This window comes from Choloepus didactylus, chromosome 5 (assembly GCF_015220235.1).
Source record: "Choloepus didactylus isolate mChoDid1 chromosome 5, mChoDid1.pri, whole genome shotgun sequence".
NCBI classification, from domain to species: domain Eukaryota; kingdom Metazoa; phylum Chordata; class Mammalia; order Pilosa; family Megalonychidae; genus Choloepus; species Choloepus didactylus.
Genome location: NC_051311.1, coordinates 39472722 through 39543349, shown reverse-complemented (window position 1 = coordinate 39543349; position 70628 = coordinate 39472722). Strand labels below are relative to the sequence as shown.

General features: G+C 43.2%; 3 protein-coding genes, 1 non-coding gene and 1 pseudogene across 13 annotated transcripts in view; all 5 read left to right on the top strand.

The window, feature by feature from the left end:
- The window catches only part of ZNF212 (zinc finger protein 212), a 34270-nt gene extending 11235 nt beyond the window's left edge, over window positions 1-23035 (top strand). For 3 of the 7 annotated variants that reach the window (XM_037837395.1, XM_037837397.1, XM_037837399.1), the window contains exons 2-5: window positions 18684-19100; window positions 19206-19332; window positions 20389-20478; window positions 21171-23035. In XM_037837395.1, the coding sequence (XP_037693323.1) occupies window positions 18684-19100; window positions 19206-19332; window positions 20389-20478; window positions 21171-22033 (1497 nt within the window). In that variant the 3' untranslated portion in view covers window positions 22034-23035. Of the gene's footprint in view, window positions 1-16257; window positions 16290-18683; window positions 19101-19205; window positions 19333-20388; window positions 20479-21170 lie in introns of those variants that run through there. The other 4 variants (XM_037837400.1, XM_037837402.1, XM_037837398.1 and 1 more) reach the window with 4 other exon arrangements.
- Window positions 23036-27903: 4868 nt separating this feature from the next.
- On the top strand, window positions 27904-40434 carry LOC119533939 (protein ZNF783-like). Of its 2 annotated transcripts, XM_037835899.1 has the most exons (7): window positions 27904-28093; window positions 31921-32322; window positions 32411-32537; window positions 32705-32833; window positions 33485-33613; window positions 34750-34860; window positions 37043-40433. In XM_037835899.1, exons 1-7 carry the CDS (start codon window positions 28070-28072, stop codon window positions 37885-37887), a joined length of 1767 nt encoding a protein of 588 aa, XP_037691827.1. In that variant the 5' UTR covers window positions 27904-28069; the 3' UTR covers window positions 37888-40433. The 2 variants fall into 2 exon arrangements, with proteins under 2 accessions (XP_037691827.1, XP_037691828.1); XM_037835900.1 differs by lacking the exon at window positions 34750-34860 and having other exon boundaries at window positions 37043-40434.
- Window positions 40435-40730: 296 nt separating this feature from the next.
- LOC119533938 (zinc finger protein 398-like) lies at window positions 40731-51230 on the top strand. Of its 3 annotated transcripts, XM_037835896.1 has the most exons (6): window positions 40731-40883; window positions 43103-43456; window positions 43980-44106; window positions 45301-45414; window positions 48836-48949; window positions 49820-51230. In XM_037835896.1, exons 1-6 carry the CDS (start codon window positions 40866-40868, stop codon window positions 50968-50970), a joined length of 1878 nt encoding a protein of 625 aa, XP_037691824.1. In that variant the 5' UTR covers window positions 40731-40865; the 3' UTR covers window positions 50971-51230. The 3 variants fall into 3 exon arrangements, with proteins under 3 accessions (XP_037691824.1, XP_037691825.1, XP_037691826.1); XM_037835897.1 differs by lacking the exon at window positions 40731-40883 and having other exon boundaries at window positions 43198-43456; window positions 44020-44106; XM_037835898.1 differs by lacking the exons at window positions 40731-40883; window positions 43980-44106 and having other exon boundaries at window positions 43198-43456.
- Window positions 51231-59788: 8558 nt separating this feature from the next.
- Window positions 59789-59860, top strand: TRNAC-GCA. Its single transcript has one exon. It is a non-coding gene; the product is annotated as a tRNA-Cys (tRNA).
- Window positions 59861-69157: 9297 nt separating this feature from the next.
- On the top strand, window positions 69158-70126 carry LOC119535071 (annotated as a pseudogene).
- The last annotated feature ends 502 nt before the right edge of the window (window positions 70127-70628 follow it).

Sequence of the window (70628 nt, the reverse complement as noted above, 5' to 3'; positions counted from 1 at the left end):
AATTTTTCAACATTTTCATTACCACACACACAAAAATAATAAGAATAAAAATTAAAGTGAAAAAGAACAATTGAAGTAAAAAAGAACACTGGGTGCTCCTTTTTTTTTTTTTGCCCCCATTTTTCTACTCATCCATCCATACACTAGGCAAAGGGGAGTGTGGTCCATGTGGCTTTCCCAATCACATTGTCACCACTCATAAGCTACATTTTTATACAGTCGTCTTCAAGATTCAGGGGTTCTGGGTTGTAGTTTGATAGTTTCATGTATTTACTGCTCGCTATTCCAATTCATTAGAATCTAAAAAGGGTCGTCTATATTGTGCGTAAGAGTGCCCACCAGAGTGACCTCTTGGCTCCTTTTGGAAACTCTCTGCCACTGAAGCTTATTTTGTTTCCTTTCACATCCCCCTTTTGGTCAAGAAGATGTTCTCCATCCCACAATGCCAGGTCTAGATTTCTCCCTGGGAGTCATGTTCCATGTTGTCAGGGAGATTTACTCCCCTGGGTGTCAGATCCCATGTAGGGGGGAGGGCAGTGATTGAGCATGTATTCTTATGTGGTTGAGATCACCAAAATGTGTCGAGCTTTTTCATGTTATTTACCAATTCAGAGTCCCAAAGCCACAAGTATTGGGATAACCGAGAATACATGACACCAACTCAAGCAGGGGGAGAAAATGTATTCCTGCCTTTCTCAGGGGCAAAAATTTCATAGAAGACAAAAATGCAACAGGCCTGTATAGATATTGGCAGAGTTACAAATACTACATTCCCTTAATGCTCAGTTTAAAATGAGACATAAAGCAAGGGTACAGTTAAGTATAACACATCTAAGAGAATTCATTGTCAGATATGTATTGAAATAGCAAGGTATGTTTCCACTGAACTGTTTTAGCAATGTTTTCTTATGGTACAGCCAAGAGATGTGCAGGTACAATGGTTACATCAAAATGGAAATAAGAACACATTTGCATACATCCTTCCCCCTGCACTTTCTTCTGCCCCTCTGCAGCCATCCTTATGATCAAGTTCTGATGCCTAATGCTCAGAGGTGGTTTAACAATTCCATGTCAAAGATGCTTCTTTTCTATTAACAAAAAGATATAAATTCATTAATTCACTAGCTCTACTTTTTAGTCATGCATTGTCATCTAAAGAAATCTAAAAAGCTTAGGTGTTGTGAAATAATCTTATCTGCGATAAACAGGTATTTTACAAAAAAAAAATGCACATAGAACTATGGTTATATTCTAAAACTGTCTTCTAGATAGATACTAGAAAAGAGCCCTTCCCTTTGCCCTTCCTCTTCTTCCTCTTCCACCATTTCAATGACCAAGTACAGAAATACGTCTAGCTCTAAGAGGTGGATTAGCAAAGGTCACTCCCAGAAGACAGTCCTTCCTGTAAACTAACACAAGGACATTTCTATAGGGATTATCTTTCTACCTCTATTTTGAATATACTTTGGACATTAGAATGTGTCATTTAATACACAGCAATAACTAAAATGCCTATACAGAACAATGATCAGACAACCTGCGCTTTAATAACTCACAGGCAAAGAACCCTTCCCTCTGCACTTCCTTCCCTCATCCCCCATCCCCTCAGCATACTGCTCCAAGACATCTAGTTCAACAATGCCATTCCCCATATACAGCCATTCCTCTGTATTAACAGAAAAAATAAAGTGTTATTTTACCCTCTCTACTTTTAACATATGTTGTATACTTCTAAGCATCTGGAAAAAAACTGGATGTTTCAAATAAGGACTTAAATTTTTCCAGGATACACACAGTATCTTTGAATAAACCATATGTATGTAACAAAGTATATAATCTGAAAGTGTCTTCTAAACAGGAGCAGTCTGGCCTAGAACCCTTCCCCTTCTCACCTCTACCAACCCAGTGGTTGCATCTGCAATGCTTAGAGGGTTTTTGTTTTGTTTTGTTTTGTTTTGTTTTTTAACAATTTTGCTTCCACAAGTAAAATTCTGTTGTTTTCAAAACAAAGTCTTCCCTATAAATTTTAACATGAAATGTACAAAATGTATTAGTTTACTAACTCTACTTCTGTCATACACTGGTCTGGAAAGACTAGATGATAAAAAATTAGGACTCGTATGTCCACTATATACACTATATGCACAGTAAAGTAAAACAAAATGCATAGAACATACAGGATGGTGGTTTATCTTGCCCAACTACAGACTTACTGGCATAGAGCCCTTGGCACTTCCTTCTCCCTCCTCCCTGAAACAGCACATACAGAGCGTGTACTGCTCTGAAGGTGGTTTGACCATTCCATTTCCAAAAAATATTTCGTATGAATTTTAACAAAACGATATCTACAAAATGTGTTGTTTTACTGCCTCTACTTTTAACATACTTTGTGCACTTCTAAACATCTAGAAAGACTAGATGATTCAAATAAGGACTTAAATTTGTCCACTATATACACAGTAGTGTTGAATGAACTATACACACATGTAACGATGGTTATATCTGAAAGTGTCTTCTAAATAGAAACATTCTGGTCTAGAGCCCTTCATTTCTCCCAATTCCTTCTCTCTGCCACGAACCCAGTGGATGAGTTACAGGCACATGTGTCACTTAGATGGGGTTTTATAATTTCATTTCCAAAAGTCATTTTCAGAAGACAACCTTTCTAGGAATTTTAACACAAAGCTTACAAAATCTGTTAGTTTACTAATTCTACTTTTGTCATATATTGGCAACCTCTTTAATATCTAGAGACTAGAAATTATAAAATTAGGACTCATTTTTCCAGTATATACACAATATATATAGTTCAGCAAAGTTAAATGAATGCACAATAACATACAGGGCTATGGATGGTCAGAAATTTCCTAGTACACACTAGGAAAACATATTTTTCAGTTTCTTCCCTCCCACCTCCCTCAAACCAATGAACAAGTACAGTGTTCAGAGGTGGTTTGACAATTCCATTCCCAGAGACAATATTTCTCATCAATTTTTAAGAGCTGTTTACAGTGTTATCCTACCACCTCTATTTTTAAACACAGCAAGTACTTCTAAACATTTAGAAAGACTAGCTATTTCAGATAAGAATTTACTTGTTCACTGCATATATAGTGTTGTTAAATAAAACTGTACACAAATAACAATGTTATAATCTGAGGTATCACCTAAACATGACCATCTTGGCCTCCAACCATTCCCTCCTGACTTCCTTTTCTCCACCATCAGTTCAGTAGACAAGTACAGGCAAGTAGAGGTGGTTGAACAAATTCATACCCAAAAGTCTTTTATAAAAGACAAGATTTCCAATAAATTTCAACACAAAATATACAAAACATGCTAATTTAAATAACTCTACTTTGTCATACACTGGCAACCTCTTTAACATCTACAGACTAGATGCTGCAAAATTAGTAGGACTCATTTGTCCATTATATACACTATATATACAGCCAAACAAAATGCATAGAACATACAGGAAAAGTTTTGTCTGAATACACTAACGTATTACCTTTTGCAATTGCTTCCCTCCCACCTCCTACAAACCCCTGAACGAGTATATAGACAGTAGCATGCTGCTGACGGAGATGGTTTAACAATCCCATTTCCAAAAGACACTATTTCCTATGAATTTGAGGAAAACAATATTTATTAAGTAGTATTTTACTACTTCTACTTTTAACATACACCAGACACTTCTAAACGTCTAGACAGACTAGATGTTTCAAATAAGTACTTGGTCCACTATATATACAGAACAGTCTTGAATAAGCTGCACACATATAACAACAGTTAATCAGAAAGTGTCTTCTACATATGAACATTTTGCCCTAGAACCCTTCCCTTTTATCCTTCCTCCACCAACCCTAGGGGCTGTACTGCTCAAAATTTCAAAAGACAATCTTTCTTAGGCATTTTAACACAAAATATGCAAGATATATTAGTTTACTAACTGTTTTTGTCATACACTGGTAACCTCTTACCATCTAGAAGACTAGATGTAAATTAGGTCGTTTGTGTCCATTGTATACACTATATACACAGCAAAGTAAAACAAGTGCACAAACATAGGGACAATGGTTAATCCTGTCTCATTATTAGCTCACTGTCATACAGCCCTTTGCACTTCCTTCTCCCTCCTCCCCCAAACCAGTGCACAAAATGTGGACTACTCAGACGTGGTTTGGCCATTCCAAAAAACCCCATAATATTTCATATGAATTTATTTATTTATTTTAATTCAATTTTATTGATATATTCAAATACCATACTGTCCTCGAAAGTGTACAATCAGTTGTTCATAGTACCATTATATAGTTGTGCACTCATCACCCCAATCTATTTTTTGAACATTTTCTTTGTACCAGAAAAAGTAAAAAAGAAGAATGAAAAATAAAAGTAAAAAAGAACACCCAAATCATCCCCCCTCCCACCCTATTTTTCATTTAGTTTTTTGTCCCCATTTTTCTACTCATCCATTCATACACTGAATAAGGGAAGTGTGATCCACAAGGCTTTCACGATCACACTTTCACCCCTTGTAAGCTACATTGCCATACAGTTGTCTTCAAGAATCAAGGCTACTGGGTCTCAGTTTGATAGTTTCAGGTATTTACTTCTAGCTATTCCAATGTATTAAAACCTAAAAAGAGTTATCTATATAGTGCATAAGAATGCCCACCAGAGTGACCACTCAATTCCGTTTGGATCATATGAATTTTAACAAAAAGAAAATTACAAAATGTGTTCTTCTACTACCTCTACTTTTAACATATGTCAGGTGCTTCAGAACATTTAGAAAGAGGAGATATTTCAAAAAGTACTTAGCATTGTCAATTATATATACAGTAGTGAGGAATAAAATGCACACACAAAACAATGGTTATAATATGAAAATATCTTCTAAAGATGACCAGTCTGGAATAGAACCTTCTTTTCCTCTTCCTAGCCTTCTGCTCAGTGGCCTCTAACCCACAGAACAAGCGTGGATGTGTGTGTCTCCTGGTGTTGCTTCCAGAGGCAGTCTAAATTCCATTTCAAAGACATTTCCGGAAGACGTTTCTAAGATTTTTTTTCCCCTAACAAATGGGCGTTACAAGATTTGATTTTCTAACTCTACGTCAGCACCTTCTTTACATCTAGAAGGCCTAGATGTGGCAAAAGTTTTCTTTTAAAAGGTTGAGGGGAAAGTTGAAAGCAGCTTTTTCATATTATATACACAGGCCTTCTGTAAACAGCCAGTAAATCTTCCCAAAAGGTGGTGGGGACTTATTGGACGAATGCCGCAGGTTAGTCTATTTCTCTCTTCCAATATCAAGCAAGCTCTGGTAGAATAAACGATTAACCTCCCTATAGCCCGCTAACCATTCCACGCATTGTCATCCAGTGCTCTGCTCACCTTCCAGGCCTGTTAAGGCCTTTGTCTGTCATTGTTGGGACAACGTGGCATCTTGTCCGATGAGATGGGGCAGTTACCTCAGGTCCCAGCTCTGCACAGCTCCATGGCCTGAAGAGAGGGTCGAGCTTGAGTCCACATGACCTGCCTTCTGGACCCTAGGGAAACCTGGTGGCTGGTGGAGTCCAGGCTCAGAGAGGCCACCACCACTGCCATCAGGGCTTGGACCAAGATGGTGGCAGTTGCAGTGAGGACTCTGGGTCTGCACAGGGCAGGACCATAGGGTGCCCCTGGGCCCCCAGCTCACCTGCCAGCCAGGGGCCGGAAGAGTCTGAGGGCCTGGAGGGTCCAGAGAGCACAGGCCATGCTCCGCTTCCACCGTGCTCTGCCTTTCACTGCACTCTCTTTCCCTCACTTTTGAAGGAGAGCTTTGCTGGATAAAGAATTTGTGGCAGGCAGTTTTTCTCTTTTAGAATCTTAAATGTGTCATACCACTGCCTTCTCGCTTTTGTAGTGCCCGTTGAGTAGTTATTACTTAGTCTTACATGTTTCCCTTGTATGTGGTGAATTGCTTGTCTGTTGCTGCTTTCAGGACTTTCTCCTTTTCTTCAGCATTTGAGAGTCTGATGAGCGCATGACTTAGAGTGGGTCTATTTGAATTTATTTTATTTGGAGTTCATTGGGATTTTTTTGATTTTCATAGGTATTTTTTTTAAGGGTTGGGAAGTTTTCCCCAACTGTTTCCTCAAATATTCTTTATAAACGTTTATTCTTCTACTTCTCGGACACCAGTGATTTTTAAATTTGTGTGTTTCCTGTTGTCTGTCATTTCCCTGAAATCCATTTCAAAATTTTCACTTGTTTTCACTGTTTATTCTTTTGTGCATTCACATTCTATTGTCTGTCCTGTATTTCACTTATTCTTTCTTCTGCCTCTTCAAATCTGTTGTATGTCTCTAGTATATTTTGAATTTGATCTACAGCATCTTTTATTTCCATAAGATCTGCTATTTTTCTATTTACTCTTCCATGTTCTTCTTTATGCTCTTCTGGAGTTTTCTTGATGTCCTTTACGTCTTTAGCCACCTCATTAAAGTTGTTTTGGAGATTTGTATGTACTTCATTGATTAATTACTTCAAGTTCTGTGTCTCCTCCAGCTTTTTAAATTGGTCATTTGGCTTGTCCATATCTTCTTGGATCTTCGTATGCTTTGTGATTTTCTCTTGACTTTGTGGCATTTTCTTATCTTGATAAGGTTATTTTGAGAAATGCAGGAGTATTTGGACATTTGTGGGAAGTTTTGGCAGAACCACAGCCTAATGGAGTGCACTTTCCCTGTCTCCCAGCAGATGGCAGCTTGAGCCACCTCTTTCCCTCAAGCCCACTTTTCCTCAACTGTGGCTGTACTCTGGGCAGCCAAACAAGGTGAAAATCCAATCAGCACAGCAGTTCTTAGTGTGCACTGTGGATGCCAGCCCTGGGGGTTGGGGATGGAACCTGTGGAGTTCCACAGAGAGTTCCCTTAAGGGTACAGTGGGTGTGGTGATTCCCAGGCCTCTGAGTGGATCACTCAGGCTGTGAGCCTGAGTCTCACCCTTCCCAACCTCCACTTTTTAATTGGACCTCAAGGTCCCTGCCCGCCATGTGCCTTCGAGCCTCTGGGGTGGGGGAGGGGCTCCTGGTGCTTGTGTGTGGCACCCTTGCTTATCCCCCCCCTCACCCATGCACACTGTGGGCTTCTGTGGAGGAGGAGTAAATCACCAAGTTTTCTGTATGTGGTCAACACAGGTCCATTGGTTCCTTCAGGGAGCTCCTGGCTTTGGGGCTGAGAAAGGTTATCTCCCAGTTAATTGCTGAGGTGGGTGTGCAGGAGTGGAGAGCTTCTCCCTCCCCTCCTTGGCTGGCTGGCTCACAGCTGCCATTCCTGGTGGTGGTCCCAGTTGAATGAACACACCACATCCTTTCAGATGTAATTTCTCTGCTCTTTCAACCAAGTCCCCACATGTAGAGGTCCTTCTTTGTCTGCTTATATCCTGGAACTGCTGTCCAGGTTGTTTTCTTCCTTTTCTCTAGTTATTCCATGGGGGAGAAGTTTGCTCTGCTTTTCCTATCCTGCCGTCTTCCCAAAAGTCCTCTCTGTTTTTTATTAGCCATTCTAGTGGGAATGAAATGGTGTCTCATTGTGGTTTTGATTTGCATTTCCCTAATGGCTAGTGATGTTGAGCATCTTTTCATGTGTTTATTGGCCACTCCTCGTATGTCATCTTCGGAGAAATGTCTGTTCAAGTCCATTGACCATTTTTAAATTGGGTTGTTTGTCCTTTTGTTATTGAATTATAGGCATTCTTCATAAATTCTGGATATTAAACCCTTATGAAATATATGGCTTCCAAATGTTTTCTCCTATTCTGTAGGTTTCTTTTCACTTGCTTGATAAAGTCTTTGCTGCACAGAAGTTTTTAATTTTGTTGAAATCAGATTTGTTTTTTTTTCTTTTGTTGCTTGTGCTTTTGGTGTAAACTCTAAGAATATGTTGCCTAACACAAGGGCCTGAACATGTTCCCCTAGAGTTTCTTCTAGGATTTTTTAGTTTTAGTTATTATATTGAGGTCTACAATCTATTTTTAATGCAATTTTATTGAGATATATTCACATACCACACTCCATCCAAATCATGCGATCAGTGGCTCGCAGTATCATCACATAGTTGTACATTCATCTCCACGATTTTAGAACATTTTCTTTACTCCAAAAAAGAAAAAGAAAAAAAGAAAACCCCAAACACCCCATACTCCTTATCCCCCCCCTCTTATTTACCACTTGTATTGGTGTGGTACATTTGTTACTGTTGATGAACGAATATTAAGATATTACTGTTAACTCTGGTCCATACTTTGCAATAGGTACATTTTTTCAAATTACTGCCCTGTTATTAACTACTAATAGTGTCATATTTGTTCTAGTTTGTGAAATAATTGTTTTAATATTTGTACTATTAATCACAGTCATCTTTTGCCTCAAGATTCACTGTATTACACATTCTCTAGTTTTCCTTCTGGTGACATACATGATTCTAAACATCACTGTTTAACCACCTTTACACACAATACAGCACTGTTCATTATATTCACAATAACATGCTACCATCACTTCTATCCATTTCCAAACGTTTAAGTTTAACCCAGTTAAAAAGTTTGCATGTATTAAGCATCTGCTCCCCAGTTGCTTCTTTTGTGTCTGACTTATTCCATGCAACATGATATCCTCAAGGTTCATCCAGTTATCATGTGCTTCAGGACTTCATTCCTTCTTACTGCTGAATGATATTCCATCATATGTATATACCATATTTTGTATATTTATTCATTGGTTGAGGGACACTTGGGTTGTTTCCATCTTTTGGCAATTGTGAATAATGTTGCTATAGACATTGGTGTGCAGGTGTCTGTTTGTGTTCCTGCTTTCAGATCTTCTGGGTATATACTGAGTGGTGGGATTACCCAATTGTAAGGCATCTCTATATTTAGCTTTCTGAAGAACTGCCAAACCATCTTCCACAGTGAATGTACTATTTCACATTTCCACCAGCCATGATTAAGTGTTTTCTGTTTCTCTGCATCCTCTCCAACACTTGTAGTTTCCTCTTTGTTTAATATTGGCCATTCTAGTAGGTGTGAAATGATATTTCATTGTGGTTTTGCTTTGCATTTCCCTGATAGCTAGTGAAGATGAGCATCTTATCATGTGCTTTTAGCCATTTGTATTTCCTTTTTGGAAAAATGTCTGTTCATGTCTTTTGCCCATTTTTAAAAATTGGGTTGTTTGTCTTTTTATTGTTGAGTTGAAGAATTTCTTTATATATTCTGGATATTAAACCTGTATCAAACAATTGGTTTCCAAATATTTCGTCACATTGAGTTGGCTGCCTTCTCATCCTTTTGACAAAGTACTTTGAAGCACAGAAGAATTCAGTTTTGAGGAGGTCCCATTTATTTATTTTTTTCTTTCCTTGCTTGTGTTTTGGGTGTAAGGTTTAAGAAACTACTGCCTATTGTTAGATGTTGAAACTGTTCCCTATTTCTTCTAGGAGTTTTGTGGTACTTTATATTACTTATACTTAGGTCTTTGATACATTTTGCATTACTTTTTTTTTACAAGGTGTGAAATAGGGGTCCACTTTCACTCTTTCATATGTGGATATTCGATTTTCCCAGGTACCTTTGTTGAAAAGACTGTTCTTTCCCCATTGATAGACTTATCACCCTTGTCAAAATTCAGTTGGCCATAGTTGTGAGGGTAATCTTGTAGGAAGTGAGTAAAAACTAAAAGGGGAAAGATTGGAAGACAGAGTACACAACATTTGCTTTTCATGGAAGTTAGAGTTGAACTAGGAAGACAAGACACAAATATTTACAGTATTTATCTGGCCGCTTCAAGCTAAGCTAATCCAGTAAAAAACTTGTCTTTTCCTGAAGATCAAATTAGTACTAAATTGAGATAGGAGGACAAGTTACTAGCTTCCAGAGGTCTTTTTCATGACTAGTTACCTAATTGTCATAAAAAGATATTAAGAAAAAATTTAAAACTCCATCAAAATCCAAAACTTTGCTTTAAATAACTTGTTATGAATCTATTATTATACAACTTACTTAAATTATTCTTGAACATATTTCTCTTCTTAGACATTATCTCTTCAGATGAGGATTCTGTACCTCTCATTTGACAATTTGACAGAATAGGACAACTTAGGTGCCCTGACTAATTATCCTGATGATAATGCTGGAGAAAAATATGTAAAATATTTTGAAATGTACATTATACACAATGTAGTTAGTCCATATTGGTGAGGCATAATGGTATTTGCCTTTATTTCTGGCATACTTCACTCAAATACTGTGTAAAGGATCCATTCAAAGAATATTTGAAGTCCAAAAACTAAGTGAAAGAAAGAACTCTTAAGAAGTAAGCTGAATTTTGAAGCCCACTTTAAGGGCATTTGCTATACATTGAGCTTCAGTGTTTATGGGCTCAAGGGCCCTGGAAAGTAGAATATAAAACTCAGGGGCTAAGATGGAGTGTCCAAGAGGCTCTCTACCCCAAACCCACAAAGCCAAGACCTCAAGGGGCAACATCTGTGTAAGGATGAACTGAAAGTAAACTCTTACTTCTAGGTGATGGCAAAGAAAATTGTGTCAAATCTTGGAACAGGTTGAGAGTTAGGTGCCATTTGAGAATTCATGGTGACCCTTTTGTGGGTTTGTTGCCTGAATTCATATTTCCTGGATGGTTCAAGAAACTGCAAGTAAAGAATTTAATTTAAAGTAGAGCCACCAGCTGTGTAGGAGAAATAAACACATATCTTCTCTGGAAGAATCTATATTTAAACCAGACTTAAGATAATTCTCCTAAATAAAGTTCCAAGAGATAGGAGTTCACAATAAAAAACTACCAAACAAACAAGAAAACATAATGAGGAACAGCCAGTAGAAACAATGGACAATAAAATAAAGTCAATGGAAAGCTTTACTCAGCACATTATATATGCTGAAGAGATAGTCATCTGGTTGGTGGAACTGAAGAAATTATCCAGAATGTAGCGCAGAGTAAAAATAAGAGATGGAAAACATGAGAAGTTAAGAGATACAGAGAATGGAATGAGAATGTCTGACATTCATCTAATTGGAATCACAGAAGGAAAACGCATGCACAGAATCTGCCGTAGTGGTTGTATTTGATGAGGACCTAATGGCTGAGAATATTGTAAGACTTATGCAAAATATCAATACATAGAAGCCCAGTGAATCCCAATCAAAATAAATTTTTAAAAAATCTCCACCTAGTTACACAGTAGTGGAGATACAGAATATAAGGTAGAGAGAATTCTTAAAAGCAGTCAGAGAAAGATTACTTCCAGATAAACTACTATATGACTAAGGGGGATAACTTCTCATGGCAACAATGAAAGCCAGAAGACAGTAGAACAATGCCATTAATGAGCTGAAAATAAACAAATAAAACTGTGACCCCAGAGTTTTATAGTCAGCAAACTTGTCTTTCAAAAGCAAAAGGTAAAATACGGATATTGACAGTTTGCTACCAACATACTCATTAAAACATACTCATTAAGAGATATTCATATATATATATATATATATATCAGGTAAAAGGACAATTATCCCAAGTGGAAAGCCTGAAAATGTAAGAAAGTATGATGAGCCATGAAAACTGGTAAAGTCTAAAAAAATATTGACTGGATAAAACAGTAATAAATTTTTTGTGTGTGGAATTAAAAATTTTACTAAGGCAGAATTAAAATACTTGACAGCATTGATGTAAGAATCAGGATTAAAGGGTTTAAAGTCCATTATGTTTGAGAGAAATGTAAAATTTGGGCTTCGACACATATGGAACCTGTGATTTCTAGGATAATTGCTAAAGACTAGAATTTGGCTGTATGACTTTCAAATTAGAAGAAGTAATAGATTAAGGAAAAAATTATCTGAAAGGAGGTAAGAAAGGAGATGAAAATAAATATGTGATAAATAGCACAAAATAAGGAGGTAAAAAATAAAATAGATCAAGAATTACAATAAACATAAATGGACTAAATGTTCAAGTTAAAAGGCAAAGATTGTAAGGATGGGGGAAAAATCCAGCTTTGTGGTTTATAAAAGACACAGCTAGAAGATAAGGATATATAAAAGGTTGAATATAAAAGGATATGAAAAGATACTAGACAAATGCCAATTAAAAGAAAATTGGCTTAGCTATTTTAATATTCATAGAAGTAGTAATAGAAGGCTACTACTACTTACATAAAGGTAAAAGACTATTATTAACTGTTTGATATAACATTTCTAAACGTGGATGCACCTAATTACATACCTTCAAAATACATAAAGCAAAAATTGACAGAACTGCAAGGAAATATCACCATCATAGTAGAAGATTTCAACACACCCTAACAATTTTGTCAAGCAGACACAACTTAGTAAGCGTAACACACCCAGTAGTACTTTCTGCAATGATGGAGATGTTCTGCTCTGCACTGTTCAGTATGGTAGCCAGTCACATGTGGCTATAGAGCACTTGAAATGTAGCTAGTATGACTGAGGAACTGGATTTTAAATTTTATTTAGTTGTAATTAATTTAAATTTAAACAGCCACATGTGGCTAGTGGCTATTGTATTGGTAGTGCAGATACAGAGGATGTGATTGTTTTTTAAACCCATTTATCATTAATATGTAATATCTATAGAGATTAACCAAAAAAAGGACAAAAAAAGTCTATTAGGAATGAAAGCTTATTCACTGATATGTCTGGTGGTTGATGCCGGCTATAGGCTGGGCTCTTAGCTGGGGCTTTCAAACAGAATACCTCCATGTGCCCTCTTTAGTTGTCCTGGATTCCTCAGGTGATTCCAGCTCCTGCCTATGAGTTGTCCCACCTGATGCTGACTGGAGCAGAAACAAACTGACCCTGCCAGACTCTTCTTTAATTGAGGATTCAATTGTGAGCAAAATAAATGTTATCTTAAGTCTCTACACTTTGGGCTGATTTATAATACAGCAAAAGATGATTGAAACAAGTACTTAGGGAATATGTTAAAATGTTGAAAGATATTAAAAATACCTCAACAATGGAGTGACATATTGTGTGTATGGACTGAAAAACACTCTATCCTAAAGATGTCACTTGTCAGATTTATATATGCATTTGATGCAGTTACAAGCAAAATCTCAAATTATCTTTTTATAAAATTTCTTAAGCTTATAGACTATTCGTGGGCCAAAAATAGCCAAGATACTCCTGTAAAACAAGGAGGCAAGACATGCCTCATAATTATAAACTGTGGTCATTAAGACTGTAATATTGGTAAAGGAATAGAAAGATTGACTCATAAAACAGAATAGAGATTCCAGAAACAGACTAGTATGTATGAAAACTTGATTTATGACAGAGATAAATGATGAATTTTCCAGTAAATAGTATTAGATACTGTCTTACTCTGCCAGGGCTACTGTGAAAAGTACCACACAGTAGGTAGGCTTAAACAACAGGGATTTATTTTCTCATGGTTTTAGAGGCCAGAAGTCCCAAATCAAGGTGTCAGCAAGGCCATGCTTTCTCTCTGAGTCTAGTGTTCTGGTGATGGCTTGCTGTAATCCTTGGCTTTCCTTGACCTGCATCTTTGCCTCTGTCACATGGAGATGTACTTTTTTCTCTTCCTGCAGCTTCCTCTGACTTCTGACTTCTCTGTATAAGGCCTCACATAATGTGAAGTAAGGCCCACCCTGATTCATTTTGGCTACACGTAAATAGGATCTTAGAAGATCTTATTCACAAGTGAGTCCACCCCTTAATTGATAATACATCTTCAGAGGGTCCTGTTTACAAATGGGTTTACCCCTACAGAATGTGGGTTAAGATTAAGGGCATGTCTTTTGTTGGAGTTCATGATTCAGTCTACCACATATATGTTGATTTTCCATATGCAAATCAAACATTGTAATATACACAAATACCAATTCCAGTTAAGGCAAATGCTTAAAAGGTGAAAGGCAAAAATCATAAAGTGTTTAGAAGGTAGTATTGAGAATACAGATTTCTTACACCTGGCATATTCTTTATAGGAAAAGAAATGAAACTCACCTACATTGAGTTAAGAATTTTTTACCAAAAGATGACACAGTAGGTAAAAAAAAAAAAAAAAAAAAAAAACTCACACAGACACACAAAACCACCCTTGAGCCAAACACATATATAGAGAAGATATTTGCAATACATATAACTGTTAAGATTAGCATCCAGAATTGACAAAGAAATCCTATGAGTCACTAAGGAAAAGTCAAATAACTCAAAAGATAAATGAATGAAATATTGAACAGGTAGTTGATCAAGGAGAAATTTGAGTGGACAGTAAACACAAGAAAAGATGCTTATCCCTTTTCAGTAATCAAGGAAAATGCAGATGAACACCACAGTGACATATCATTTCAGATCTACTAGAGGGGCACAATTTTTAGTCTGATAATAACAAGTGTTGGCAGGGTTATTGAATAGTCAGAGTACTTGTGTCCTTATGGGAATGAAATTGGTGCAACCACTTTGGCAAACATTTAGCATTACTACTTAAGTTCAGAATATGCATATACTATATGATCCAACAATTTCCTTCCTAGGAATACACCCTAAGGAAAGTTCTGCTCATGTCTACCAGGATCCATGTCCAGTCTTGTTCAGAGTAGCATGGTGTTTGTAAAGAGAAAACATGTGAAACATCAACAGTGGAGAGGAAAAGTAAATTCTGTATAGTTGTACTGTGAAATAGTATACAACATGAAAATGAAAGGGTTATACCTACGTGCAACAACAGGGTATTTTCAAGAGTTGCAGAAAAATGATTGTATTTTTACAAAGGCCCAAAACATGCAAAACTGAAGAACATATTGTTTTGGAAACATGTTAAAAGCAAGAGGAAAGTCAATGAATAGTGAAAAAAACAAATTTAGGGCAGTAGTTGCCTTGGAGAGAGGAGAGTCACACAAAGGACTTTGAAGATTATATATATTTTTAAAATGAGTGGTGGTAACATGGATATTTTTATCACTACTTTATATATTGTAATGTTGTTGAAGTATTCCTTTTTAAACTATGCAGTATTAAAAAGTCATGGTATCTTGGAGTTGGGAGGGATCTTAAATGTCATTTAGTCCAACTTAAGTGCCATTTTAGAATGTTATTTAGTTTTGTTTCATCCAAGTAGATTGTAGTTTCCTTAATGACAAGGACTGTATCCTGTACTTAGTGGTGACTGAGTTTTCAAATCCTAACTGTAGGCCCCTTGAGTGATAATGATCTGATAATATGATAGAATATTCAAAATCAGGCCTGTCCCAGAAAATCCAGAGGTATGGTCAGCATAAGTATACTTTTTGTATCCCTCAAGGTCTTTTTTTTTTTTAATTTTTGTTTTTATTTCGGTAACACAACATAAAATTTCCCATTGTCATCTCTTTTCAAGTATACAGTTCAGTGGTATTAATTACATTCATGGTGTTGTACTACCATCACCACCATCCTTAACTAAAAATGTTTCATCACTCTAAACAGAAACTCACCATTACCCCATTTTGTACCCCATTCCTCCTCCCTCTGCCCCTGGTAACTTGCAATCTACTTTCTGTCTATGAATTTGCATATTCTAGTTATTTAAATGGATACTGATAAATATTGAATTTAATAAAAAATAAATTATGAAAGAACGCATGTTTATTGAAAAAGTCAAACAAGCAATATTTTATAATGAGATAGTAAAATCTCTTTTTACCCAACACATGTTAATAATTTAGTGTGAATATCTTTCCAAATCTTTCTGTGTGATGAAACAAACATATATACTTATCTTTTCTCTTCTTTAGGAAAATGGGATCTTAATAAATTTCCCTAAAAGTTCGATTTTTAACCTATCACTGTATGATGAACATTCTTCCAAACTATACATATAGACCTAACTCGTTTTTTTCAGTAGTTGCATAATACCACCTTTGGTTTTTTATGTGGTTTAGAGCTGTATACCGCAGAAAAACATGTTCTTAAACTTGATCCATTCCTGTGAGTGTGAACTCTTGTAAATAGGACTTTTTGATGAGGTTCCTTCAGTTAAGGTGTGGCCCAGCTGAATTAGGATGGGTCTTATAGGGAAGGTTACAGAGAGAAGAGAAACAGAATGAAACCTGGAAGGGAAGGGAGAAGCCAGGGAGGGCATTGCCATGTGACAGAAAAGCTGAGCACCACGGATCACCGGCAGCCAGGTGCAGAACACCACAGTCTTCTGAAAGAAAACATAGCCTCGATGACACCTTGATTTTGGACTTTTAGCCTCAAAACCGTGAGCCAATAAATTCCCATTGTTTATGCCGGCCCATTGCATGGTATTTGCTTTAGCAACAAGGAAACTAAAGCAGTTGTACTCTAATTTTTTAAAAAAATCATTCCATCCATTAAGACAGCTATTACTAGGTTTAGCTATTCCAAAGAGTGTTAAAGTTATGTCATTTGTTTTTGTAAGATAGATTCCCGTAAGTGGGATTGCCAGGTGAAAGAGGTTTTAATGACTTTTTTATTATTTTCTTTTTCTGAGATTTCCTTTCCTAAAAATTTGGAGTATTTTTTATTCCTTCCAGGAGTGTTATGAAAGTGCCAGCTTTACCACATCATGGTCCATGGTCAGCTTTGATTGCTATTTTTTATCTCTCTGTTTCATGTTTGTCAATCTGATGGGTGAAAAGTGGTTTCACTTGGTTATATTTGCATTCCTGACAGCCAACGTGGTTGTCTTTTCATTAATTTATTGACCACCTGCAGTTCTACTTTTGGGTTATCTTTTCTTTCCATTTCATATCCTGTTTACCAGTATTCTCTTCCAGTTAGTTTTTAGACTTTGTTTATGGTATCTACTATGATAGCTTTTGAAAATTTAAATTTTTCTCCTACCTTGAGATTAGATGACATTCTAAGTCTGGTTTATTGAGATATAATTTACATCCAGTAAAATTCACTCTTTAGGCATACAGTTTAATGAGCTTTGACAAATGTGTAACCATCACCATTACCAAGATACAGAATATTTCTATCATCCCAGGGAATTCCCTCATGCCTTTTTGTAATTGGTCTTCTCCCCCACTTCCCAGCCCTGGGCAACCACTGATCTGTTTTCTGTCCCTATAGTTTTTCCTTTTCCAGAACGTCATGTAAGTGGTATACAGTATGTAGCCTTCTGTGTCTGACTTCTTTCACTTAGTTGAATGCTTTTGAGATTCATCCATGTTGTTACGTGTATCAGTAGTTTGTTCCTTTTTATTGCTGAGTAGTATTCTGTTTTATGGATAGACCACGATTTGTTTATTGGTTTACCAATTGATGGTCATTTCGATTGTGTCCATCAGAATAGATAATTCAAAATCAAAGAAAAAAAAGAAAGTTGGTTTTCCAGCTTTATCTGGAAAAGGAGGGGTGTTCTAACTCTGCTCAGATCCCAGTCCATCTTCCTGTCTGGAAAAAATGGTAGGAAAACAACAAAATGCTGGGCCACAGAAAGGAAAGAGGAGAATGCAGAAAGCTAGAAATGTGGAGACCTACATTTAAAAGCAGAACAAACATAAGATGAAATATATTTATCTAGTAATCTAATATTTTGTTTTGTTTCACTTGTGTTTCTCGTTTACATTCGACTTTTTAAAAAAAATTTTAGGTGGAATTTAAGCTTTTGACCTAGGTATGTTTGATAATGAACTGAGTTGAGTAACCAGAGTTGATCATGGCTAATCTGATACTGAAAATTATGCATGTGTATTTAAATAACTTTGGAAAATACTGAAAGGTAGAAAGGAAAAAAATCATGTAAAATACCACAATCCAGATATAAGTTGTTAGAATTTTGGTGTATTTCCTATAAGTTTGTGATTTTCCTACTCTCAATGATTATCCTACTGTCAGGGACATAAAAATAAGAATTATAAATAAAATGTCAGTCTGCTTAGTCAAGTCTTTTCAGTAAATGTTTGTTGATAATTTAGCATGTGTTATTTGTTACACTAGCTGCTGTGGTATAAACATGAATGAGTTAGGTCTTGAAGGCCTTGATAAGGATTTTTGCCTTTATTTAGGGAGCCATTGAAAGGTTTAAGCAAGAGGTGACATGATTAATTATGAAATCTGGCTAGACTGTGGAGGCAAGAGTGAATATAAATTACATTGTTTATCATAGCAAAAATTTACAGATAGTCCAGAATATCAAATAGAAAGAAATTGATTTAAAAAAATGAATACTGACATGGTTAAGGGCTCATAGAATAATGCTAAATGTGAAAAGTAGGTAACAAAACATTACAGTATGATTTCAATTTTCTTGAAAATTCAGAGGTAGAAACAAACTTATAGGAAATACACCAAAATTCTAACAACTTATCTCTGGATTGTGGTATTTTTACATAATTTTTTTTCCTTTCTACCTTTCAGTATTTTCCAAAGTTATTTAAACAAACATGTATAATTTTCAGTATCAGAATAAAAAAGGATTAATAGTATATGTGTTATCAAAAAGGACCATATTTTCTGTAAACCTACAACTTCTTGAATTAAAAAAAAAAAAAAAAAAGTACCAAAAACTACAACTAGAAACTAGGTAACTCCAGGCATTTCTGAAACGTGGACATTCTTTTCTTTACTTGATATTTGGAAATTACTTGTCTGATGGACTGTCACTTTGTTTCTCATTCCTCAGCATAAGAGAAAACGACGCTCTACACCTTTAACTTCTTCCACACTTCCTCCACAAGCAACAGAGAAAAGCTCATATTTACAGACTACAGAGATTTCACTGTGGACGGTGGTGGCCGCTATTCAGGCTGTGGAAAAGAAGATGGAATCACACGCTGCCCGGCTACAGAGCCTGGAGGTACGGGCGGGGACAGCCGAAAAGAAGCTGGCTGACTGTGAAAAGATGGCTGTGGAGTTTGGCAACCAGCTGGAGGGCAAATGGGCCGTGCTGGGGACCCTGCTGCAGGAGTACGGGCTGCTGCAGAGGCGGCTGGAGAACATGGAGAACCTGCTGCGAAACAGGAACTTTTGGATCCTGCGGCTGCCCCCGGGCAGCAAGGGAGAAGTTCCCAAGGTAGCACTCTTGAGGATTAAAAGTGAGGCAAGAAGGGGAGCCCGGCCATTTGTTATTTAAGATTCTAAATTGCTGTCTTTTCTTTCATTGCTATGACTAGAGGCACTTATTTTGTGGCATTTGTGATTTCAGGTGTCCAGGTCATTTGAAAATGATGGAGTCTGTTTTTCAGAGCAGGAGTGGGAGAATCTGGAGGACTGGCAGAAGGAGCTTTACAGAAATGTGATGAAGAGCAACTATGAGACTCTCGTCTCTTTGAGTAAGTAGCAGTTTTTTCTTAGAATTCTCTCTCACATGTCCCATAATTCCTGGCCAGTAGCCTGTGACCCAGACAACATGTGTGATTCTGGTTGGCTTTTGGATACTCTATTGGCTTGTGCAAATTGAGAAGTGAGAGTATCCATGTCCTCCCATTTACAAAGACATTTGGAAGGGTCTCCATGTTGTGCCTTTCGAATTTCTTCTTGGTGGTCACATAGGCATTTCTTTATAATGGTAACTGATAGATGCCATAATATGTTGTAGTGTTATAGCTAGGGTTTCTCATGTTGCTTTTTAATATTTAAGACTATTTGACAAGAATTCCTGTGTTTCCTGGGATGAGGCAAGCATCACAGTCTAATCAAAATATTTTTCTTTGCATTTGGCTAAAAGTACAGCCAATTATTGTGGTCTCAATGTTTATTTCATATTGATTACAAGTGCTGCTTAACAGGTATAAATCTTTAGTTATAAAATATTAACTGTTACATAATAAATGCAATTTGTTTGGTAGACAGAATCTTTCAAAACTTAGGTCTGTGGAAGAATAGCAGGAAGGCCAGTGTGACTGCAGCCGAGTGTGTGGGGAAGGTTGTTGAAATGAGGTCCAGGAGGTAAACCGTGTGCCCTCAGCTGGATCCTGTACTCTCTTAGTGCCTAGTTCCTTATCTGTTACAGTGGGGAGATAATAGTGCCTATCTTACTTTGCAGTGCTTTAGTAAGGATGAAATTAGATACCCTGAAAGCAAGCACTGCTAAAATTTAAAAATATGTATACTTGTGATGAAGTGGGCTCTGGAGCCTGACTGCTTGAGGCACAAGTGACTAATGGGAGAAGAAGCAGAGGCAGACATTGCTTGAACAGATAATTAGAACTGGCCATAATTTTCTAATTGTACCAGACTTCTAGGAGAAAGTAATAAGAACAGTAGCCTTTGAATCTTTTGAAATTTTGGTATTGATTCCCTGACATTGGTCACTTTATTCATCAGCAACTGGCTGAGTCAGTGAGTTTTTACTCTTTTGTGGACTCAGACTGTCATTTCTATTCCAGAAGTCCTTGGCCAGTCAGAGGAAGAAACAGAGTTGAGTACAGAGATGCTGGGTGACTTGGAGGAGGAGGGCCCTGGTGGTGGCCACGCAGGTAAGTAGCTCTAGAATATTCCGCTCCTCCCCTACTCTTCCTGCAGCCTGAAGTGAGCTTTCCCACTGTTAGCAAAAACTGCCAAACACTGATTATGGGTAACATCACCTGTCATTTACTTATTCTAGGCTTCTTTATGATTATCATTACTTCACCTACCATGTGTGCCTTAACTCCTTACCACTATATGAGGTCCTTAAGATTAATGGCTATATCATGCTTTTCATGCCCTACAGAATAGAGTATTTGATAGACTTCAGTCAAAACCTGTTGCAGATTGAGAGTAAAGGTGGGTCAGATCTTTAGAAATGAAGCTGACTGGGTGAGAAGCAGGACAGGAATTAGAAGCCAGGTAATTTGGGGAGACTATGCAGGAAGAACAGAGCCAGAAACATTCATATTTATTTTCTCATTTTTCACAGAGATTAAATATGAATTTGTGGACAAGTTTGGAGAACTCTCATTTACAAAATTTAGATTTCCAGCCAATTTGTCTATACATGAATGCAGGTTTAGTTTTCACAGGTGTTAGAACCCAGTTAGCCTCATCTTCCTCCAGATTGTCCTTAGTCACTTATTCCTGGGTGCTTTGATTTGAGTCCTTCTGAAATTCATAGATACTTGTTTAGCTCCCAAGAAAACCAAAGCTGATAGAATTTGATCTTTTTTGTTGGTCTTCTTTCTCTTTGCAGCAGATGGGGTTATGATCAAACAGGAGATACAGTACCAGCCCAAAGGCTCTGAGGATCTTTCTGGAGAATTCTCAAGCATTGCCGAAGAGCAGGCTTTCCTGAGCCCAGAGCAGGCAGAGTTCTGGGATGGTCAGGGCAGTTCTGTCCTCTTGGAGTCAGGTCCTGGGGGTACTAATCTAGAGAAGCCCATTGAGGGAATTAGAGACCCTAGCAGTGGCAGAGCTCTGAGCTGCCACCCAAAGCAGAAATCTAATAGGCAGATACAACTGGGTCAGGAATGTGGGCAGGGCCTGAAGCTGAAAACGGACACTTCCAGCCCCTACAAATGTTCTGAGTGTGAGATTAGCTTCCACTATAAGCAGCAGCTGGCCATGCATCTGCGGACCCATTCAGGGTGGGAGTCTTACACAGCCTCAGAGCCAGAGGAGAACCTTAGGCCTAGGCCTCAGCTTAAGCCCCAGCCCAAGAAAACAAAGCTGCATCAGTGTGATGTGTGCATGAGGAGCTTCAGCTGCAAAGTAAGCCTGGTGACTCACCAGCGCTGCCACTTACAGGAGGGGCCCAGTGTAGGCCAACGCATCCAGGAGAGGTTCTCACCCAACAGCTTGGTTGCCCTGCCTGGCCACATCCCTTGGAGGAAAAGCCGGAGTTCCCTCATCTGTGGTTACTGTGGCAAGAGCTTCAGCCACCCCTCTGATCTGGTGCGGCACCAGCGCATCCACACGGGTGAACGGCCCTACAGCTGTACTGAGTGTGAGAAGAGCTTTGTCCAGAAGCAGCACCTACTGCAGCACCAGAAGATCCACCAGCGGGAACGGGGTGGGCTGGCCCCAGAGCCTGGAAAGCCCAATGGCTTGCTTTAAGGGTGCCTGCCCCTCTCCCATCTGGGGGGCGGAGGGGGGTGGCATTGGTCCCCCCAAAGAGACACTGCAGAGTCAGGCACTGATTTCTTCCTGAGGGGAAGGCAAGGCAGGCCCAGTCACCTCATATTTGCCTCCCTTGACCAAGTACAAGGCCAAGCCCAAAGGCTTTCCTGAAAACCGTGTGGAAGAGGAGCTGTCTTGGGCCAGGCCTCTCCTTGGTGTCTTTACCCTGCTGCTGAGTTTGCTGTCTCTTTGTCCCCTTCAAGCCTCTGGTTTTTCTACCCGTGCTGCTACCCAGTGGGCTGGGGTTGGCTCTCCTGATCCCTTCAGATATGATGGCTGGTTCCAAGGCTTGTGCCAACCTTACCTGTTTCCTCATTGGGGTTGAGTTGGGCCAGAGGAGTGAACAGGTGTGTGGAAGAGCTCTGGGAAGCATAATCCTCCATCTCCTCTGCTTTTTGTAGACTCTTTGTTAATAACAAGTAGAAGAAATAATTTAAATGTACTGCTTACACTGCTCTGAAGAACCTTTTCTGAAATTAGATTTTAGTTGTTTTTTTAAAATATAGGCCAACACTTGTTTTTTAAATTTCAAGAGTTGTAGAAGTTGTTCCTAACATAGGGACTGGGCCTACCCTCTAGGAGGGAATAGTTTATGGGGCTCTTTTAGCCCACCCACACTTAGGCTAGAGACCAGGGGAAATAGTGCTGGATTCCCTTTTGTGGGGAGTATTTGGCACTCTTAAATGGGGCTAATTAATCTCAAAAGAACCAAAAGGAAGAGAGTTGGAGGGGAAGACCCCAAAGCTCCTGCTTAGAATAAGGATTCCTTAAAGGAGCTGAGAGTTAAAGCAGAGGTCAAATTCTGAACTACAGTTCTGGTCCTGGAGTTTAGATTACTCACCATACCCCTCTCTTCATCTTCCAACCCCATCCTAGCTGTGGTTCTGCAGCCTTCCAGGTTAGAAGTCTACTTTGTTGAATAAAGTTACTCAGATTGTACCAGTGGGTATTTGAGTTTGTTCATGTTACACCAGTTGTTACTTGAGTTTGTTTAGATAAGTTTCCAAATTAGTTCTGGGACGGACTATTCCAGAGACGTGAAGAAAAAGTACACATATGCTTGTCTCAGGAGCATTGAATACCTGCCCCACTATTGTCTGGGGAGATGGAAGTGGGTTCGTAGGTCATTTGTGAATGTCCCCTTTGATGATTTGCAGTTGCCTAGAATAAACTTTGTTACTAGCAAAAAAAAGTGCTCATACTGGATGTTTTTCTCCAATTTGTCAAGAATATTTTCCTGTTGCTAAGGTAAAGAAAATGCCTGACCTGGAGCAACGGCCTAATTTGCATTTTTACTTTCAACCTAAGACCAATAATAAGAGGGTGTGTATAATATTCACAGGGCTGTGTCTGTGGTGATGGAGAGCTGGAGACCGTTTGGGTGTCTGTTATTGGGAGGTAGAGAGGTTAGATGAAATATGATGAGTACACCGGAGAGTACTGGATAGCAACTTTGAAATACCTGTAGCCACATGGATGGTACTTGAATACATAATGCTGAGTAAAAAATGTAAGAATGTAAGAAACTGAATGAAATCTATAATTCATTAAAATGTGAATTAAAAATGCATGCATGCAAAAAACAAAACATTTTGTAAGAATACATAGAAAGCAAAATATACTCATTAAAGACATTACAGTTATTGCCTATGGGAGAGAGAGTGGACTGTGGAAATGAAAAGGAATAAAATAAATAGATGAAAATAAACTTTGGTCAGCTGTAAGGTCAAGGAATGTCTTCTTACACAAAATAAACGGAAGGAAGTCATTATAGGGCAGGCATTGTGCTAGGTGCTTAGCTTCATTACATGTATGAAAACCTCTGGAGCTTCTGTTCTAAATTTCTTCTATAGTCTCTCTCTACCCCCATGCTTTGGCATTATGGATATTCCCTCTGTGCTAGCCTTAGTTATTCCTACCTCCCAGTTCTTTGTTGAGCATTTTAATATGATGAACTTTGTGCCTTGCATTGTAGAGGGGTGAAGACAAGTACAAGATTTCGTCCTGGTTAAGAATTGTATTGAAATATTTGGAGTACTGTAATAATAGCTAATGTTTATTGAGCTAACATTTTTATATGTTAGGCACTATTTTAAGTGCTTTATATAAAAACTAATCCACATACAACCATTCAACCCTATGTGATGAGTAGGATCATTACCCCATTTGACATGTGAGATGTAGGAGGAAGAGGCCTGAGAAGTAATGTGGGGTGTGGGATGTGAACCCAGGCCTTCTTGCTCCAGAGCCCACACCCCAGGCCATTAGGCACTCTTGCCTCTGCTAAAAGGCTGACCACACTTAAGTGCCTCTGTGCCCAGGTTGGATTCTTAGTCCTGTTGTTCAGAGTGTCTCTGTGTCACTAGCGTCTGCAAGCTTGTTATCAGTGCAGACTGAGGTTCCATGCTAGACTCACTGAGTCTGAATCTGCATTTTAACAAGATCTCAAGGTGATTTTATGCACACAAAAGGACTGTTTTAAGTGACACAAAAAATTAGATTATTCTTGCCTGCTTCAACTGTCATTGAAAGCCTGCTCTACTAGGTGCTGAGAAGAAAACAGGAAATTGAACTGTCTGAAGGTCAGGGATGATCAAGTTGAAAGATGTAAATCAACACATAGGAAAAATGAAATGCCTAATAGTGACTCTAGGCTGTCAGATCTTTTCTCCTTCCTATTCTCAGAGTTAAAAGTCCTAATTGTCACTCACTTTTAACTACTCAGTAACTGAATTGGTCTCCCTAATCCTAATCACGTTTTTTCTTACCAAAGTTACTGTCCTAGAACAAAAGAAGCATGGGCTTTCCTCAAAAACCTGCAATGGCATCAGCTGGCTACAGAACACAGCACAAGCTATTTAGTGCAGAACTCAAGACTTCAACAACCTAACTCACTCTGGATAGGTTCACCTTTATTCATCTCTATTTTGGTTGTGTCACGACCATTTAGAATGTCCTTCCCATCTTTAAAGGTCCAGTTCAAAAGTCACCTCATAAAGCCTTCCCTAATGTCCCATATCTAAAAACTGTTCCCTGAATTCTTAGTCATTTAGCCTCTCTTAAGACATATAATTTTCTACCTCATATTAGATTCCCTTAATAGTTCACCTTCCCCTTTCTATCTCCAAATTTTCTATGCCGCTGCCACATCTGGTTTCCTGACATTTAGTGAACAAGCCATGCTGTCCGCCTCTTCATTTCTGCTCTTGCTTTCCCTCTTCCAGGAATGCCTTTCTTTGCTTAACCAAATTCTGTTTTTCACTGCTCAGTTTATAAGCCCCTTTTGTGAAAGCTTCCCTCATCCACTTCTTTCATTCAACAAATACATATTGAGCACCTATTTTGTGTTAGGCACTGTTTTAAACACAGGATATTAGTAAACAAAACAAAGATCCTTGCTCTAGTTGATTTTATGTTCTGTCAGAATCACTTTTCTTCCTGTAATTACACAGCCTTCTAGATTAGTACAACATTCCCTTCTGCCTTATAGTTTGCTCACTCACAAATATATGAGTACACACCAAGTGCAAAGTTCTGTCGAGGGAGGGATGCAAGGATAAATCAGAGATGGATCTTGCTCTTGGGCTTACAGGCTATTAAGGGAATCTAATATGAGGTAGACTGATCCTCAGTGTTTTTGGTGGCTTTCCACCTCCAACAATCCCATTTTCTGCAGCAGAGGCTGATGACTCTCTGTTGCAGGGTGACCTGCACCATAGTGGAGTCTCCCCTATTATTCCAGGGTCTGGGCCTCCACTTTAGAAATCCAATTTTGGCAGTTCACCTGGAGGTATTCAGTTTGGAAATCTGATTTTTTTTAAAAAAAGAAAACTTACAAGACTCAGATTAATAATTGAGGATGCAGGTAATTTTCATTCAATCATATTAAAGCTGCAACTGGCTGAAATCCAGGCTGGTATGCTCAGGAAACCACATTACAGTGTAAAAAAAAACTTTTTTAACATATTTATAAAATCAGAGAACGGGAGTTAGCTGTGGGAGCCCGATAAATAGGGAAGTCAGTTCTCAAAGTGTGCTCCCCAGTAGCATCATCAATACCCGGGAACTGGTCAGAAATAAAATTTTTGTCATTCCCACTCTCTCCCCTCTCCAGATCTAGAAACTTGAGAGTAAGTGTTCAGCAATCTATATTTTAATAAGCACTCCAGGTGGTTATCATGCACACTAAAGTTTGAGTACCCCTGATTTGGAGAAGCCTTTTTTTTTTTCTTTTTTAAACTAAAACCTAAGGCCAGCGCTCAAAAATTATTAACACTCTTTCCTAAACAAAGCTTGATAAATACTAACATTTTTTTCCTTTCCAATCTATTTTCCAGACTCTCTTTGCATCGGATATTAACTCTTACACGATCGCACCTTATCAGTCTGTTTTATTCTCCTTAATATAGACTAACACCTTTTATTCTTCTTATATATTAGACTAACACCTGATGAAAATCCTAGGGATGCACTAAAGTCTTCAACACACTTTCGCAAATTATGTCTTACATTGGGTTACTTCAGCAAGGATTTCCACAATGCCATACACTGATTTCTTGTTACCTTACATACTTCCTCACCTTGCCCCAAATTCTAAGGGTGCACCCTACCTGGAGAGAGTATGGATTTCTTCACGTATTTACCATGTTAGATGACCATACCTTTGCTTGGGTCAAATAGTTGGGCATACAATTCTCTCTGCAAAAACAACAAAAAACACATTCACACACACATGCACACACACACACACACACAGTGAAACGAAACAATCAGCACAGTAAATTTCTAGTGGGAAGTTTGCTGGCGTGGTGGACAGGCTATGGATGAATGGGAAATGCAGAAAAGATGGGAGAACTTCAACGACACACAGCCCATTTTACTTTTTATCTAGTGGTTAATTCTGGTTTTCCCAAGTAAGGTTCTTGGTTTACAAAGGAGGAAAATAGGTTCAAAACTGAGATGCCTCAGGGGTGAATTATTAAGGATTTTCTCTTGGTGTTGGCCCAGCCAGGAGCCAAAGCTAAACAGGGATTCTCAGGAGGAGGCTGATAGGCAAGTCAGGAAGTAGGCTCCAGGGGAGGGGACCCAAGATTCTCCCAAAGAGGTTAAGATCCTCTGTTCTGAAAAACTGAAAAATGAATTTTAAAACGTTCATTCATTTTACCCCGGGATTCTCCGCGCACACTTTTTCTTTTCCCAAACTTAAAAAGTCACTTTGGATCTGGTAAAGACGCTAAGGCGGTAAGTAAATACATTTGAGATTATCTGGCAATGACTGCCCTTCTTCCCCCATAAAGGTTTTCACTCCCAAAGTTTCTAAATGTCCTATACATTTACTTCACTAGCTCCTTCACGGAATTTCGACGTGTGGGACGCTGGAATTTCCTTCATTCCCAGGCCCTGGAGAGGGGTTTAGGGACCAAGGACCTTGCACTTTGAGTGGCAAGTGCTCGCGCCCCGCGTCAAATCTGCCCGATGGGGCAGCCCTGCGGGAGAAGCCGGCAGAGCGTCCACCCCTGGCGTCTACTCTAGCGCCCAGGCAAAGGGTGGGGTGCCAGTTCCTCTTTACCGGTGACCCCCAGCGATCACCTGGGCGGAAGGGCGGGGTGGGCCGCTGCGCCTGGCTTGGAAGCGCAGGAGCCAGCGGAGCCCCAAGTGCGGGAGGAGAGCGATCGGGAGTCGGAAGGCCGCGGGGTAGACCTAGCGAGGCGGGCCGCGAGCAGGCCGCGGGCGTGCGGTCCTACGGGCTGCAGGGGGCGCTGTGCACGCCCTCCGGCCAGGCCGCCGAGCGCAGCTCTTTTTTAAAGGGCCAGCGAGGCACGTGGCTCGGGACGCAGTTCGCGGCCGCGGGGCAGGAGCTCCCGAGGCTGGGCGGCTCCCACTCCGCCTCCGCCGTCGCCGCCGAGTCGAGCCAGGACAGACAGGCCCGAGTCCCGAACAAGACCAGCCCAAGTGCAGAGACGGCGGGCAGCCATGGCCGAAGCGGCGCCCGCTCTGGTAAGCGCTGCCCGGGTCCGCGCCGACGCACAGACGGACTCGGATGCCCGCGGCCCCAGCCGCCGCAGCGGCATGGGCCAGCGCGAGGGTTTCCAGAGCTCGGCCCCGCGCGAGCGACTCGCGGCAGCAAGTCCTTCTCGTTCGCCACCTCTGGTTCATTTCCTGTCCCCGCGCCGGGCCCGCGTCGGGCTCCCTGGGTTTTACTGTCTGTCCCCGTCTTGGTGTCGGGTGGGTCTTTCAAGCCGACCGACTGGGCGGCCCAAACACCAGGCCGGACCGGGCGGGGCCGCAGCGAGGCCGATGCACCGACGTCAGGGGACAGGACGACCCGGCCGCCTTTCGCGGCCCTGCCAAGGCCGGCTTTATAATAGTACTTAAAGGCGATTATAATACCTTGCATTTGAACAGAGTAGCTGTTTTTTTGTTGGTTTGTTTGTTTGTTTTTTTACTCCATCCGTTGCCTCATATGAGGAGCCCAACAGGTCCGGGAGGCAGATAGAGAGCAGGGGTCGCCAGCTGCATGTGACAGCTGCCGAGGAGCTGAGGCCCTCGGGGAAGAGACTGGCCCAAGGTCACACGTCCAGTGGACGCCAGAGCCTGGCGACCAGACCAGGACTTTTGAATTAGACCATTTAAAAATACCTAAGGAGAAGAACGCTGTTTTGAAATTGTAGGTGCTTTTTGTTTTTTAAAGGCTAGCTTAGATTTTAGAATATTGGCTTGATAATATGCATACAGTATGTCGAATTCGGAGAAAAATGATCCTTTGGCTTTTTTTTGACGCACTTGTAGAAAGCTCAGCAAACGGTATCTGCTGTTGTTAGTACATCTTAATGAAGTTTTTGAAATTCTGATTTTTCTATATGCTTTTTAAGAGAGAATCCCCCCCCCTTTTTTTTATCATGAGTAGAAGTGATAGCAGGTGTCATTGTCTTGTTCCTGAAAGTTTTTAATATTTCACTATTAAGTATGATGTCTGTTGTGGATTTTTTATGGTTACTTTTATCTGGTCAAAGAATTTCCTTTATCTTTCATTTTTTTAAGGCAGTTTTATTAATATATATTTATATACTATACAATCCATCCAGGATGTACAGTCATTGGCTTTTACTATAATCACAATGCTGTACATTCTCACCACAATCAATTTTAGAACATTTTCATAACTTGAAAAAGAAAAACCACTTACCCTTTAGAAGCCACCTCTCAATTCCTCTATCCTTCAGTCATAGGTTTTTTAAATGCAATTTTATTGAGATATATTCACACACCATATAATTCATTCAAAGTATACAATCAGTGGCTCACAGGGTCATCATATAGTTGTAAATTCAGCAGCAAAATAAATTTTAGAACATTTTCATTACTACAAAAAATAATAATAAAAATAAAGTGGGAAATTAAAAAAAATATAAAGAACACCCAAAATATCCCATACCCCTTATCTCCCCCTATTATTTATATATATTTTTGTCTGTATTTTATTACTCACCTGCCCATATACTGGATCCAGGGAGTGCGTCACAAGGTTTTCACTCGCACATGGTCACATGAGAAAAGCTACATAGTTATACAACCATCACTGAGAATCAAGGCTACTTACTGCATTATAGTTAAACAGTTTCAGGTATTTCCTTCTAGCTATTACAATACACTAGAAATTAAAAAGGGATATGTATATAATGTGTAAGAATAACCTCCAGAATGACCTCTTGACTCCCTTTGAAATCTCTCAGCCCCTGAAGCTTTATTTTGTTTCCTTTCTTTCCCCTTTTTGGTCAAGAAGGCTTTCTCAATCCCATGATGCTGGGTTCAGGCTCATCCCCGGGAGCCATTTCATACGTTGTCTGGGTGACTTATGTCCCTGGGAGTCATGTCCCACGTAGGGTCCCTCTCCCCCTTTTAATCAGTGAGTTTGGTGTGTGCTTCTTTTTTGGGTTCCCTGAGGACAAGGGAGAGAAAGGTGGTTGGGGGTTCTGTGTGTTTGTGGTTCCGTTCCCTGAAGAGGCGCCACCTAGCAGGCCTGTCACTATACTGCTAGCAGCAGCTCCAGCCTAGCCCCCTACCCACTTCTTTCTGATTGTTCCATGCTACATGCTTCTTTCCCTCTTGTAGCACCTGAGAGCCTAAGAAACTTCCCAAAAAGGACAGACTTGCCCTCAACTATTGTAAGCATGTCTTTTCACCCTGTTGTTTATTATAGCTATTTCAAACCATCCAATTTTTTCTGCATCTCCATTTTACCTTTACTAAGATAGGTTTTTAATAAATGTTTTTGAGATGATGTATTGTTTAATTGTTTAGTCTTCTATTTGTTTCATAAATATTTATTGAGCATCTGCTGTAAGTGAGGCACTCTTAGAAGCTGAGAATACAACTGCCAATTACAGATACCCTCATGGAGCTTATGTTCTCATGGGAGAAACAAACCATAAAACAAGCACGCAGTGGAGGGAGGAAACAGCAGGCAGTGATAGAGACTCACAGGGCGCCTAGTTTAGCTGTGTCAGTTATCCGAGGTCTCTGCAAGGTAGTATTTGAGCTGGAGCCTTTAAGATGAGAGAGAGCCAGGCATGCAGATTTGTGGGGAAGTGCTAATGCAAAGGTGGAAGAGATCTGGGTGTATCCTAGGAATCCTTGCAAGGACAGTGTTCCTTGCTGGAGTGTGTTAAGGAGTGGGGAAAGAAGATCAGAGAGGTGGCCTGGGTGTATTAAATTTGGGTTTTATTCGAGATCCCATGGGAAGCTCTTAAAGAGCTTTAAGTAGGGGAGTAAGGTGATCTAGTTTGTGTTTTTAAGAGATCACATTGACTACTCTGTGGAAACTGTTGATGGGGAGAAAGGGGTGGAAGTGGGGAAATGGCCGAATGGTGCTGCAGTGGCCTGGTTGAGACAGGTAATGATGGCAGTGGAGATGGAGAAAACCAGATGACTGTGATATGTATTTTTGGAAGAAATACTGATGGGACTTATTGGTGATTTAGCTATGAAGGATAAATGAAATGGTTGCAAGGCTTTTAGTATCACGAATCAGGAATTGTATCACATCCTGTGCTGGACTGGAACCTTTGCAGGTGTTCAGTGAACACCTGTACATCAGGTACTATGTAAGCTGAGGCACTTCAGAAGCTCTTTTCCAAGGCTTTGGAGGACAACAGAATGAAGAAGATAGAGAAAGAAAAGCCCGATAAACTATTTTATATCACAGCCCTGAGCTAGACCCACCACCATCATAAACATCATCAGCGTTTTCATCTTACCTATATCAACAATAGAGCTTACATTTGTTGAGTGTTCACTGTGTGCTAGGGATTGAGCTAAGCTTAACAAGGATTATCTCATTTAGTTTTTACACTCCTGTTCATGTAGATACTATTATTATCTCCATTTTCTAGATGCAGAAGTGAAGTTAAAAGATGTTAAACAAAGAAGCAAACAAAAAACTCTTTACCAAAGTCAGCCAGCCCGCAGTGTTGCAGTTCTCATCTGCAGTGCTACAAAGCCACCATGTGTTAGCTCCATCCTGTCATCTTCAGAAGAGGGAACTAAGACCAAAGAAGGAAAGTCATTTGTCCAACTTGTCTGACACTACATGGACTTGTTGTCGTTGACCATATTTTTCCTCCTTTCTTCCACTTGCTAACACCTTGGTCCGGTTAATATCTCTTCTCACTGAGGCTCCCAACTGCTATCCGTTTCACCGTCTGTCCCCCACATGGTCACCTGACTGGTTTTACCTGGGCAGATGCCATTCTGAAGGTTCTCTGTGAGGTGGAAGTTTTGATTGTGTAATTCTGATATCCTCTCTTTTCTCTGCTTGTGAACAGGCTCCAGAGAGGGACAAACAAACAGAAGACCAAAGGCCTTCGATACCTTCTCCATCACCTCAGCCGGTTGCTGAGAAGAACTCATACCTGTACTCCACAGAGATCACGCTGTGGACTGTGGTGGCTGCCATTCAGGCCTTGGAAAAGAAGGTGGATTCCTGCCTGGCCCGCTTGCTGACGCTGGAGGGGCGAACAGGGACAGCTGAGAAGAAGCTGGCTGACTGCGAAAAGATGACCTTGGAGTTTGGGAACCAGCTGGAGGGCAAGTGGGCCACACTGGGGACGCTACTGCAGGAGTACGGGCTGCTGCAGAGGCGGCTGGAGAACGTGGAAACCTTGCTGCGAAACAGGAACTTCTGGATCCTGCGGCTGCCCCCGGGCAGCAAGGGGGAGGTCCCTAAGGTAACCCCTTGGGCATCCTGGGGTGGGGGACCAGAGTGGCCGTGCGTGTAAGTATGTGTGTGAGCGTGTGTGACACTTGTGGTTACAGGTGCCCGTGACCTTTGATGATGTAGCCGTGTATTTTTCCGAGCCAGAGTGGGGAAAGCTGGATAATTGGCAGAAGGAGCTCTACAAGCACGTCATGAGGGGGAACTATGAGATGCTGGTCTCCCTAGGTAAGGCTGTGTAGGGTAGGGATTTGGCCTCTGTCCGCAGATTGGACTCCCGCAGTCTGTGTCTTTGGTTTGGCTTCTGTTACTTTGGACAGCTCCACATTTCTGTGGGCAACTGGGTGTCTTGTGTCAGGTCCTAACCTCGCTGTCTCTCCCCGTTCTGTACACAGATTATGCCATCTCCAAACCTGACATCCTCACCCGGATAGAGAGGGGAGAAGAGCCTTGTCCTAAAGACCAGTGGGGCCAGGAGAAGGAGAAGGAGAAAGAGGAAACATGTTCAAGGAAGCTGGGTCCTTGTAAGTTGTGGGAGCAAGAGGGGAAAAGGCTGGGAGCAAACTGAACCAAGGCCCCAGCTCTCTCTGGGCTTTCCACTTGTCCTGTGGAGCTCCCCAGACAATCCTAGGAGGTCAGGAAGGGGGGCGTGCTCAGTCTAAGGCCACCCCATAAAGTTAGCTGTGGGTACAGGGCTTTGCCCTTAGAATTGTATAGCTTCAACATCTGTACAAAGAGGATAATAGACTTGTATCACATGGTTGTTGTGAGAATTTACTGAGGTGGTAAACATAAAGCATATGCAAACTGAGCATTTAATAGTAAGTTGTTCCTAATTAATAGTATGCTAGCAGTAGCTAGCATAGAGTTCCTAAAAGGCCAGATTTTTTACCCTGCTATTATGACCTGTCTGGTGCTCTTATGTAATAAATTACCATGTTGTACAATATCCATAGAGGGTTTAGACCAGAATCTAGTCACAAGGTAATCTGTGAAGTTTACTTAATTACAAAACCCTGTGCTTGATCTGATACTCCAGGATCCCAGTTCTCTTCATTGAGCCATTTCCCAGAGGATCTCTCACCAGATAAAGAATCTGCTGGGGACTCCAAGAGATTCCCAGCCACCTGGGAGACCTTTGCATTGAACTCATTGTCCCTGATTTGCATTCCTAGGCCTCCCTCCATATCCAGAGCACATCCCCAGCCCAATCAGCCCTGCCCAGGAGGAGCCACAAGAATGGCAGGCCCCCGATCACCAGCAAGGCTCAGAAGCAAGAGTAACCCCACATGGGCCAAGCACCGGTGAGTGAGGTCTGAGGCAGCAGTATAAATGTGTCACAAGGCAGTACATGGTGACCCAACAAGTAGTATTGAGAGGAAGTGCTACTAGAGGCTCAGAGTTGGGAGACATGGGTGGGAACTGGGCTGGGCTGAGTTAGACAGGCTTCCTGGAAGGGGGATCCCTGAGATAGGCCTTAAAAAAAAGGAGTGAAGAGCATTTTCAGCATGAGAAAATGGCCTGAGCAAAGGTATGTTTGCTCAGGGCTGGATATACCAATCTGGCTGGAGTGAGTGGAGGGGCACACAAGGGCAGGTATTGGACCTCCTCAGGTTTTTTATGACAGTTACATTAAACAGAGTGCTATATGTCATACACCTTGCACAGTGCCAGCTTGTTGCAGTTCCACAGTACATGTCCTCTTTCTGAAGACCTAAAAGGGATTGTGACTTTAGTCACCTCTTCTACTGTTTTCTGTCTGCTCTAATTTAAAGGCAATTCCTGTCCATCCTTTCATGAAAACAGAATATAACTCAGAGGAAACATAGCAAGACATTTGGCAAATAATCCAAAGAATCTTCTCTCTGAAGACTGGGTACTTGGCTGTCTTGGTTTTTACTGCTCTCCCTTTCTTTCTCCTTCCAGCTGACCTGACTTTTGGGTCTGTGTGGGCTGCTTTCTCTCCAGTTATTTTTGTGTACCTTCTCCATTTGTTTATAAACTCCCTAATGGAGGTGGTATCTTCTCCCTTTCATCTGTACCTTCTTCCCCAGGCAGTGTGTATGGGGGGGGCTCTGCTCATGAGTAGGAGAGATGGGACTTTATAGAAATTTAGTGTCCCAGCCCTACCATCAGACCATGGCCCCAGCCTCACCAAATCCTCTGTCCTTTTCAGGCCCATTGGGTAACAGTCAGATGTTGAGGAATGAGTTGTTAGCACTGTCCATGTGGGTACTGGGGTTGTAGCTTTCATTGTTCTCTTCTCACCTCTGAAGCTGAGGCTGCTGACTGGGAACTTTAGTCCTCTGGACAAAAGCCCTGGGAACCCCTTTACCTGGCAGGTGCTCGTACGTGTCCAGGGCTTGTTGAGAAGATGGCAGTCCACCTCTGCAGAAACCCAGAGTCAGGGAAAGTCCTAAAAGGATTCTCTCTCTCACAGGGCCTCCAGTCGGCACCAGTGCTTTGCCCTCAATTAAACAGGAAGAAGAATCTTCAGATGGCGAGTCACCTGCCTCTCCTCCCAGGGAAATCTTGCCTGACATGGGGTCCGGTGAGTGAAGGGAGGAGATCTGTCACAGAAGAGCTCAGGAATCCCTTTGGGAATGGAGGAAGGGGTGTCCCACAACTTCACTCTGGTTGGGGAGGGGAGCTGGCCGTGACAGGCCTGGTGATGGACTTCCCCTTGGGGTTGCCGCTCCCCCACCATGTAGGTATTATTTCACTGGGGGCTCTGGGGACCCAGATCTGTCTACAGCCTGGTCTTTTTTCCCTATAGCTGTCTGGCTTGTCTGGGATAGTGCTGTTTGAAAACAAGCTGCACTCCACCAAGTTGGCAGTCTCATGATAATAGAGTGGCCATTCACATTATCTTGTTTTGGCCTTACGCAACCCTGTGAGTGGCCCAGTTTCACAGTCTCAGATGTCTTACATTTAAGTATATGGTGGACCTGGGATTTGAATTCAGGCCCTCCCTGCTAGAGTCTGTGCATCAGGCTTACATCCTGATAAGCAGGAGAAAAGAAAGCCGTTGCTGACCATTTTGGCCCTAGGAAAGGTTTTCTGCCATGATAGAAAGGGATGCATATAGCTCTCCTCCAGTTCCCTTGGTACCTGCATCAGAGGACAGGCAGCGATGAGAGTTGGGTCCACCTTGGGTTTGTTGGGTGGTGGGAGACAATGCTGGATCTGAGATTGAAATGAAGAGACCCAGGACCCTTGGCCTTCACAAAAAAATAGTACCTGAGACCTTCATTAATCCTTAAATTCAAGAAAACTGTTGTTAGTCCATTAAAACATAACAAAGTTTCATCCAAAAGTTTAGGTGGTTCCTATAGATTCTTAATATTCTATAGCTATAGGACTAAATTAAAAATGGTTGGGCCATTTCTAATAAAGAAATAAGGTTTTTTTTATCATGAGTTTATTTATGAACATTACAAGGTAAGCTGCAATGAGCAGAGAACCAATAAGGTCTTGCAACTGAGATACTGCTCTCTGAAGGTTCACCAGTTAAGGGGCTCACTCCTCAACAGCCTCCCAGCATGTTAAATTCACGCTTCACAAGATTATAAATTATTGTAGTCATGGACCTTGGAAATTGCTCTTGCAGGGTTGAAGATTTTTGTTTTAAATATGCGGAGGGTGAGGTTCAGCTGTAAGCTTTAGAGCAGCTGAGGCTGCTAGGTGCTGGGGGAGATCAGACAAGAGAGTGGTTGGGAGCTGACATGGTCAGAAAAGACTTCCAGGAGAAGACCAAACATGAACAGCATGAGGATGGAAGAATGCAGTGTTCCAAATAGGGCTCCATGGCCAGGGACTTGCCATCCTAGCTTAGGGACCCCGATAGCTGTCTGCTGAGTCCTCAGGTCTCAGGAGCTGGCTCTTCACCAGGACTAGCCCCTCCATTTCACTGCTCTGCACTGGCAGTTCCTTTGTCTCAGTCCCTCCTCACAGTAAAGTGAAACCCACAATGAGAAAGTGCATGTGGTGCTCTGTTGGACCACCTCAGTGGGTTCCCACTAGCCAGGAATCAGGTCCTAAGTACCTCCCGCCTGTCATCAGAGACCAGTGTCTAGTGTGCAGTGGATGTTCTGTGCATATTTTTTAAGAGGATGAGTAAATTTGACCATCTGCAGGCCTCAGACTGTAAGATTATCCCTTAGGGCCTCTTACCGCCATCTGGAACCAGCCACGAGCCTACAAGACTCATAGTTGTTCATGGATCATAAGTAAGGTCATCAGAAATCTTAGAGATGGGAGACCTCCAAACACCTCTGCCATGGTCAGTGTGTCTCATTGTCCATGGTCCCTTGCTAGTGTCTGTCTCTCTGTTAGTCTTCCCTTCATTTTCCCACCCATCTTTCTCCCCACCCTCCATCTCCTCTTGCTTTGTCTGACCCTTGACCTCCTAGGCTCCCTGATACCTGGCCTTGCATCTTGGTCTCCTCTCTTCCAAGAGACCAAGGAATGGTTGGTCTGAGCCTCTCAGCCATATGATAACAAGCATGATTAAATGACAGTGTAAGACAGTGTCTCTTGGTGGTGCCCAGTGAGCAGGACCCAAACTCTGTGCTGTGAGCACTTAGAGAAGAAAGAATTCAGTGAAGGTGGGAGTGGGAGTAGGTACAGACACGACTAGAGCAGAGCCTTGACGCAAGGACTGGGGGCAGAGGGACTCAGGTTGGGGAGCATGTGCAGTTCACTTGGAAATCAATATAGATTCCTTTTACCAGGTGGTGGTGGTGTGATCATCAAGACAGAAGCACAGTCTGAGGATGAGATGATGCCCGAGCAGCTCTTCCTGGGGGATCCCCCCAGCCTGACCGAGTGTAGAATCCCCAGAGGGCCCAGGAACAGAACTGGGGGTACCAGCCAGCATCATGCTGTGTGTGTGCCAAGGGTGCAGGCAGGGGATCTGCGCCCACCAGGGGCTGTGGGGGAGCCACCCCGCATTCTACCTCGCCGACGAGAGCGGACCTTCCCATGCCCTGACTGCGGGCAGAGCTTCCGCTTGAAGATTAACCTGACAATTCATCAGCGCACCCATGTGGAGGAGAATCACAGGGAGGCCCAGGGCAGCTCGCCCAGTGAGTGGGGAGAAGCCCATTCCACACTGGAGCCTGGAGAGGTGGTGGTGCCTGGCCCTGTCATCCGCTGGCTTCCCGAGGAGCCTGAGGGCCGCCGCTCCCTGGCCGGTCGTGCCTTCATGGGGCGGAGGCCGGCAGCCACCAAGGTATACCACTGCAGCGAGTGTCTGCGCTTCTTCCAGCAGCGCAAGAGTCTACTGCTGCACCAGCGCCTGCACACAGGCAACAGTCAGGGCTGGCCCTCCTGTCCCTATTGTGGCAAGGCCTTCCGCCGGCCCTCGGACCTCTTCCGTCACCAGCGCATCCACACGGGTGAGCGGCCTTACCGGTGCCCCCAGTGTGGCCGGGCCTTCAACCGTAACCACCACCTGGCTGTCCACATGCAGACTCATGCCCGAGGCCAAGCAGGCCCACACTGTCTTGCCTCCACTGCCCACCAGGGAAGCCCACCCTGTCCCCGCCCCCGCCCCAGCCGCACTGAGGAGGGCTGAGCCAGGCAGGATCCTGCTGGGGTCACTCTCCAGCCCCCTGGGGCACCCCCCTGGCGGGACGTATTCGGAGAGACAGCACATCCCTTCTCTCCACTTGTGGGACCTTTCCCTGTGGTTTTGGAGAGATTTTTCCATTCAAATGGGAAACAGCAGTCCTCTTGGTGATGCAGTGTATGTATGTGACCAGAGGCCTCACTTTCCTGTTTTCTCAGTTTGTCTGTCACTCTTTGCTGCCCTTTATGCATTCCTGACTTGTAAAGGATCCCTAAAGCTTAAGGGATACCAATTTGTTGGTAGGGTCTTTGGCAGGCACTATAAACAGTCAAGAGGACAGAGATTGTGGCCCTTCCAGCATGGGGCCAATAGAGTTATTGAGGTCCTTGGATTTTGATTTTGTGCAAAAAGGTCTTCTGCCTGCTATCAACGTGAGAAACAGCAGTGTGGACAGACAGCCTGAAGAAAGGGCACTGGAAATTTGATTTTTCTACTTTGTTTTGAATCCTCTTTTTCTCTTATTGGAGCTTTCCTAGTGCTTTTGTAAGTACTGTGTACAGTTGCAAAGGGGACCAAGAGCTCCTGAGGAGGGACAGGAGTTATTCTGCCACCTCTTTTGGGTGTGGGGATTGGAGAGCTGGAAGAGAAACTAAGTCTAGACCAGCTTGTGGGTGTTGATAGGGAGTGCCTTAGTTGATAACGCTGGAAACAAGGTGTCGTCCCAGTTGCGTGTCACGTGGCTCAGAGAGATATCTCATCATTCCTAATCCTTCCCCCAAAGAATATTCATTTCCATTACTTAGTTGGGTTGGTTATCAGTTGAGAGAGAGACCCTGAAGCCCAGAGTAGCTGACGCTTCCTCCGAAGGTCTTACTGGTGATGGGCATGCATCATCCATTGACTGCACCACGTAAGATAGCTTGGTGGGTGGTACAGAGTGAGCCCAGGCAGTGTCTTCTCCCTGAGAGGAAGACCTGGCCTGGGTGAGGCTGGTCAGCCAACCTGGGCTCTGGGACCTCCAGGCCTGCTTTATCATGTAAAGGAGGGGGCTGCCGCTGCTCTTGGGTAGTTTGAGAACTTTGGGTTCTGTGATAGATTTAAGACCAGGATGAAATCCAGGTATATCTTTTAACCACCCCTGGTCTCTCAGTCCTCATCTGACAAGGGGGACAATGACCCCAGTACTTACTTCCTCACCTTAGGGTTATCAGGGTCTTAATAGATTTGGAGGCATTAGGACAAAGGTGAAACCTGTTTTTGTTCTTCCTTTCAAGTTCAGTTCTCCTTTTCTCCATGTTGATCTCTATTCCCTTCACCCTAGTCACAATCCCTCCGGAAGGACCTTTATCTTCTTGAGTGAACTGAGAGTTCCACTGAGTTCAGAGTGAGTTAAGACTTTCCCACAGAGTTACCTCCTCCAGGAATCCATTGTATTTTAATGGAACAAATTCTTAATGAAAGCAATGAGGTTCAAACCAAGGAAGTTCCAAAGTTCTGGCAATAGTATCAGGCCTCTAGGGGAGATCTTGAGGACACCTTCTGGTGGTGCTTAAGTCACACTGCCTTGGGTGCTACCTATAGATTCATCCTGAATGTGGGTGATTTTGAAACTGGAGTGATTTTAGGTCCACAACTATCCTGATAGCTTGTTGTGCCTTTCTGTCTGGCACTGAGAGGTGGCCAATGTTGAGGTCTGATTCAGGGTGCCTGTGTCCCTGGCTTTGCCACTTCCTGTTACCCTCTTCTGATTCTCTTCACAGAGTTGGGGGCAGATGATTAAAAACGTGACACTGCCATCACCTCTGGGGCAAGAGAGAGTGTCATACAAGTCAGTGACAATTCAGCCAAGCCCCCCTTCTAAGGTTGGGAAAAACAGATACCACCTTTCTCTGTGGTGGGTGTTGTTTGTCTGCTCTGGCACCCCCAGCTCTGCCTCCCTGCCCACAAGAGCTGAGCTGAGCTGTCAGCAATTGTTCAGACAGGATATGATGAAAGCCAAGTGTAGCACTTAACCCTCAGAGCTGTAAGAGCTAGTCTCGGGAGTTTTTCTTGGATGCCTCTGTGCTAAGAATTTTATTCAGTTCCTAGGCCTATTTTTCTAATGCTCCAAGAAGTGCAAACCATGATTAATAACAACGCAATGACACTCCATTTTTTTTTTTTTTCTTTTATTCCAAATCATTCACTGTGCTTGGTTCTGGGCTAGGCTTTGTGAGTTCGCCTGGCATTCAGTAGGTGTTTAAAGAACGTTTCTTTACTGTTGGAATGTGTCAGCGGAGACCGCGGTGGGGCGGGTGGGGAGCAGAGCAGTGTTGCGGACCCGGGAGGCTGGGAACTGGCCCTGGTTTGGCCCCTAACTCACTCCCTGCTCTGGGCCTCGGCTTCCTCATTTGTAAAACAAAGAAAACGTTGAGCTGTGAAGCTAAAGGCCCTTAACAACTGTGAAGGTGGCTGTCCCTTGCCCCATTGGGTGCTCAATAAATATGTTGGAATAAACGAGTGCGTGCAAGTCATCTGGCTCCTGGAGGTCTGCGGCTGTCCAGGGCGTAACAGCTGACGACTGGGGTGGGCTGCTCGGCAAGAGTCGCAGGACCGCGGATGCGTTACCCGGGCAGCAAAGCACCCGCGCGGGGCGCTCGCACCTGCCGCTGGCGGACAAAGCCCGGGCGCACGCTGCGGGGGGCGGGGCTTCCCGGGCCCGCCAATGGGGAGCTGGCTGCGGGCGGAGCTGAGGACTGCGGCTGTCGCGGGCCCGCCTGGCGGTCTTCTCCGCCCGCGCGCGCTGCTCCGACGACGCGGTTCGGCTCCGGGAGCTTGTCCCTGCCGCCCCGCGCAGGCCGGAACTCGCGGGCGAACGGCGGGAGGAAGGAGGGGCCGGAGCCGCGGCGCCGCCTGCAGAGAGCGCTAGGAGGCCGGCCCTGCGTGTGGCCGCGCGCAGTGTCGGCGACGACTCACCCGGGGCGCGGGCAGGACAGCGCGGGGCCATGGCCGAGGCGGCTCCGGTAAGAGCGGCTCTCTCGGAGGATCAGGGGACCAGGAGCCGAGTCTTAATTTCTCTAGTTAGGTGTCCTGACCCATGTCCCCCAAACCGCGCCACCACCTCCTGCAACTGGGGGAAGAGGGGGAAGCAGGAGGGCTTAGCTTGGGGATAGAGGGAGAGGAGGACAAGGACGCTTAAGGCCAGCTGCACTTGAGGGGGGCGTTTGAGGCTACACGATGATGTCCTTTCCCCTTTTTTGGCCCCAGTTCCCTCATCCATAAAATAAGGAGATTGGACTTAACCACATTTCTGAGGCTCCTTCCTGGCCCTGACATTCAGGGAATCCGAGCTTCGAGTCACGCTTAGACTTTGGGTTGGGATATGTGGAGGATGGACTGTGAAAATCCTCATTTCCAGAGACTCTCCAGGCTCCCCTTCCTGGACCTGTCTTTCACCCACCCTCCCTCTCTCTCCCGACCCCCCTCCCAACCCCCAGCGCAACTGACCGTCTCAGGGAGACACTCCATCCCCCTTCTCATGCAGTGGCAGCATCTGGGGAAAATATATTCAGTCTAAGCCCGCAGTCTTGCCATTGACTGTGAAGGGTGCATAAAGGTCTTCTAGACCTGAGCTTTGACTCCAATCACCTGTCCACCTTCTGAAATTTCTGCTGCTGCTGGCCTGCAGGATGTGCATTATGGGAGACTTTAGGATTAGGTGTTCCTAGGTCAGGTTTGACCTATGTCAGTCTCCTGCCCTGAGTGACAAGAACTGTTGAGATGAGCTTTTTCTTTGTCTCTGATGGTAAAGGGTTAACCTCCTGGTGGAAATAGCTTTGAAATGGTTTAGATGCATTCCTGGATGCCAGATTTGTGACAGGCCATTGCCAGGGGTGGGAGTGTGGGTGTAGGGGTAAGGATGTTTGTCCCTAATCTGGGAAGACTGTGTCTACCTCCTCCAGGCTACACCTCGTGGTTTTCATCACAGGCCAGACTTGGAGATGGAAGGGATGATCTTGGAGAGAAGGAGGGAAGGGACAGGTGCTAGTATGTGTGGGGCACTTTACTAAGTGCTTTTGGGGGGGATGTGTTGGGGGGAACCTCAGTTACACAGAATTAGATTCATCATAGTCTTTGGTTCATGATACACTCTGATTATTGGTCCAGTGCCTTTATATTTGTTTTGAACAATATAATACATGCCAATGTATGCAACCTGAGTGCTTTTCCATACTTTAGTTCATTTAATCCTCATAACAATCTTGGGAATCAGGGAAGTTATACTGTCCTCCTATTGTAAGTGAGGAAACAAAATTTTGGAGAAGTAAAGTGGTTTTACTTCAAATGGCACAGGATTCAAATCATAGGATAGATACAGTATATGAATCAAGTTCTTCCAATTCCATTTCTACTTTAGCTGTCCCTCACTAAGGCATTCCTGAATTTCTTATTTTGTTATTCCTCTAGTAATACGTGACACATCTCCCACTTCCTGTGGGTAGGTTATTCTTTGCAATGTTTCCTTGTTCTGACTGCTCTCAGGTGCTGGCTCTCAGCTTTCTCTGGCCTTGGTTTCCTGGTAGCTTGGACCCGGCCTTCTAGTGTGGAGGCTACCATGGGGCTGGTTGACAAGGCAAGGCACATGGGTCATGGGGATCCTGGTATCTTAGGCAGGGCAGGAAGTCATCACACTGGTAAATGTCTGGGCTAAAAGTGTCTTAGAGATCTTGAAGGCCAGAACAGCAGGGCCAGCCGTCTGAGCAGTAATGGATGTGAGATGTTCTAGAATAGGTGAGGCCTGAGATTGCATTCTGGTCCCTGGGGAAGTTTTTTGGACTTGAGTTTCTCACTCAGTTCTGCCCAGAGGACTGGGTCCTGCTGCTGGCTGTTCCCAGGTGAGAAAAGAAGGTTGGCTAAGTAATTGGCTAGCTATTAAATGGTAAAACTTGGATTTGAATCCAGTACACTCTGTCCATTTATGATGTTAATGTTTCATTATTTCATTGCCCCAGGTCTTGGTTCAAGAGTCTCCCCATGGGTGCACTGTGTGGTCCAGTTTTTGCTGTCTTTGACAGTTTTGTCTTTGACAGTTTGGGTGTCTGGTCAGAGAGGCCTCTGGTGCTTGGAAGTTTCCACAATCCCGGAGGTCCTTGACCTTCCTGTAGCTGGGAACATCTTGAGGCCCTTTTCCTTTTGGTGGCTAGCCATACCTGCTAACTCAACTCCTTGTGTCTAATCTCAGGGATGGCATACAGGGACCGACCTCCAACAGGAGGCCCAGATCCAGTCTGCAGAGATCTCCCTTCTGGCCATCTTGGCTGCTGTGCAGGCTGTGGAGAGGAAGATGGAGTCTCAGGCTGCACGACTTCAAAACTTGGAAGGGCGAACTGGGACAGCTGAGAGGAAGGTGGCCGACTGCGAGAAGATGACCTTAGAGTTTGGCAACCAGCTGGAGGGCAAATGGGCCATGCTGGGGACCCTGCTGCAGGAGTACGGGCTGCTGCAGAGGCGGCTGGAGAACATGGAGAACCTGCTGCGAAACAGGAACTTCTGGATCCTGCGGCTGCCCCCGGGCAGCAAGGGGGAGGTCCCCAAGGTACAGGAACTGAGTATGGGTGGAGAGGGCCCACTTGGGATTCAGTAGGTTCTTCAGGCTCATAGGCCTCTATGCTAGTCCTCAGGGACTTGGGAAACTTCAGGAGAAAAGTGTAACAGGGAAGAATGTCTGCCCTGTTAGATGGAGTGGGTTTGTTGGGACGGTTGCTTCATCACTGGTTGTACCTTCAACTCCAGAATGACCACTGAGGGTGCAAACTGATTCAAATAGGGGAAGTCTCCAGAAAGTACCCCCAAGAAGTCCCCATTTGGAACAGAAGGTATCAGTGTACCTTGGAGAAGTACGGAGAACCCAAGAGCCCTGATCCTGAATCCCTTTAGTCACGGGTCCCTGCACTTTCTCTGAAGCAAACTTGATGAAGATGAGTTTGCATGTGCCCGGTGGTTTGGGCTGGGATGCCCTCTGGTTTCAGGGCAGGGAGAGAAGAGACCTGCAAGCTGGTTTTAGCTGTTCATTGAAATGGTTGTGACTCACAGAGGGTATTGGTGACCTGTACTTGTAGGTGCCTGTGATTATTGAGGATGTGGCTGTGTATTTCTCAGAGCAGGAGTGGGGCAACCTGGAAGACTGGCAGAAGGAACTCTACAAGCATGTTATGAAGGGGAACTATGAGACCCTGGTCTCCCTAGGTAAGAGGCTGGCCCCTGGGAGCTTAGAAGCCCCAAATCCTTGGTTTTATTCCGTTACTGAATCAAAGGAGACTCTTGGATCTGAGAGCTGGAAGCACTTTGAGATTATTTGATCAGTCCTCTGCCGTCAGGCAAGTAGAAGGTAGCCCTAATTTCCATTTTTAGGTTTGATGAAATGAAGCACAGAGAGGTTAAATGACTCACCCTAGGCCTTGTGGAGACAAGTATGAATTGGAATTTTCTCTTCACTGTACTACTGTCCTTCCTGTGGTACCAGGAAGGGCTCCTTTGCATGCATCTCATCTCCCTCACTGTTAATTTCCTCTAATTTATATTTGCATCCTCTATGGCTCACTGAGTTGTACTCTGCACACTATGAGTTCTCTGCTGAATGAATGATCAGTTGTGGGCACGCTTTTAAGTGTACTCTATGTCCAGAAAATGAAGTCCAGATCCTAGAATGTTAAGTTCTTCAGGCTGTCTATAGAGAGCAAGTGTGTATGAGTGTGTGCTGCGGGCATGTGTGAATGTGATATGCTTGTGTAAGAACCTGTTTTGGTCTAGGAAGTTCATGTAGCTACCTCCCACTCCCATTCTATTCCAGCTTACATGCCTGAATTATCTGATTGCTTTGGGCAGATAAAGCAGTTGGCTTTCTGTCCACTGTCTCTCCTCTGTGGGACTCTGAGGCCCACAAAGTTTCCTCTTTCAGAGGAGAAATTGCAGTGTGCTGCTGGGAGGAGGGGTGAGGGAGGATGCCAGGCCTCAGGAGAGGTAGGGGGAGCACGTGAAAGGGAGGGCAGCAGGAGGCACGTGCCGCTGAGTGGGTGGTGCACTGAGCTGAGAGCCGACTTCCCATGTATAACTAACTCTCCTTCTTGGGCTTCAGTTTTCCCATCTGTCATGTGACGTGGCTGGTCTAGGTGACTGTTGGGCTGCTGCTGGATTTCTTAGATTCTGTTTCTTCCCCTGTGAAGGAAGCAGGAAGGGAGTTTTTCCTCCTGGCTTTGTCACCTGTAGTGCCAGGCTGGGGAGGAATGGCAGGCTCTACTCAGTCCTGTCCTTCACACAGTTTGAAGGGGGAGCAGGTCCTGCTCCAAACCCATGGCAGGGCACCCCCTCCCTTCAAAGCTGCAGAGGAGTGATCCCCCTACTGCCCTGGTGACAGACCAGGCCGCTTTTTCTCCTCCACAGACCATGCCATCACCAAACCAGAGCTCCTGACCCCAACGGAGAAAGAGCAAGAAGCGGGCAGCCACAGCCAGCCCAGTGTAGAAGGGGACGAGAGCCCTGGCTGCCACAGCACTGGTGAGTACCTCAGAGCCTCTCATCAGTGTGAAGCAGGCCCTGGGCCTCCCCCACCTTTGCCTAATAAGAACAGTTTGTTATCAGGAATCCCCATTTGGAGAAACTGAGGCAGAGGGTGGTGAAGTGAGCCTCTTGAAGTAACACAAAGGCTGTTAGGAGCTGATGCCACTTCCCAAACCACATTGACCTTAGGAGTGGTCACTGTTGCCTGAGACTATCCTGGGAAGCTTGTCTGGAGGGGCAGGAAGGCAGACCGAGACTTGGGAAAGGTATAGAGAGTGCAGAACTCCTGAGAGAAGACTTTGGACCATTTCCTCCATGATATCCAACCTGATCCCTGTGCTTGGTCCCCATGTCCCTCAGCCCTAACTCTCTTGTGTATTTCTTACTCTGCCTCTTTATTTCTCCATCTTCTACTAGACTTTTTTCTCCCTGAGGGAAGGGATTGAGTATTGCTGTTATGTCCCCAGCACCTAACACAGTGCCTGGCACATTCTAGGATAACAAATGAGTAATTATTACATGGATGATGAACATAGGAATATAGGAGCATAGGAGCTCAGTTTTCTTTTTCTTTTAAATAATAGTATTGGACCAGATACATGGTTTAAAAAATTCTTTTTGTTTTTTGTAGATGAGGAGGCTTTTGCTCAAATTACAGCTGGGAAACGTAACAGGGAAAAGTAGAAGCAGTTTGATTGAAGCAGGGAGTGGAAACTCTGGAGCTTTGTTCTCTCAGAACACAAAGGATCATGCCAAGACATCCATTTCTTGCTTTCTATATCTTATATTTTATTTGGGGAGATAGGATTCATCTTTGAAGCGGGTTCTTTGCGTAGGTGAATTAAGTCAGTGAGCTCAGAGTGGAATAGCGGGAAGAAGGTGGACATTGCCAAGGGTATTGAGTGACTGACATGTAGGATTGATGGTAAAAGTAGCATTTTCCAGGCACCTGTGGGGGTGGGGCACAACAAAGGGCAGAGCCAGCAAAGGGGCCTGTATGCCACAGAATGAAGATAGCAGCCTGATCATGCTGGGAAGTAGTGAGTGAGAAGGCTGGGGAGGCAGAGTGTGGCTCTTGTGGTTTCATTATTTGTTTTTGCTGAACACTGTTACTGGAGCCTGGCAGTCTCCGGTGAGGTGCTTTTTCCCCTGTGGTGCAGGGAGGAGAGCTGGGGCCCAGGGACTATATCAGCCCCCGGCCTCCAGGCTGGGATCCTACAGCAGGTGGGGGCAAGACTGAGGCTTTGCTGAGAGGCTGTGGCAAAGCACCTGGTTCCCAGGACTGCAGCAGCTCCAGGCAGGTGCAGAGCAGGCAGGGTTTAACTGAGGCATCCTGGCTGGCTCTTGCTCCACAGTGGAGCCAGAGATGCTTCTGAATGCAGGCTCAGGTGAGCAGTGAGAGGTGGAGGAGTGGGGTCCTCAGGAATTTGAGATCTGCTCTGGGTTGGGGTGGTACTTTCTGTTTTAGTAGTTACTCTTATATTCCACCCTCTGCTAAGCTTTTCCACATTTATCAGAAGAAAGGTTTGTGTCTTCCCAGCTGCCCGAGGACTTGGGCTTGCTTCCAGGAGCTGCTTCTACATCCTCTGCCACAAACCTGTGGGCCCTGAGACAATGTGGTGTAAGACCGCTTTATTGACTTGGAGGCTTCCAGAGGTGTGCCTACCCTGCCAGGAATTCTGAAAAAGGTGTAGAAGTGGATTCTGGTTCAGTAGGTCTGGGAATCTCCAGCTTTAATAAGTTCCTCAGGTGATTTTGATGCACATCAGAGTTTGAGAACCCAGGCTAGTGGATCCCTTTGAAAAGTGACTGATAAACCTCTAACCTTTAAAAGTGCTTATGTTTTGCTTGTATAAAAATTATATGAATACATTCTCACTGAGAACTGCAAGATTACAAGTGAAACTAAAGGGCTCTATCTTTGGCCATTCTACCAATCCTCATCCCCTCCCCAGGGTAAGCCACTATCATCACTTTGGTATGTTACCTTTAAGGCTTTTTACCTATGCATTTGCATATATGTTTGTACTGTAGAAAAATAAGGAGTTTAAAAAAAACAAAAATAATATTTTGCAGCTTGCCGATTTCACTTAACAATAGGTCCCCTTTCTTAGGACCTGCTTTTTTGTTTGTTTTTTATTTTATTGTAGTAATATATATATGAAATTTCCCATTTTAACTTTGTTGGTATGTTTTGATCTACTTCATTCCTGAGAGCCAGGACTGCCTGCATTAAAGGACCTTTGTTTCCAGGTAAGTGTGGTGTGTTGAGAGCCAGGCACATGTAGTTGTCTTCGGAAAGTGGCTGTCAGAGTTAACTCAGTCTACAGCAGAAAGGGAAGAGTTGTGTCACTGTAGTCCTCGGTACAAAATCTGGCACAGTGTTGAGCTCTGTGATAGCTATGGGATGTTGGTGGCTTGGAATGTTCTCCATTCATCTTCATTTAACAGAAATTGTGCCTCCCCTGCATCCAGCCCTGGGCAGGCAGGAGGAGCAGTAATTATCCCCTATTCTGAAAACAGATCTTAACGATTGGTGCAGATTATGAGGTCACTTACCCATGGTCACTGTGTTACACAGGATTAAGATTTTTCTGCTATTATAGAGACTAAAACAACAAAACAAAGCACAAACAGTAGCTTAAACAAGGTAGTGATTTGTTCCTCTCTCATTATAGGGCTGGTTTGGCAGCCCACGGTGTCAGAGACCCAGGTTCCTTTCATCTTGTTGTTGCACCATTCCAAGGAGGTGGCCTTGTCACCATGGGACAAGACGGCACATTATCTTGTCCATAGCCATTAGGAAGAAAGCAAAAGGGGAAATGGGTGGGGGGTGAGGCTTTCCCTTCAGTACAACACATTTATTTTTTATTCAATGGATACATATTTAGTACTTATGTATTTTACAACTATTGACCAATCTAAGCCTCATTATAACTTTTTGTTTCTTCATGTTATAAAGAAACTGAGGCACAGAGACTAAATACATTGTCAGAGGTCATATAGCTGTAAGAGGCAGAGCTCTTTGCCTCCCATTAGTCAGAATCTGCCACATGGCAATATGTACTGGCAGGGGAAGCCTGGGTTTTCCTTATTCTAGGTGGCCATATGCCCAGGGGGATAAAAAGTCAAGTGTTCTGTTACTGTTGAAGCAGAAGTGGATAGTATTGGATGATGACTATCTCTGTCACAGCTCATAGCCTGTCATTTGCTCACCCTCCGTTCTCCTGACTCCCTGTCCAGGGCTCTTTCCACCACATCATACTCCTGTGTTCTCAGAAATTCCCAGTATCTGCCCTGCTTTTGCTGGGGCCTGTGGTTCTGTGGGGAGTGCCCTTATGGTGTCTGGTCCCAAGATTGTGAAAGGAAAAAGCCCAGTAACATCTGATGCCCACAGGCCCCCTTCTCCCTGCCTTAGAAACAGACCCCTTGGAATCTACCCAAGAAGTTCTGCCCTGGATCAAGCAAGAGAAAGAGGCCTGTGGGAGGAACCAGGAGGTCCCAGAGGAGATCTCTATGCACATATACTCAGGTAAGGATTGGTGGGCAAGGTTGCCGGCTGTGCCCCCTGTGCCTTGGGAGACGTGCATTCCCTTGGAAGGCCTGAGAGCACCTTCCTCTAGGACCTTCTTATGCAGGCTCCCTGGGCCTTCTTTGTATCTCTGGTCTTTGTATGTTTGCTGTGTGGTCTCTTTCCATACAGTTGCATTAAATAATTCTCCTTTTATCCCAGAAAACTGTTTCTGACTTCAGATTTTGAACATCTCTGTAGCCTCTGTGGACTGGGCACTTGGACTCATCAATGTATAACACACAGGTGTAGGTGTACTGGGTCCCAATCCTCTAGGAGTTTCTAGTTGAGGAGGAGAGAGAAAGCTTAGCACAGATAAACACCATAAAAGAAGAAAAAAAAAACAACTGTTTTCAGAGCCCTTTGAGAATCTAAAGAAACTTTTGGACAGTATCCTAAGAAAAAGCATATATAGCTACAATTTAAGGGGTTCAGTGGCCAAGCTATGGTATATGAGACGTCTCGCGTCCTCACATGGTATAGATGAACATGCCGTCAGATGGAGAATGTCACTGTGCTGGTCTTGGGGGGCCCCATTAGATTGCTGGGAGGCTTGATGGGTGAATAAGAGGCAGAGAAAGTGGGAGGCGCTCTAGGTGGCAAGGACTGCTGGAGCAGAGGCACAGAGGTGAGACTAAACAGGGTGTTTGTATGTAGAGTGGCAAAGTTGGCAAGAGGCACATAGGAGATCAACGAGGCTGGGGCCAGAGCAGAGGGTCTTGATGACAGGATCATGCTCAGATACCAGGAGAGCTAAGGGTCGGGTGGCCTGGCTCCAGAGACTAAGGCAGAGGCAACTGACTGGCTGTTCCCCTCTCTGTCCCTTCCCAGCAGAGGACTGGCTGGTCAGCAAAGAGAAGAGGAGCCAGGGGAGAGATTCTCATTTTCCGCAGCCAGCCTGGGCAGTGGAAGGGGCACGTGACAAAGAGGGCTTAGAGCGGGACATCTGTGAGGATCCGCCTCTGCCGGGGACTCCGCCGGGCAGGCCTCTCCCCAGGGAGAGAGACGTGGGCCCCCTCCCTCTGGGCCCTCAGAGCGCGGCCGTGCCAGCAGCGGGGCAGTGCTACTCCCGCACCGAGTGCCCCCAGAGTTTCGACCAGAAGGAGCCCTGGGCACAGCACCAGCGCGCCCATCACGTGCCGCGGCCCTTCGCCTGTCCGCAGTGTCCGAAGAGCTTCGCACAGCGGGCCAACCTCGCCAGCCACTCCCGGGTGCACACAGCCGAGCGCGCCTACACCTGTGCCCAGTGCGGCAAGAGCTTCATCCACCAGTCCACCCTCACCACCCACTACCGCACGCACACGGGGGAGAAGCCGTACCCGTGCGCCGAGTGTGAGAAGCGCTTCAGCCGCCTCTCCACGCTGCTCGAGCATCGGCGCACGCACACCGGCGAGAAGCCGTACCAGTGCGCCCAGTGCGAGCGCCGCTTCAGCCGCCTCTCCACTTTGGTGGAGCACCGGCGCACGCACACCGGCGAGAAGCCGTTCCAGTGCGCCCAGTGCGAGAAGCGCTTCACGCGCCTGGCCAACCTCACCGTGCACCAGAACATGCACTCGGGCGAGCGCACCTTCAAGTGCGCCCAGTGCGGCAAGCGCTTCGCGCAGAGACCCAGCCTCCTGCGGCACCTGCGCAGCCACTCGCAGGAGAAGCTCTATCCTTGTGGCCAGTGCGGCAAGAGCTTCATCTGTCATTCCTGGCTCGTGCGCCACCAAGGCAGCCATGCCAGCCAGGACTCCCGGTCTTGTGCAGCCTGCGAGAGGGGCTCCCCGACCAAAAAGCCACCCGCAGAATCCCCCAAAGGTGCCGTGAGGAAGAAGCCCCCTAGTGACCCAACGGTCACACCCAGATCAGAGGGTGCCAGGACGGAGCCGGACCACGGGGGGCGCCACGGGGGCAGGCAGCCGAGGGGCGGTGATCCCGAGGGCCTAGGGGTGTCTCCGTACAGTTCTGTCTCCTGCGTGAAGATGGAGAATGCAGGCTAGCACCCTAAGGGCCCCCCTAAAAGGACCACTGAGAGCAGAAGGGGATTGGTGTCGTATGGATTCAAACCATCTCTCCTGAGGGGAGCTTCAGAGTACGTCTGTGCTGACGACTAGGCTTCCCAGGACTGTAGGGTGGGCAAAGGGCTCAAGGGACTTCTTGCTGCAGCCTGTCGGAGCAGCCTGGATGGAGGCGGGGCCCCAGGAGTCAGCTCCAACCTTTGGGCAAACCTTTAGGATCTTGGGCTTCACCCTACAGAACTGTCTGGGTTGGGGGGTGGGGGTGGGGGTGGCGACAGTGGTGGAGAGTGGTTTGCTTTTTTTTTTTTTTTTTTTTTAATAATTCAATTTTATTGAGATATATTCACATACCATACAGTCATACAAAGCGTACAGTCAGTTGTTCACAGTACCACCATATAGTTGTGTGTCCATCACCAAAATTAATTTTTGAACATTTTCATTACCACACACACAAAAGTAATAAGACTAAAAATTATAGTGAAAAAGAACAATTAAAGTAAAAAAGATCACTGGGTGCTTTTTTTTTTTTTTTTTTTTTTTTTTTGCCCCCATTTTTCTACTCATCCATCCATACACGAGAGTGGTTTGCTTTTAAGGGAGTGATTTGGGGAGACATAATTCCCAGTAAGGAGATAAATAATTACTTGGTGGTACTCCGAGGTTAGAGTCTTAGGCTTGCTCACTTTGTTTGTACCTATTGGTTTCTCACATGGTAACCAGGCAGTTTCTAAAATGTTTCCTGAGAAGTGGTGGTGGGAGGGCCCTGGCTCAGGAGAACATTTCCTCTGCTCCCCCATCCCCAGCCTGTTATTTTTTTTTAAGTTCAATTTTATTGAGATATATTGATGTGCCATACAGTATCCAAAGTGTACAATCAGTTGTTCACAGTACCATCATATAGTTGTGCATTCATCACCCCAGTCTATTTTTTGAACATTTTCCTTGTACCAGAAAGAATCAGAATAAGAATAAAAAATAAAAAAGAACACCCAAATCATTCCCCTCACCCTATTTTTCATTTAGTTTTTTGTCCCCGTTTTTCTACTCATCCATCCATACCCTGGATAAAGGGAGTGTGATCCACAAGGCTTTCACAATCACACTGTCACCTCTTATAAGCTACATTGCTATACAATCATCTTCAAGAGTCAAGGCTACTGGGTTTCAGTTTGATAGTTTCAGGTGTTCTAGCTATTCCAATGCATTAAAACCTAAAAAGGGATTTCTATATAGTGCATAAGAATGCCCACTAGAGTGACCTCTTGACTCCATTTGGAATCTCTCAGCCACTGAAACTTTATTTGGTTTCATTTTGCATCCCTCTTTTGGTCAAGAAGATGTTCTCAATCCCATGATGCCAGGTCCAGATTCATCCCCGGGAGTCATACCCCACATTGCCAGGGAGATTACACCCCTGGGAGTCAAATCCCACGTGGGAGCGGGGTAGGGCAGTGAGTTCACTGCCAAGTTCCAGCCTGTTATTTTAATAAGTTGCACCTGACTGTGTCTCAGGTGTGACTCCAAGATTCTTGAGTTTTTGCAAGACACAGCAAACCTTCCCCTGACTTCCACCTTCTCCCTCCATTACCTCAAAGGCAACTTCATGAACCACACTGCCACAGAAGGGCCTGGTCTGGCTGTGGCCCAGTTCTCATGAGCAGCTCCTTGGGCCCAGGTAAGGCACTGTCCAGGTGGGATAAGACTTGTCCTTCAAGCCATTGTTAGGAGCATGAGGCAAATGGTCCTTCCTGAGGACCCAACTTGCTCCTGGTCCTATCCTAGCCAATGTGGAGACACAAAGAAAACTCAGACCTGGTTCCTGTCTTAAAAGCCCTGTTTGTGGGGCTGTGGAGGGGTTATCTCCCATAGATGACCACTGGGGAGCCAGACAGAAATGGCAGCACATGGTATGGGCAGCAGTAAGTATTGCAGAAGTACTTGAAAGTCAAGAAAAAGGGGAGGAAAGAAACCTGGCCATAGCCTGGCAGCCTTTGAGGAGCTTCCCCCCGTCTGACTGATTTAGGGCCAATAAAGGGCTTCTGAGGTAGGCCTTTTTTGGTGATTGGCTGGTTTAGGACCCTGCCATTTTGATAAATTGAGTACCTTCTCAGCTCCTGGAGATCTCAGCCAAATTGGCTCCAGCTGTGACCCTGATATTTAGAAATTCTCCCATGTTGCAGGCAAACCCCTCAGGATCTTGATTTTCAAAGCCCCAGCCATCAGATTGGCCCCTGTGTCTCAACATCCACCCACCCCCTCCACACCTGGTCCCTATCCCTGGACCTTGTATGGTTGAATGGTACATGCATGTCTTTACAAGGACTAGCATTGGAGATGACTTGCCATTTTCCTCGCTTTAGAGGGAACATGAGGAAATGTCAGTAGAACTCGGGAAAGTTGCACTCAGGAAAAATCAGGGTTTCTTGCACTACTTCCCTGGGCTTTTGTATTTGTATCTTGAGTGTGTAATAGGCAGGAAGTGTTTTTATTGGATGCTCTGTAACTTACTATAATAACTTATAGCCTCTGTAAACAAGGAAAGTATTTATAAGGAATTGTAAGTGTCTCCTTTCCCCCTTCTTACCCAGTCAGTTTTTGGTGCAGTAGCTGATTCCAGGTTTGGATGATCATTGATTAAGTTGTTTTCAACTGTGCTTCCATTTTGAAGTTCTGAAAAAAGGTACTGGATGGATTAAAGTCCAGGACAGGGGCCAAAAAAGGGCTTGTGTGGGCTGCCTTGCTCAAGGGCTAGCCTGTAAGCTCCTGGAGGGCAGGGGCCTTTTCTGTTCTGTTCACTGCAGGATCCTCAGCCTGCAGCATGGTGCCCAGCACAGAGAGCACTCCATGTTTGTGGAATTAATAAATAAAATGTTTTTCATAAGTTGTGCCATTTTGATGTTATAGATCTAATAATACCAGTTTAAACAATACTTTTTTTTTACCACTTTCTGCCTTGAATAATATTTATACATTTACTGTATTTCATTAGCTCTAAGATGCCATTAATAAGGCACACTCTTACTTTATATTTCACTAAGAAAAGAAAAAAAAATACATCCATTTCACTATGAATACTCCATTTTCAAGGCAGGAAGCAAAGTGCATTCAGACTGTAGATATGTTCCCAAAATGAGAAAAATTCACGTGAGATAAGTTTCCTTTTAAAAAAAGAACTAGCTAGCTACTTAATATTCATGGTAATAACAGAGCAAAAGATTCATTTTTAGACAAAGGTCTTAGAGATATAACAGTGAACCCAAAACAGGGTTCGGTCCTCTCTAGATGGGCTACAATAATTCAGATCACAAGATAGCTCTTGCATTTGACAGAAGAACCACCTTCCTCAGTCACATTGAGATGCCAGTGGAACTCCATGGGCACATTAAGCGTAATCACAGTGGCTCAATAATTAACAATCAGCACTGCAGTCAGCATTCAACTACCCATGATGCTGGGGTCCGCGGGTGCTCCCGCCTGCAGGTCTTCCCGCAAGGCACTTAATGTTCTGTTAGAGGAACTGCTGCACCAGGTAAATGACTACCTTGATGACACCTTGAATGAAGTTAAAGCAGCAGTTGGAGGCTAATTTCCATTCTCCTTGCACCCACCTAATCACCTTTCCCTCTTTCCCATTTTTACTTTCTTACTTCTACTCCCTTCACCACTATCTAGTTTGACTTTGGGCTACTTACTTGATCTTTCTGCTTCCGTTTCCTCATATGCAAAATGGGGATGATAATACCTACTTCAGCATTGTCAGCATTAATGAGAAAGTACATGTAAAGTGCTTGGAATATTGCCTAGCAAAGTGTTAGATATTAATAGCTGTTGTTACGCTGTTACCAAAACTCTAGTCAAGGCTTCACATTTCACTTTAGACCATAGCAAAAGCCCAATCAGTCTTCCCTACAGTCACTCAACAACTTGAGTGAGGTCTAAAACATGTTGCCTCCCTGTTTAAGATTCTTCTCTGGCTCTCTACAATGTACAGGATGAAATCTGAGCTCAATGGCACCCAGGTTCCTTCTTGGCATGACCCCGCTTAACTCTGCAATCTTTTCCTACCACTCCTTCCTAACACTACCCATCCACCCTGAGCTTTCTGACCCTTCTGCATTACTATGCATTTCTAGAATTTCTGTTTCATTTACTGTAGTCTATTGTCACGTCCAAGCTTCAAGAAGCCATTTCAGCAGACAGGCATCCTTGTCCACGCATTGAATCCTGAGTCTTGAGTGAAGGCACCCATGCCAATGAATCCTCCTATCCAGCCTTATACCTTCCCCTCCCACAATGATCAATAACCACATGCCTTGCTCTGATACCTGCTGGCACATATTATCGAGGCTCTGCAATTTCTTTGGCATATAAATTATTTCCTCCTGGAGTGGAGATTATTCTTCCCACATCAGCTGTGCTGAGACCTCATCCTGGTAAATGGCCTGGGGGTGATGAGGGTACTAGAGGTGCTTCTTGAGATGAACAAGGCTAGGTACCTTCTCCAGGACAAGTCATTGCATGACCTCCAGGTAAGAGACTATTCTATTTTGGAATGGGTAAGGAGGCTGCTTTTGCTATCCAGAAAGTAAAGGGAGATTTGGGGGCCCAAACTTCTCAGGCTTGTCCACCCAAATCCCCCCATTCAGGCTTCATGTCCAACTGTTCTATGGACACTGATTGTGACAGGAAATCTGTTGACACTATACATCGTCTCTTTCACACCTTTACCACCCAGCTTTCAGTACATTCTGTCCTGTGGCTTAAGGAGATGTGAGCCCTTTTCAAGGCTCCCCAAAAGGCCCTTTGGCTGTCAGTTTGCCTTAAATTGGCAGTTGGCTATCCTGAACCTACTGATTTATTTTTGCAACACTTTCAATGTTGTTAATGGAAAGCAACTCCCTTCACAATCCTTAAATAATTATCATTGCCCCTATATCAGGGTCAGTAAACTACAGCCTGTGGGCCAAATCTGGCCAGCTACATAATTTGTGGGGCCCAGTGCAAAATCAAACTGTGGAGACTTGTTTGAAAATCAGGGGGAAAGTGCCATTCAAGGTACTAAAATATAAAGCTTTTTTCTTTCTTCCATATTCTGTCTCAACTTGTCATGCATTTGTTATTTTGCTTTATAAGGTCATTCTAAGTAAAGACAAATTTAAATGTTAAAGTATTAGCATGAATTTTACCATTCTTCTCTGCAAATATAAAAGCATTTAACTTATACTCAGAATCACTGAAAAGGCAGAATCCATATTTCATAGCTCATACATGAAAAGGTTTTTTTTCTCACCAGAACAGTGAAAACACTGCACAAAAGTAACTCAACTGTTTTATTTCACTTCTTGATACGTGGCAGTCTACCAGCCTCTCTACTTCAGTGTACTAAGGAGTAAGGAAAGACTGAAAGGAAAAGGAGCCATGTATGCATTGCCCTATCTTATGTTATGTTCTATGTTATCATTTTCAGTGTTAAGTGGGTAGCTAGTACAAGTAAGATAAAATACAAGCAAGAAAGAGTATGAGAAATATCCTTGGTCATTTGTATTTCTTAGAACACCTTTGCCTTTTTTCCGTGTTTGAGACAAGTTCTGGTTCCAGTGACAAGTCTGGACTCAGGGGATGTCAGTATCCCCATTTTCTCAGTCATAGATGCAACATGTTTACCTTGTGCTCACATTGAGTCCCACTGGACTTCCATGCATTGCAGTCGACCAGAATTCTACGTTCATGTAGCATCACGAACACTACATGCAAATGGGGAAGCAAGGAACAGAGGAGGACACATATTTTGCATGTATCTCTTTGGTTCATGCTCCATTGTTCCATTGGCTTCACTCACAAAACATAAGATCAAAATAAGATTAAGAGTTCTGAGACAGCAATAGCAGAACATTAAATGGAACGTGGGACCCTTCTGCGTTTGGGGCCCTATAAGACTACACAGGCCACATGCTCATGAGGCCAGTCCTGACCTGAGATGGTGCTCGGGAGGTGTTAGCTTCACCTGCTCCAGGTGCTGCTGAACAGAGCAGGAGTTTCAGAGAGTCCTTGCCTTTTAACTGTGAAATTACAATGCAACTGGGGGATCGAGATTTATTTATTCAATTATTCATTTATTCAGTAGCATTTTCCTCACTAAGTGCAGCACATATAGAAATAATGATATCTGCTCTTAAAGGGGCCATACTCTGAGGGGTGTGTGCATGTGTGTTTTTGTGAGACATGTAAAGGGCTTGAATCCAGTACAAAATGGTAACAGTGAAATAGAGGAATATACAGTGATGTGGGAACCCAGAGGAGGGAGAGACTAACTGTTTGGGAGAGGCAGGGATGTACCCATAGGAGAAAGAATGTTTGTGCAGGGTCTTGAAGAATGAGTAACTATGTCTCAGGGGAGAAAATAATTCTGTGTAGAATTCTACGTAGCATGAACTGCGTGTTTGTCTTGAAGGAAGAATCAAGATGTGAGTCTACAGAGGTTGGTGGTGTTGGGTTCATTAAATCAGCAAATATCATTGAGTTCCAGGGGTATATCATGAAAAGATAGACACAGTTCCTGACGTGATAGAGCTGGCAGTCTAGGTGAAGGGCCTTGTTGGCCAACATAGGAGTTTCAATTTTATCACAGCTGGAGAAGCTGATACTTAACCTGGTGGTGCTGAGGCCTAAGGGGGCCCCCGCGCTGTTTGCTCTGCAGGCCCCTGCCCTGATCTCAGGGCTTAAGTAACCTTCTGAATAGGCACCTTGCCCTTTGCAAGACACCCACAGTGAAGGCATGCCCTGACTTCCCCCTCAGTACCAATTATCCTCTCTCAAGAGGACTACATAGCAATGTAACAAGAGGACACTCACATGTGAAAGACGCAATAGGGAGAAGGCATCTGGATTTGAACCTGGATTTCTTAAACTGCGGTCAAACACCCTATATTCTAGCCCCACACATTGACAGGTTGATTTATCATATTTCCTTCCTTGGAGTCACACCTGGTGTTCCACCTCTTATTAATCCCTTGTGGGGATCCTGCTGCACTACAAACAAGCCCTTAGACAGTGTGTCAGTTTGAATGTATTATGTCCCCCAGGAAAAGCCATATTCTTTGATGCAATCTTGTGGGGCAGACATTTTAGTGCTGATTAGATTGAAATTCTTTGAGTATTTCCATGGAGATGTGCCCCACCCAAGTGTAGGTGATGACTGATTAGATATTTCCATGGAGGCGTGGCCCCACCCATTCAGGGTGGGCCTTGATCAGTGGAGCCATATAAATGGGCTGACAAACAGAAGGAACTCAGTGCAGCTGAGAGTGACCCTTTGAAGAGGAGCTACAGCCAAAGGGACACTTTGAAGAAAGCATGGGAGCTGCAGATGAGAGACAGTTTGAAGACGGCTGTTGAAAGCAGACTTGCTCCAGAGAAGCTGAGAGAGGACAAATATCCCAAGTACAACTAAGAGTGACATTTTTGAGGACCTACAGCCTAGAGAGGAACGTCCTGGGAGAAAGCAATTTTGAAACCAGAATTTTGGAGCACACGCCAGCCACGTGCCTTCCCAGCTAACAGAGATATTCCAGACGCCATTGGCCATCCTCCAGTGAAGGTACTCAATTGCTGATGTATTAACTTGGACACTTTATGGCCTTAAGACTGTAACTTTGTAACTAAATAAATCCCCTTTTATAAAGCCAATCCATTTCTGGTGTTTTGCATTCCGGCAGCATTAGCAAACTAGAACAGACAGCAAGACCTCTTCTCCAGCTCCCTCTCCCACCTCCCACATCCCAACATGTGTGCGTCAACCAGCCTTGAACAGTCTTGTCAAGAGTTTGACTTGATGGTTTTTCTCTTGCTGTCATTTTAACCTGGAATTCCTATCCCTGCTTCCCTTTTTCATTAAGTAAACTCAGAGTGTAAGACATATTTCAAGTGTTATCTAGGGAAATGTCACCAACCCCCCTTTCTGTCTCCTGTGTTTCCTTAGCATCTGGTTTACACTATGTTATTATCATTTGTTATCATGCCAGGCCTTTCCACTGGGCTGTTAGTGCTGAAAGGCAGAACAATGTGATTGTTAGGGTCAGGTGCACAATAGGCACATATCATGTGCTTCTTGGATGAATGAATAATGATCAAGCTATGTTTATGGCTTGGGATGGCTTGGGGAGCCTCTGTGCAACAGAAGCACAGGTTGCCAATCTTCCTGGATATGGTAGATTCAGACTGGGGAGGTACCAGGGTTACACCAGTGGCCTCCTTTGGCCACTAATAACTTCTTTTGGGGAACCATCTTTTCTCCTCTACCATGGACATGTATTCTGAATGGAAGAGGCAACTCCACTGAGGGTCTTGGACATTGTTTTTAGTTAGCTGTGTTAACCAAAAATCACCCTATCCCCTGGACAAAGTGGTTGGTCGTAGATGGGCACAGAACCCAAGCCAGGACCATTACATTCCTTCCCTAGGGGCTTTCCAGACTCAAGCCTTTTTCTCTCTAATAACCAAAATGTGGATATGTGAACCTAGAGAGGTTGGAGGCAGGGTTTCATCCGCATGGAGAGGCTGATTTGAGAGAAGCTGTTTTAAGCGAAGCAGAGAAGAAAGTTGGAGGAAGTGTGTCCTAGTAGATTTTGAGTCCTTGGAAGCCAGCTTCTTTGATTTTTTTCTTTTTGTTTTTTAATTTTTATTGTGTCCCATAAATCATTCTTTTACTTTATATCAGCCAAAATTTAATCTCCAGCATTATCCACTACCACATGATTCTAAAGATGAAATACTATCCATAGAAAATAGCTTCACAGCTGGGGGTATAGCTCAGTGGTAGAGCATTTGACTGCAGATCAAGAGGTCCCTGGTTCAAATCCAGGTGCCCCCTGGGGTTTCCGTTTTCTTTTACTCAAAGAACTCATCCTAGATCTCACATTTTGGAAGAGCATATTTGGGAGAAAAGACCATGAGGGTGATAAGAAAAAAAATAAGACACTCTTGAGCAGTTGGAAAAATGGATGCAGGGTATAGATAATCAACAGCTGTCCACTAGAGGGAGAGAGATGATCAGAATGAAACAAAACAAAATCTTGTTTGTTGCTGCAATGTTTGGTTTATTTTGGGATAAGACAGGAAGAAGAGAGTCTAGATTATTGCAATAATGATGTGATGAGCTTAGTTGGCTGAGCATTGCTCCTTTTCAACAATCTACCTTTACCTGGAGGAACACTATTCTCTCAGTTTTGCAAGCTTCTCTTTCCCTTTCCTAATACTGTGGGTAAGAACATCAGTGTGGAAATACAGCACTATTAAATCCACAGATAGAGCAGTACAAGTGTGTCCAGCTAAATACCTGACCTATGTGTGATGAATGAGCATTGAGGCAGGGGGTGAGAAGTTTGCTGTGGAGGGTGGGCAGACACAGGGTGGGAGGGAAGACAGCAAGCCCAGCCTCTCTCAGGATGAGCAGCCGTCTGACCAGAGCTCAATTTAGGGTAAGCACATTCCATCTCAGTTAAACTGCATTGTCACCCCACTCCTTTCCACCCCAGATATCTCAGGGACATCACTTCTTTCACACAGCAGAACTGCAAAAGCCCAGATCACTTTACCTCTTGCCTCTCTCAACTTCCAGCATCATCAGTCACCATAAGAAGCAGATTGTCCTGAAGTAGGCAGAAGTCCCATCCTGTATGTCCTATACATTCAAGGACTCTCCCCCTCCTTGAATCATCAACTTCCTCAAAGTCTAAAGCTGAGTGTGGCTCTGCACTGAAATTATTTGCCATGACTCAAGCTTGATTTGTCCTAACCCCCTGCCTTACTTCCCAGCACAGATCCAGCCAAGGGGGATGCAAAGATGTTGCCCGACCTTAACCTTACAGACAAATGCGTCAGTGATTATAGACTTGTGTGATATGTGCTATGACAGAGGTGTATAAAATGTCCCATGGGGACCAGAGGAGGAAGCAAGGGGGGTGTGCTGGTTTGTATATTTATGTCCCCCAGAAAAAGCCATGTTCTTTAATTCATTCTTGTGGGGGCAGACATAGTAGTGTGGATTGGGTTGGAACCTATTGGTTCAGTGTCCATGGAGATGTCCCAACTGTAGATGATAACTCTGATTGGATAATTTCCATGGAGGTGTGGCCCCACCCATTCAGCGTGGGCCTTGTTTAGTTTACTGGAGCACTGTATAAGCTCAGACAGAAGGAGCTCACTGAGAACTGGAGCTGAGAGAGACATTTTGAAGATGGCCGTTGGAAACTGATGCAGACATTTTTGAGAACACCAGTTTGAAACGCAACCTAGGAGCAAGCAGATGCCAGCCACATGCCGTCCCAACTAACAGAGGTTTCCTGGATGCCAATGGCCTTTCTCTTGTGAAGGTACCCTTTGTTGATGGACATTTTATGGCCTTAAGACTGTAACTGTGTAACCAAATAAACCCCCTTTTATAAAAGCCAACCCATTTCTGGTGTTTTGCATTCTGGCAGCATTAGCAAATTAGAACAGGGGGTGTGCCAGTTCGATGTATTAGGTCCCCGAAAACACCATTATCTTTGATGCAATCTTGTGTGGGCAGACATATTAGTGTTGACTAGATTTTGGAATCCTTTGGGTGTTTCCATGGAGATGTGATTCAGTCAACTGTGAACAAGACCTTTGGTTGGATAATTTCCATGGAGGTGTTGCCCCACCCATTCAGCGTGGGTCTGAATTAAATTACTGGAGCACCATATAAGCTCAGACAGAAGGAGCGAGCTTGCTACAGCCGAGAGTGACACTTTGAAGAATGCACAGGATCTGAGAGAGGAGCTTCAGCTTGCAGAGACATTTTGGAGATGGTCTTTGGAAGCACACTTTTGCTCTGAAGAAGCTAAGAAAGAATAAATGCCCCAAGAGCAGTTGAGAGTGACATTTTGGAGAGAAGCTGAAGCCTAGAGAGGAATGTCCTGGGAGAAAGCCATTTTGAAACCAGAGCTCTGGAGCAGATGCCAGCCATATGCCTTCCCAGCTAACAGAAGTTTTCTGGACGCCATTGGCCATCCTCCAGTGGAGGTACCCGATTGTTGATGCATTGCCTTGGACACTTTATGGCCTTAAGACTATAACTGTGTAACCAAATAAACCCCCTTTTATAAAAGCTAATCCATTTCTGGTGTTTTGCACTCCAGCAGCATTAGCAAACTAGAACAGGGGGTATGGAGGTCTCTGCAGGGGCAAATGTATGTGAGCCAGGCTTAATCAATGAGTACAGTTTTAGTTTAGAAGACTCTGGTTTGGGAAATGTGGTATAGTCCTACAAGGCAGAAGAAGCAATCAGTTGGATGGAGATGGGCCAGGGAAGACAGGAAGAGATCATTTTTGTAAAGGTTTTGGGCCTTTAACTCAATAACTCACACTACTCCCCTAAATTTGGGCATTTGTTTCCAATTCTTTAACATTTTAAGCAACATTTTGATGAACAGCAAGTTTATCGAAGGGTCTTTGCTGCTAATGCTATGATTTTTAAATTTTGTAACATCTTATCAATAGTACTGATAGATATTGAAGTATTGAATCTTTACTTTTCTCCTGATATTTTTAGATGTCCTAACTCAATTAATATCCGTAACAGCCATAGGAATAGGTACCACTTCAAAGATAGGCAAATAGAGGACCAAAGAGGTTGAATGACTTACTTAGGATCCCACAACTAATAAGCGGTAAAAACCATCATTTAAACTCAGAACTGGATTTAAACCCAGTTCTTTTTCACTCCAGGGCCCTATTCATTAACCACTAAGTCACACTATTGCTCTTGAATATACTTATATTCACTTCATTATCTTCCTAGGGGTCCATTTTGCTTCTACAATAACTCAGCTCTCCTATAGATGAAAATTCACAACAGTTTTATCCCCACTATCCCTCCCCACCCAAAGACCTGGGTGTCTTTCCCCAGACAGAGACAATGAGGGCAGAGAGCTGACTGAAGTTCCGCTGATGGAGGTCTAGGGAAGAAGAGTGCCCAGGAGATGAGGTCCTTGTGGAGTGTCTTCCAAGAGCAAAGGTACCCAATGGGACCTGGATGTTGGGACGCAGGTCTCAGGTCAGGGAGAGGACTCTGGTTCCAGTACAGGGTTATTGCTGAGCTTTTCCTTTAGACCCTAGAAAATGGGTGGCCAAACAGTGCCTTAACCGTAGAATAAGAGCAGGGAGCTCAAAGAATTTGGGGCAGAGTTCCCACCAGGGAGAAGAAGGAGAGGAATGCAACAGGGAGGGGCTCTACTTTTGCACTGAAGCAATCCATTTTGGATATTCACGAGTGTACCAAGAAGACAGGAGCCCTGGGTGTGACTGCAAAGAGTAATAGGTGATTAGATTAAGGGACTGCCTAGTGGATGGGGAGGTGAATGGCAGGCAATACTTTACCTCTCAGCTTCTTAAGGAGCCAATGAATTGGTCCAAGACAATGAATGCACTGTTAGAGCCTTGGATGTAGCTGGTCGTGTGAGAATGTAATAATAGAAAAAAAATGGATTTAAGTTGGAGTTGTAGCTCAATGGTAGAGTACTTGGCTACACATTATGTCCCATTTTTAATTTTAGAAAGATTTTGTTATAAAGGAAAAAGGCTAGACAGCAATTTCTTTATCAACAGGATTCAGAAATGAGCAGGAGTGATTTTCACATTTAGCAATTGTTGACACTGATGTCCTAGGACAAGTGAGAGAGACAGGTATAGATTGGCCTAGTAGAAAAGGAAGAGAAATGACTGAGTTTTAGGCACAGGGTAGAGGTATTACTGTACGTATGCTCACATGAGCTCAAAGAATTCTTTTCAGGGGTCTTTGAGGCCAAGGCTTTGTTCCCACATTTTGGCTCCCATAGAATATGGAGTTTAGTGCAGCTCTAGTCATCACTGTCTTGCCCCCCTCTAAAACCATGAGACAGCCTAGAACCCCAAGAGCAAAATGGTCAATTATGACATCCATATTGGGTAATAAGGGGAAAGGAGGCCAGAAAGAGCTTGTTTCGGTTTGCTAAAGCTGCCAGAATGCAATATCCAAGAAATGGATGGGCTTTTACAATGGAAATTTATTAAAGTAAAATGTACAGTTCTAAGGTCTTGAAAATGCTCCAATTAAGGCATGAACATGATGTTACCTGGACTCTGAAGACAGGCTGCTGGCATCTGGGACACCTCTGTCACATGGGAAGAACTTCTCTTCTGGGTTCTGGTTTCAGTGTCTCTCTCTGCCTCCTCTAGGGGCAGAAAAAGTCTGAACTTCTTCTGTCTTTTATCCTCTCACAGAAGACTCCAGTAATAGGATTAAGACCCACCTTGAATGGGCTGGGTCAAATCTCAATTGAAATAACCTAACCAAAAGTTCCCACCTACAAAAGATCTGCACCCCCAGGAATGGATTAAAAGAACATGGCATTTTCTGGGGTAAATAACAGCTTCAAATCAGTATGGAGTTGAACAACTATGGTTAGGAAGAAGGCTCTAGAGTCCAGAGATCTGGAGAAGGTCAGGGGAGACTTGAGAGGAAGCTAGAGGCAGTGGAGAAGAGGTATTAGAGATTGTGGTGTGGGCAAGGAATTTCAGAGTTTGAAATCTTGGAAGTAGGGCAGTTTCATACCCTTCCAGGTATGAAAGTAAATGCTTTTCTAGGCTGGTGCCTCAGCCATTGATTGAGGGCAGACAAGTAAGAGGCCACAGGGCTGCAGAGCTTTGGGGAGGAGAAGGTAAGGTGGGAGAGATATGTGATGACTCTGTGTCTCCAAGCTGGAGCTCAGCATCTCCCACCTCTCTGCCTTCTTTATCTAGGTAAAATACCTTAAAATACTGCCTTCAACCCAGGCAACTACCAAACTGTTTTCTGTCACCACGACTTTGTTTGCATTTTCTAGAAGTTTATAAAACTGGTTCATACTGTGTGTATTCTTTTTTTGTGTGTGGCTTCCTTCACTGAACATAATTATTTGAGATTTATACTCATTGTTGTGTGTATAAATAGTTCATATATTTTTATTGATGAAAAGTATTCCATTGTATGCATATACCACAATTTGTTTACCCTTTCACCTATTGATAAACATATGAGTTGTTTTCAGTTTCTGGCTATTACAAATAAAGTTGCTGTGAACATTCATGCAGATGCATGCTTTCATTTCTCTTGGGTTAATACTTAAGAGTAGAATGTCTAGGTCATGTATGTTTAACTTTTTAAGACACTGACAAAATGTTTTCCAAAGGGGTGATACAATTTTAGATTACCATTGGCAGTGTATGAGGGTTCTGGTTACTCCATATTCTCGCCAGTATTTGATATGGTCAGTCTTTCTGATCTACATTCTAAAGGGTTTGTAGGGTATCTCATGGTTTTAATTTTTATTTCCATAATTATTAATAAGGTTTAACATATTTTTATGTGCTTATTGCCATTGTAAATCTTTTTTTGTGTGTGTGATATGACTGTTCAGATATTTTGTCCATTTTTTCGGGTACAAGTCTTTTATCAGATATATGGATTTGCAAATATTTCCCCCCATTCTGTGACTCATCTTTTCATTCTCTCAGTAGCATCTTTCAAAGAGCTAATGTTCTTAATTTTAATGAAGTTTTTATTTTACAAGCTGTGCTTTTGGCATTGTATCTAGAAAACTTTGCTAACCCAAAATCACAGCACCAACCCTCAACATCATAAAGAATACTGATTTTCTTAACTGTTGGAAACAAGACAGAACAATCAAAAGTTTTTTAAATTTTCCATGTAAAATTCAAAAGATTTCTGTTTCATGTTATGACAAGGCAAAAATCACAAGATTTTCCTCAATATAAAACAACAGTAACCACAGCAACCTTTGAACATTTTGTGTAACAAAAGGATAGAGGACCCTCCAACCCTGTCTTCTCTTCCAGCTGCTTTCCTGATTGCTTGTCTCTTAGAACTCCATTAATCAGGATGAAAACTGCATAGCCCTACACTGCTTTCCAGAGTAATTTGTAATTTTAGCTATGCTTAATTATGTTTTTCTTTCCATAACCATGATTAACTAAAAACAATGCCAAAAAAAAAAAAAAAATGTCTTGAGGTGATGTCATCAACATGGTGAAGTAAGACATTCCCTGGAAAAGTCTCCCCCCAGAGTCAACTAATAAAATGACAAATTCCACTTACTTGGAACTCTGGAAGATGGTTAAGACTGGAGAAGGACTCCACAAATGCTGAATTGAAGAAAAACAAAAAGAAACACCAAAATCAGGCAGGAGATTTATGTCCCAGACCTTCCAGTCCAGACCCCTTCTGCCACAGACACAGACCATAGACTCTCTCACAGCAGTGAGTTAAACCCAGGGATATGGATATCCAGTGCATCTCCAGGCACAGGAGCCCAAGTCTGTAGAGGTCAAGAGCAGAATGCAAGCATCTGAGGGCTGCCACCAGGGATAAAGAGACATGACAGAAGTGTTGGCAAGAGGTGCACACCCTTAATCCATTCTCTGCAGGACCACATAAATGCAAAATGAACCTTTATGGATTGACCCCACCTGACTCCCCAGGGCAGAATACCCTAATGGGGAAGAAACTGGAGGCAGAAAAATGGAAAAAAAAAAGAGGGGTGGGTGGGATCGAACTGCTGTAAGACAAGATGGGTTGCAGAAGTGAAAAGTATAAGAAAAAAGAGGCACTGAGGGAGGGAGAGAATTTAAACATATGGGAGCTGGGGAGAAAATTCTGTGTAAAAACAAATAGAACACATCAAGATTCTCAGAGAAGGAATAGAGAAAAGGAAGCTTTCTTGTGGAAGTGAAACAATTGCCCATAAAAGGGCAATCTTAAAGATTATACCACTATTTTGATTTACTAAAGTTGCCAGAATGCAATGTACCAGAAAGGGACTGGTTTTTACGATGGGGATATTAACTTACAATTTAACATTCTTAGGCCATGAAAATGTCCCAACTTAAGCCATCAACAGGACAATACCTGGACTCTGAAGACAGGCTGCTGGCATCTGGGACACTTCTGTCACATGGGAAGGCACATGGCTGGTGTCTGCTGGTCCTTCTTTCCTAGGTTTTTTTGCTTTCAGCTTCTGGCTTCAGCAGCTTCCTTTCTGTTTTCTGTGGGTCCTGTTTTAGCCCCTGTATGATTTCGGTTGTCCTGTATTCTAGTTTGCTGACAACCTAATCAAAAGGTCCCACCTACAATAGGTCTGCACCCACAAGAATGGATTAAAAGTACATGACCTTTTATGAAGTATGTAACAGCTTCAAACTACCACAACCATATCCAGTGCAAGAATCAGGTACAGAAGAGCTAAGAAAACCTGAACAGTTAAATACAGATTACTCTAAATGTCCAGAATAAGTTGGATCAAGTGTCAAAGAAGAGGTTTAACTCAAAGCCAATCAGCAATAAAACCATAGGTAAGAGGGAGAAACTGACCTTCAGTGTTAACACATCAAAATAATCTGATACCCAGACATCAGCAAAAAATTACAAGCCATACTAAGAAATAGGAAGATATGGCTCAGTGAAGGGAACAAATTAAAACTTCAGAGGAGACTCAGAAGTTGGAACAACTAATCAAAGAGGATGGCCAAACAAATCTAAATCAATTCCAGGAGATGAAGGAAAATATGGATAAGGAGCTAAAGGATGTTAAGAAGACAATGTGTGAGCATAAAGAAGAACTTTAAAGTATAAAAAGAAAAATAACAGAAATTATGGGATGAAAAGCACAATAGAAGATATTAAAATTACACTAGAGGCATACAATAGGAGATTTGAACAGGCAGAAGAAAGAATCAGCAAACTAGAATACAGGACAACTGAAATCATACAGTCAGAAGAATGGATAGAGAAAAGAATAGGAAAAATTGAGTATTGTTTCAGGGAATTAGGTGACAGCATGAAGCATAAAACATACACATTATGGATGTTCCAGAAGAAGAAGAGAAGGGAAAGGGGGCAGAAAGAATATTTGAGGAAATAATGGTTGAAAATTCCCCAACTCTCATGAAAGGCATAAATATACATTTTCAAGAAGTGCAACATACTCCAAACAGAAAAAAAAAAAACCCTAATAGACCCACTCCAAGACACATACTAATCAGAATATCAAATGCCAAAGGTGAAGAAAGAATTCTGAAAGCTGCAAGAGAAAAGTGATTCATAATATACAAGGGATCCTCAATAAGACTAAGTGCCAATTTCTCATCAGAAACCATAGTGGTGGGAAGGTAGTGGTATGATACATTTAAGGTACTGAAAGAAACACTGCCAGCCAAAAATTCTTTATCTGTCAAAACTGTCTTTCAAAAATGAAGGAGAGTTAGAATATTCACTGATAAACAGAAACTGGGAGTGTTTGTCAACAAGATATCTCTCCTAATAGAAGTGCTAAAGGGAGTTCTGCAGATTGAAAAAAACAAAAACAAAAACAGGAAAGAGTGGCTTGGAGTAGTGTGAAGAAATGAAGATCTTCAGTAAAGGTTACCAAAAGGGTAAATGCATAACCCAATAGTACTGTATCCTCAATATATAACTCTACTCTTTAATTCCTGTAAGAATCACAATGGAATTGAGCAAGAAAAAGTCATATTTCCTGATAATGGACATATAAAATATAAAGAGGTAATCTGGGACAAAAACAACATAAAGAGGGAAACAGAAGTATGGGAACATCATGCAGAGAATGTGTATGGTGTTGAAGCTAAGTCAGTATCTTTTCAAATTAATAAGTTATTAATGTAGGTTGTGTAATACAAACACCAGGGCAACCACAAAGAAAGTATTTAAAAAGTATACAGAGACAGAAATGAGAATGGGATCAGTCAGATACATCACAAAAGATAAATTATACAGGCTTACACAGTATGAATAGTGACATAAGCTAGCACTCTTTCTACTCTCTGTAATGGGGTAGCACCAGAATAAAAGAGACTGAAGTATATCTACTTCTTATTTCCAGCAGGCTCACTTTGTCTCACAAAAAAGCTGGGAAAATTTTATTAATCATATTTTAAAAAAGTTAATATAAAATTACAGCAAAAAAAGAGAAAATGAACCTGAACTGTAGTAACACAATATGAGAAGCAAGAGAAAAGAATTAATATGTTTGATTTTCTGTAATTGTTGGTTATTCACTAATCTCATGGTGAAAGAAGCTGCACAGTTTTTGAAGGGACCAAGAAGCTGGTGGAGGTTTCGTTCTCCCAGCAGCAGCCTGACACAAACCAAGGATCTGGGGATCTTTGCACAATCCCAAGATCTGAAAGGGACACACTTTTGAAGGATGTGCAATGTTCAATCATAAGTGTGACAAAAACTGACAAGTAGGAAGCTTATGTACTTAGTGAGAGTAGCATGTTTGTCTCCAAGAAATGTTTCCGTTTTGAAGACATGTGGTGCCACCCTCTTAATAAAAGCACTGGTTCCCCTGTTGAAGCTTGCTAGTGATTACAGTGGGTTTAACTTAATTCAAAGCATCTTTTATTCTCATATGAATTCCATGAAACCTTCTCACCAAGGGTACCCACACTGGAATTTCCAGGAAGAAATGGTTTCTTAATGCAATTTTCCCAAATGGAGCAGCACATTGTATGGACATATGAATTCTGACTGTTGGCCCTTGTATACTCAGGATTTCCCAAAGAGTCATTTAATCAGTCAGCCAGATCAAACCCTGGAAATTCTGATGAGTGAGCTTGACCCAGTAGTTATGAACCAGCTCTACATGTTACTGAAAAGGATTCACCCATGAGAGTGGAATTCATGACCTGACATCAGGTTCTGTCATTGATACCACACTGTTGAATCTTTCTGGGCATTCAATGAATGGAATGAAACTGGATGGAACTTATTGGACTATTCACATCACTCTGGGACCAGAGTTTTCTTATGTTAGCTTTGAAACAAACTTAAGTTAGACCTCCTATGATGACTTGATCAGGAATGTTGTGGAAGTCTTCAAGCCAGGAAACTTCATGACCTCCTTGCTTATAAATCAGAGTTCTAACTGTCACACAGTGCTCTCTTCATCCCAGAAGATTGAGAGTTTTAAATGTCTCAATTGCTAGAGTGCTATTTTCAATAATTACAACTTTATTTTTTACCAGTTTTGCTAAGAATCAGCAACAACAGCCAAGTTGATTAAGAAAAATGAAGAAAGAATGGAAACAGAAAACACATAGAAGAAGGTGGTGGCTGCTTCTAGATGTTGATACTGGTGGCCATGCTTTCCATAACCACCACCTTGTAGTTGCAGGGAGCCCTAGTCATAATCACAGTATAATCACTTTGAACTGTATGCATTATTATATCAAGGAGTTAGATCTCTTGTATGAATGCTTTCTTCTATGTTTAGGTATTCTATGCCACTCTTACTGTGAAATTGAAGTGCATGTAGAAAAAACCTGTTACTGTATGACACTTTCCAACAATTGTGAAAACAATTCAATTTGGTTTATGCATCGTATAATAATTCTCCAGGTATCCCAAAATCTCCACAGACAAGGCTTTCATCCTCATTAGTTGTTGACTTCAGCTTAAACACCTGAGACTGTTTAAATTAGCTGCCTGGATTTTACATTCCGTTACCTCCAGTTTCTCAAACATATACTCTACTAATGTTATTGAAACCAATTTCTACTTC

What these genes read in the sequence shown, in the direction of transcription:
- LOC119533938 (XM_037835896.1), top strand. An exon ending in TGAGACCCTGGTCTCCCTAG is followed by an intron (nt 44,107 to 45,300) that starts GTAAGAGGCTGG and finishes TCTCCTCCACAG; the next exon opens with ACCATGCCATCACCAAACCA. An exon ending in CCCTGGCTGCCACAGCACTG is followed by an intron (nt 45,415 to 48,835) that starts GTGAGTACCTCA and finishes TCCCTGCCTTAG; the next exon opens with AAACAGACCCCTTGGAATCT.
- LOC119533939 (XM_037835899.1), top strand. Translation starts at nt 28,070, where the DNA reads ATGGCCGAAGCGGCGCCCGCTCTG. An exon ending in CCGAAGCGGCGCCCGCTCTG is followed by an intron (nt 28,094 to 31,920) that starts GTAAGCGCTGCC and finishes GCTTGTGAACAG; the next exon opens with GCTCCAGAGAGGGACAAACA. An exon ending in CTTGCCTGACATGGGGTCCG is followed by an intron (nt 34,861 to 37,042) that starts GTGAGTGAAGGG and finishes TCCTTTTACCAG; the next exon opens with GTGGTGGTGGTGTGATCATC.